The 72089-nt window shown below is 41.6% G+C and overlaps 9 non-coding genes and 14 pseudogenes across 9 annotated transcripts; 1 reads left to right on the forward strand and 22 right to left on the reverse strand.

Moving 5' to 3' along the window:
• Positions 1–18859: 18859 nt before the first annotated feature.
• On the forward strand, positions 18860–18974 carry LOC136729266 (U5 spliceosomal RNA). The gene has a single exon (XR_010808879.1). It is a non-coding gene; the product is annotated as a U5 spliceosomal RNA (small nuclear RNA).
• Positions 18975–34541: 15567 nt separating this feature from the next.
• Positions 34542–34660, reverse strand: LOC136729579 (uncharacterized; annotated as a pseudogene).
• A 221-nt stretch (positions 34661–34881) lies between these two features.
• On the reverse strand, positions 34882–35000 carry LOC136729336 (5S ribosomal RNA). The gene has a single exon (XR_010808943.1). It is a non-coding gene; the product is annotated as a 5S ribosomal RNA (ribosomal RNA).
• Positions 35001–35216: 216 nt separating this feature from the next.
• On the reverse strand, positions 35217–35335 carry LOC136729176 (uncharacterized; annotated as a pseudogene).
• A 205-nt stretch (positions 35336–35540) lies between these two features.
• Positions 35541–35659, reverse strand: LOC136729681 (uncharacterized; annotated as a pseudogene).
• Positions 35660–35875: 216 nt separating this feature from the next.
• Positions 35876–35994, reverse strand: LOC136729297 (5S ribosomal RNA). Its single transcript, XR_010808907.1, has one exon. It is a non-coding gene; the product is annotated as a 5S ribosomal RNA (ribosomal RNA).
• A 210-nt stretch (positions 35995–36204) lies between these two features.
• On the reverse strand, positions 36205–36323 carry LOC136729714 (5S ribosomal RNA). The gene has a single exon (XR_010809054.1). It is a non-coding gene; the product is annotated as a 5S ribosomal RNA (ribosomal RNA).
• Positions 36324–36544: 221 nt separating this feature from the next.
• LOC136729288 (5S ribosomal RNA) lies at positions 36545–36662 on the reverse strand. The gene has a single exon (XR_010808899.1). It is a non-coding gene; the product is annotated as a 5S ribosomal RNA (ribosomal RNA).
• Positions 36663–36881: 219 nt separating this feature from the next.
• Positions 36882–37000, reverse strand: LOC136729241 (uncharacterized; annotated as a pseudogene).
• Positions 37001–37216: 216 nt separating this feature from the next.
• On the reverse strand, positions 37217–37335 carry LOC136729095 (5S ribosomal RNA). The gene has a single exon (XR_010808844.1). It is a non-coding gene; the product is annotated as a 5S ribosomal RNA (ribosomal RNA).
• A 219-nt stretch (positions 37336–37554) lies between these two features.
• LOC136729696 (uncharacterized) lies at positions 37555–37673 on the reverse strand (annotated as a pseudogene).
• A 216-nt stretch (positions 37674–37889) lies between these two features.
• Positions 37890–38008, reverse strand: LOC136729475 (5S ribosomal RNA). Its single transcript, XR_010809031.1, has one exon. It is a non-coding gene; the product is annotated as a 5S ribosomal RNA (ribosomal RNA).
• A 220-nt stretch (positions 38009–38228) lies between these two features.
• Positions 38229–38347, reverse strand: LOC136729576 (uncharacterized; annotated as a pseudogene).
• Positions 38348–38567: 220 nt separating this feature from the next.
• Positions 38568–38686, reverse strand: LOC136729242 (uncharacterized; annotated as a pseudogene).
• A 215-nt stretch (positions 38687–38901) lies between these two features.
• Positions 38902–39020, reverse strand: LOC136729133 (uncharacterized; annotated as a pseudogene).
• Positions 39021–39234: 214 nt separating this feature from the next.
• LOC136728932 (uncharacterized) lies at positions 39235–39353 on the reverse strand (annotated as a pseudogene).
• A 210-nt stretch (positions 39354–39563) lies between these two features.
• Positions 39564–39681, reverse strand: LOC136729289 (5S ribosomal RNA). Its single transcript, XR_010808900.1, has one exon. It is a non-coding gene; the product is annotated as a 5S ribosomal RNA (ribosomal RNA).
• A 219-nt stretch (positions 39682–39900) lies between these two features.
• LOC136729462 (uncharacterized) lies at positions 39901–40019 on the reverse strand (annotated as a pseudogene).
• A 221-nt stretch (positions 40020–40240) lies between these two features.
• On the reverse strand, positions 40241–40359 carry LOC136729214 (uncharacterized; annotated as a pseudogene).
• A 215-nt stretch (positions 40360–40574) lies between these two features.
• On the reverse strand, positions 40575–40693 carry LOC136729559 (uncharacterized; annotated as a pseudogene).
• A 220-nt stretch (positions 40694–40913) lies between these two features.
• LOC136729215 (uncharacterized) lies at positions 40914–41032 on the reverse strand (annotated as a pseudogene).
• Positions 41033–41247: 215 nt separating this feature from the next.
• On the reverse strand, positions 41248–41366 carry LOC136729499 (uncharacterized; annotated as a pseudogene).
• A 210-nt stretch (positions 41367–41576) lies between these two features.
• LOC136729418 (5S ribosomal RNA) lies at positions 41577–41695 on the reverse strand. Its single transcript, XR_010809016.1, has one exon. It is a non-coding gene; the product is annotated as a 5S ribosomal RNA (ribosomal RNA).
• Positions 41696–72089: the final 30394 nt, after the last annotated feature.

Consider the following 72089-nt stretch of genomic DNA (forward strand, 5'->3'; position numbering starts at 1 on the left):
TGGAAAGAAACACAATCCCAGGTCGGTGTTAAAAAAAAGTTCTTTGTTTTCATATTAAAAGAAAACATTTGTATTTTCTCTGCACACTTCACAGCTCCAATTAGCACACTCAACTAATCCCTGCCCCCCTCAGAACCGTCACTAATGAAAGGTACTCACAGTCATTTTAAATATGACATCCTGTAGTGTTTCATTTCAAAATATGATCTTATTATCACTTGAACCAAATAAATCCTTTGACCCACTAATACCAAATTACAGTTATGGGGGCCACAGATGTGATTTGAAAATACGATCTTCCATGTCTTTCTGTTGTGTTTTGACCTGGGGATCTGTAATTGTCCAAGTGGCTACTGCACATGTACTTATTTAATATTAAATGTGTTATTTAATTAGGCTTGGTTCTGGTGAGCATGTACAAGACGTCAGCTTTTTAAATAACTGTGTGTATTGGATCATACACATTTTAGAAATACTCTCTCAAACTTCCCGCATTGGTACCTCACCAGGGAGGTAGAAAACAGCAATAGCATTGAAAAAGTGTGATTGTAGTTCTGCTCTTCTGCAATATATTTCTACAAGATCTTTAACATCTTCTTTAACATTGTTTTAAAGGCTGGGACCAATATGGTGGAATATCTCCAACACACGGACATTGAGAGACTCGACCCCTTTGTGCTGCTGCTCAGAGACCAACTCTCAGTTGTCTCTGAGTAGGCTATGGATCAACTTCCTTTCCTAATATGAAGGAGACAATGGATACAAAACCTATAGGCAACTATGAAAAACAGGTGATTATTGTTATTCTTCTCATTATAAACTACTTAATACATCTCTCCCATAAAGTACAACAGGATAGTGGTGACGTCATTCAGGATTGGATTGCCATTGGTCAAAAGCCCTCTGAGAGAAATTGTGTGGCGACACTCCACACTCTTAGAAGAAATTGTTCTGCACAGAACCATAAAGGGTTCCTCGAGTAATCGCTCTGGTGGATCCCTTTATGGTTCTATGTAGAACCCCTTCAAAGGGGTTACATGAAGAACCCCCAAACATAGCGTTCTACACAGAACCATTCGTTTTAAAATGTTATATATAGAACCCATTCAAAAGGGGGACACGTGCTATACCTGAATTTGTTTTCCAAATACAATCTTTAAAAAATGTATGAGTTCATATATACAAACACACATACACAACGTAGAAATCGCACTACTAGTGAAGTAACTTCATTTACATTATATGCCACAACTCCTCAATTTGGAACGCAAAAACAAGACATCTGATGTAAAAGTGTAAACTAATTACGAACAGCACTTTTGATTTTTATCTTCAATTCAGGGGCTACTTATTCGAACAGTAAACTGTATTCTCTCTTCAGAGTGACTGGAATGTTTTTGCCTACATTCAACTTAAATATGAAAGTTTCCAAAAACGGCATAGTTTTCTTTAAGGCTATTCAATGCCAAACACAAAATTCTCTCTGCTTTCAGTGCTTGTCCTTCAGCACAATTACACAGGTTCATGATGTTCTCATTTCAATACATTGTTTTCTTATTTAAACTATTTGACTTTGAGCTTACATTGAGAATAAAATCACTTTTGCAAGTAAAACCTGGCCAAGAAAGGAAGCAGCACTACAATAAAACAATACACAGAATACAAAGCAGTTCCTTCAAAAGTGAAAGTGATAAAGAGTGATGTCTGTCAGTAAATTACGTTGAGATACATATTGGTTATTTTGAATTAGGAGTCCAACTTCAATATCTTCTATTAACAAGCCAAAATACAGATCAGAATTACGGGTAATTGAAAAGAATATGTAGCGCCTAGGTAAGCTTGGATGTGTTCAGAGAAACACTAAAAACGGATTGGCTTTATTTGTGGAATGCAATCCTGAAGAGTATTTGATATTTTGGGTAATAAGCTGACCGAAAATATTAGGAGAGCCATATGCACAAAATAGTATAGTCTCCTAGTGCACGTCACCGCCCTCTATTGCATAATCTACAACACCTTATACATCAAACCCAATTTACTAATATTATTGTTATGCATTCATTTGTCACATCTGCCTTTGCTGGTAAGGATAACAGTACAGGATCATCAAAATGTACTGTAACGAAACCTGTCCTAGTAAGGTCGTGTCCTAACTGGATTTGACAGAGGAGCGTGTAGCTGCCACCACCTTTGGTTTACCGGACGGTCCGGTCGAATAACCCTGGAAGCTAAAATTAGTGATGTTAAAGGGAGAGTGAAAAGCCAAGAGGAAGTATATAACCAAGTCTTTTTAATAACCAATTTAATACGCTGGGTACACAATGTGCAATTTAGGCAAATAGAATAACAATCACAGTATCACTAAACAATCCATAAAAAGTCAATATCCATTAAACAGTTAAGTTAATTTCTCCCTCAAATACATACGACCAATTAATATAATAAAACCGCAATTGACCTTCATTAAAGAAATACTAAAATAAACCATACAATAAACACCAATGTAAGTGAAAAGAAACCACAATATAAACATCAGATAAACCATACAATAAACACACCAATATAAGTTACCACAATTACAACAGCAATTTCAACTATAAAAGCAAAATACAAACTCTTCAATGTAAAGCCAAAAAAAAACAAAAAACGGGTTAATTGTTGTTTTAGATCAATTGATTGGAATATAGCTAATAGGATCAGCACAATCCAATCAATCAATCACTCACTTGGCCCTGTTACACAGACTGATTAATAGCAGTATGTTTAAGTCTAACCATAAATTCATAAATTAAAGCAAAGAAACTGTTACTATGTTTAAACTTGGTTTTATACAAGTCCTTGCCCAATGAAAACATGTAATCAAATACACATAATCCCACAAACAAACACATATAGATTTAAAATAGAGTCAGAGAGCTCCCGTCAACTGAACAGCTCCCCAGCATTTGGCGCACACTGCACACTGCACACTGCACACTGCACACTGCACACTGCACACTGCACACTGCACACTGCACACTGCACATGTAAAAACAAGCAGCCCCCTATTATCTGCACACAAACCAACACAAGCAATGCTAGCCGTAGAAAGAGTCTCTCTCGTGTCTTCTGAGCACTGCTTATATCCCCATCTGCTCCCGGTATGACATCCCGTGATTGGTCGCAATGCTCAGTCCAATTAGGGTTAATAAGAGCCAATTCAATCAGTGACAGAGCCGACTGGCTCATCACAGTACTACTATATTTACAGCATGACATAACAGCGCGGCGCTGGAGCGGGAAAGTGCGCTTCTTTTTGCACATCGTCTACATGCGCGAAAAGCCTGGACACTTGGGCTAAAAAAAAGACAAACATAGAAAGTGTGAAATATGAACGTTAACATTGTAGCGCAAACATTGGGCTTCGAGCCACGTGTAACAGACAGTGCGATTCAGAACAAAGTCAAAAATAGCTTCTGCACAACAATACAACTCTTAGCTAGTAAATTCATGTGGAAAATGGACGCCCCGTCTACAGGGCTGCGGCAAGTCGTGGCCTATTTGTTGGGGAAGGATGTTGAGCTCGGTTTTCCAAACGAGCCGCTGCATATTGACCTATGTCTATTGTCTAAATGTCTATTTATTTATTGATGTATTCATTTATTTATTTCAACATGTATTGATTCATTGATGATTTTCTCTGTGTATTCATTTTTAATTCTGGCATGGATTATCCTGCATACAAAAGCAAAGGCCCGGGACAGTGCGAGCATGACTTATACAGCGCAGTGCAATCATGGTCGCTGCTTGACATCGTCCTGCAAATAAAAAAACATTGGCTGGATGTCAAGTCACACATTGCCGGGCCAGACCTCGAAGCCGGATCCTCCGGATCGTCACCCTGCTGCTCTCCAGCTGAGCTACTCCGGCAACGGAACATCGGCGCGGAAGGGCGCTATTAACTGTGCGCTGTTTCTGCCGTCACTCATCTCCTGCAATGCCGTGTTTATGTGAGAGCTGTGACGCGCTGTAGCAGCAACTACATGTTTACTACATCTCATCTCCTCTGGGGTTTCAGTGTTTGTGAGACGGTGACACTAAACGCTGAAGTATAATGTCGGCCAATAAGCGCACTGGACACCGCCCACTGGCTGTGATTGACACAGCGGGCTTGTATGACGTCATTCACTGCTACAATGATCGAGCGCAGAAATACACCGTGGTCGTGCAAAAATGCTTTTTCTACTCTTGCGGTTTTTATTTTACACTACAGGAATAAATAACTAAACCAATATTAAATACATAGATACATGTCCCTGCCGATTCCAATGTTGGCGATTCATTGAACATGTAGCACTATTTGCACATGCATGTATTTATTGTCTCACATTAGAGATGAGATGTAGAAAACATGTAGTTGCTGCTACAGCGCGTCACAGCTCTCACATAAACACGGCATTGCACATGCCTGTAGCCAAAGTCCGTTTTTTTGTCTTCATTAAAATGATCCTTTACAGGAGTATTACATGCGAAGCCAAGGCCGGCCCTATCGGAATAGGCAAATGCTAGGGGCGCCCGAAAGAGTGAACATTTGTACGGAGGTTTGTTGCACTCAGTGCTTGTTATTGTGTGGAACCAAGTCACAGCAATTCCTGGTTATTAGCCAATAGGATGTGAGTGTTAATATGGGATGTCCTGTATAGAGCTGCTGTTAGGGAGTCAGTCAGTGAGTTGACTGCGCGCAGATTCCCTGCTCTCTCTGCACTGGGCAACAGCGGCACTTTGTACTGTCAAACACAGCTATTGGGTTTTGCTGATTTCTATACATAAGCAGCTAAAATTGGACATTGTCAACCTCGCCTCTAAAATATAAAAGTGCGCACACGACCGGGGGTCACGGTGCCATAGCTTGTGTTCACCTAGAAACTCGTCCGGCAGCGGCGGACGCAGCGGATTTCAGTGCAGACGCGTTTCAGCAGCGACACGTTTCCATCACACCCACCGGCACCGCGTCCAGTTTGCATATATAATGTTGCTTGATATGGGATTTTCCGCTGCTGATGTGTGGTTGTGAAGCAAAGATATGTTTGAGTCCAAATCTGCCTGATTTCATGGAGATTTTGAGCTGTTTTTTGACTTGTCTCCAGTTGTTAAAATCTTCCCCAGAACCCGCACCCTGAATTACTCAATCGTCTTCGCCCTCATTTTTCAACACTAATTTTGTGCAGTGCACAGTGGGACAAAGGGAAATGCTACAGACTTGAATCTAATAAGACACAAAATGCTTGAAAGTTTCTATTATGTTTATCTATATGACTACAATAATCTTTAACAAATTAAAATGTAAGTGGTCTGAAACCGTTTTAATACAAATATATACATTTATTTAACCAGTTGATTTTTGTACTTTGTGAAATGAATGTACTAAATATAAGCAACGGGGTAAATGACTAATTCACAGATTTAGTCCATGTCTGGACCTTGACTATACCTTGACCAAGAAATGTGGACCCTGACACAACATAATTGACTACCCCTGCTGTAGAACATTGGTGTCTGTAATATCGTTTTTTCGTGCAATACTTTTATAATACTGTATTTATAATTCATTTTATGTCACTTGTTTCTTTAATACTGTTTTTATACTGTTTGTGTGGGGGTTTTGTTTCTAAAATAAAGAAGATCTCAAAGACATAAAGCTATGCAGTCTGTGAGTGTATGAACACAATGACCCTGCGATGCAGGGGGCACCACTTAAAATCTTGCCTAGGGCACCAAATTGGCCCTGTGCGCAGCAACTGACATTATGCAAACGACATCAAGCTGGATAGTGAGTATGGGGTGAAAAGAGCAGGAGAGACGGGAGAGAAAGCAGGCAGCAGCGTCATTGTCGCAGAATATTGAACATATGTTCAAAAACACTGCCAAACAGGGTAAGGTTGTTATATTTACTACCTAATCTAACAGTTGAGATAGATAACGCTAACTACGTGCTAGCAAACAGTCGTCAACTCCACGCAGAAGGTAGCTAATGTTTTTACTCGTGTGTGTCTGTGTCTGTCAGATTACACAAAAACTACAAGACCGATTTTCACGAAACTCAGTGGAGGGGTGTAGCATGGGTCAAGGAAGAACACAGTAAATTCTGACCATTATCCATCCAGTGGGACTAGCTAGCTACAGTGACCGATTCAGAAGATTTTTACCCTGAATATGTGTGATGTGTCGGCGCTCCATTCACGTGTGTGTGTGTGTGTGTGTGTGTGTGTGTGTGTGTGTCTGTGTGTCTGCGTGCGTGCATGCGTGTGTTTGGACTGAAAAAGGTGGTACATGATCTTGGTAAGCAATTTGACAACATTGTAGTAAATATTTTCGGTGCATCAAAAAGCGTCCTCGTTAAGATACCAGCAGACAAGCTAATCCAGCACAAATTAGTGCATAAAAAGTAACCAAAATGAAGTATTTAAACCTCATAATTGAATACAAAATGAGGGGAAAAACTGCTCTGCTTCAGATTGTTCTGCAAAGTAAAAGCTTTCATTTCATGTTGTGTAAAAAAAGTGCAAAAGTCCAAAAGTGTCTTGACAAGTGTTGAAATTAAAGCTAGACCCACGCTAACGCGATTCTTTAAATCCCAGACGATATTTAAAATGGTGGGCTGCTCACATTTAACGACAGGCAGGATTTCACGGAATTTAGGTCTTTTGCATCATGATGCCCCAAAACAACTATTGTTATTTGAGGTATTTGAATCAATACTTATGAAAGTCAAAATCAAAAACTCAAAATAATGTAACTTGTTTTCGTGGATGTGCTCGACTCTCATTGGCTGCTGCCGGTCTCGGACCCGAGTCGCATCTTTAATATGAATTGTGTTGGATCTACTCGCCTGCCTGGCGAGCTGCAGGTTTGAGCAGAGGGCAGCGGCTCATCGGTTAGGCCCCGACCTGCTGCTTTCTGTTCAACCGGACACTCAATGACTCCATTGAATGAACAACCGGCTTAGATTGTACTTTTCAAATTGTGTAAAAAATAGTTGGTTCTTTAATATGTTATTCATACAATTCTATGCTTAACTTAAACCCTCTACAGTTAAAAATAATGAAAATGCTCTGATTAAGGTTCAATTAAGCAATCGAGAGCTCTGTTGGAACAGATACCACAGGCAGTGCCCATCTTGCCCATCTTGCCAAAGACTATCAACATCAATATTATTAGCATTAGTAATGTAACTATTCTCAATTTCCCAGCTGAGCTCACAGACACTTTCACTGACCCCCCCCTCCTTCCTGGGGGGTGAATCCCTTCCTAATTGATAGGGTATTTCTGTTAGTGAAAGGACTATTTCCATACAATATCATGCCTTTAGACTTTAAACTATATCTCATTCAATGATTTATTTATTTTACATTAAGTTATACCTTCAGTAACTTCCTTATTTTCCCTCATATTCCATTCAACCACCTTCACAACTCTCATGCTGAAAGTGGCAGCACATGTCTTTCACACATACCAAACTCCCTTTTTCCAGCTTCCCAAGCCTTATCAACTCTTAAACCCCTCGTCAACTTCCTCAAACCTTCCTCAACATCGCTCAGACCCACTAAATTGCTCTGTATCCTAAAAGCTGTTCTTTCTCCTTTTCCTAATTTCTTACAAGAAAATTCAAGTTATATTTATTGACATGTATTATTACTATTTATACACACATTTCACTCCATTATTTTAACTAAAATATTTACTTAACAAAATATCTTTTAGAAAATAAGCCTTTTAATTGATTTCAATAATGATTCCCAGGTACCTCAGGAAAACAAAGTTTCAAAAAATGTGTCCAGTCAATGATTTCCCCAATGAAGAGTTTGCGTGGGCACTAAGACTGTCCACCTGCGCGGCTCATATGTCCTTATTGTGTCAACTTCCTCCTATTGAAGTCCAATCTACACCGGTACATGTTCAGAAGAACTGTTCCCGAAACTAGGTTGAACTGATCAATAGTTAATTTCTTACCTACACATTGTATTTAGGGATCTTATATCTGGGAATTTCAAAAACTCTTCATTGTGGAACTCACAGCTACCAAACGACCCTTTAATTTCCTGGAGTATCTGGTTATCTATTGAAGACTCTGTATAGGAAGTTGAAGAAAGTGTTTTGTGATAATTATATAATGTTTTATATTAATACTAGCATTAGAAGTAGTTTGTATACAGACTGAGCAGATTAGATTTAGCAGCACAAGTAAAGGGTCAACAAGGTTGATTTGTTAGAAACTCCTGTCAGAAATGAAAGATCACCCAGTGCCGAAATAGCCTACAGATGTCTGCTGAGAATTTGTTTATGACTTAATCGTTTCTCCAGATAGGCAGGAATTGTTTCTGTTAACGAGCGATTGACACTAGGTAAATGACGACCGTGGGATCGCATCTTCCTAGTGCACATCAAAGACGGACATCTGCTTTGGATCCATCACCTCTTCACGGGAGGACAGATCATAAAACGGACCCGGACCTGTATCTTCTGATTGGATGAACGGCCATAAGATGTTACGTCATTTTCCTATAAAGCTGCACTCATGTTGGTAAACATTAAGTTCTCACTGAAGGAATTATTCCTGACGTGGGGCTTCCGAGCGGCTCGATTAAAGTTCTATTTGCTTTATCTCCACGATTTCTCCACTGATTTCCGAGACGGTTCTACATCTATGTATTCATATCTTCACCATATTTTACTGTTTCCTCAGATTCCCATTTCAGAAATTAGCTCAAATTCAATTTTCAACATTTTATTTTGTATTTCTGGGTTGTAAAATAGTATTTTATTTTTATTTTCTCCTTTAAATGGTTCAATGTTAATTTAGCTCACTTCTTCAATGCTTGTCATTTTATATTTCTATAGTATCCTTCAAATTCGTACCCTTTGACTACTTCACTCATCTTAAATCCAAGGTCTAATTTATTTCAGGTATTTTATGCTGGCCCCAAACATTTTCTGAAAATAAGACTATAATATATCACTATTCTGTTTACATTCTCCTGCCTGGATTTTACATCAGGCTGTCAGGGCTGCACCAGAGTGCTGCTCCTGTGGATGTCAGCCTTTCATTTCCCTTTAATTTGACTTTATAGAATTTGTCCATAATATGATTTTTAACAAACAAACCCTTGTCCTTCTGGGTCTTAGACGACACCATTACTATTTATTTACTTTATTATTACTTTATTTTTATTATTTAGTGTATATTGTGTATTACTTTAACATTATTCTCATAATAGAATATATAATTTATTTATAATTTGTGATGCCTTATGCACTCTATATGCACTCTATATACAGTTAAATGTTTAGATCCAGCCTGGAGCTGAACCTCTGGAGCCACTGGGGAGCTGTTCAGTTGACGGGAGCTCTCTGACTCTATTTTAAATCTATATGTGTTTGTTTGTGGGATTATGTGTATTTGATTACATGTTTTCATTGTTTAAACTTGGTTTTATACAAGTCCTTGCCCATAGTAACAGTTTCTTTGCTTTAATTTATGAATTTATGGTTAGACTTAAACATACTGCTATTAATCAGTCTGTGTAACAGGGCCAAGTGAGTGATTGATTGATTGGATTTTGCTGATCCTATTAGCTATATTCCAATCAATTGATCTAAAACAGCAATTAACCCGTTTTTTTTTTTTTTTGGCTTGTGAATTTTGGCTTTACATTGAAGAGTTTGTATTGTGTGCTTTTATAGTTGAAATTGCTGTTGTAATTGTGGTAACTTATATTGGTGTGTTTATTGTATGGTTTATCTGATGTTTATACTGTGGTTTCTTTTCACTTACATTGGTGTTTATTGTATGGTTTATTTTAGTATTTCTTTAATGAAGGTCAATTGCGGTTTTATTATAATAATTGGTCGTATGTATTTGAGGGAGAAATTAACTTAACTGTTTAATGGATATTGACTTTTTATGGATTGTTTAGTGATACTGTGATTGTTATTCTATTTGCCTAAATTGCACATTGTGTACCCAGCGTATTAAATTGGTTATTAAAAAGACTTGGTTATATACTTCCTCTTGGCTTTTCACTCTCCCTTTAACATCACTAATTTTAGCTTCCAGGGTTATTCGACCGGACCGTCCGGTAAACCAAAGGTGGTGGCAGCTACATGCTCCTCTGTCAAATCCAGTTAGGACACGACCTTACTAGGACAGGTTTCGTTACAGTACATTTTGATGATCCTGTACTGTTATCCTAACCAACAAAGGCAGATGTGACAAATTAATGCATAACAATAATATTAGTAAATTGGGTTTGATGTATAAGGTGTTGTAGATTATGCAATAGATCTCAACGTAATTTACTGACAGACATCACTCTTTATCACTTTCACTTTTGAAGGAACTGCTTTGTATTCTGTGTATTGTTTTATTGTAGTGCTGCTTCCTTTCTTGGCCAGGTTTTACTTGCAAACGTGATTTTATTCTCAATGTAAGCTCAAAGTCAAATAGTTTAAATAAGAAAACAATGTATTGAAATGAGAACATCATGAACCTGTGTAATTGTGCTGAAGGACAAGCACTGAAAGCAGAGAGAATTTTGTGTTTGGCATTGAATAGCCTTAAAGAAAACTATGCCGTTTTTGGAAACTTTCATATTTAAGTTGAATGTAGGCAAAAACATTCCAGTCACTCTGAAGAGAGAATACAGTTTACTGTTCGAATAAGTAGTCCCTGAATTGAAGATAAAAATCAAAAGTGCTGTTCGTAATTAGTTTACACTTTTACATCAGATGTCTTGTTTTTGCGTTCCAAATTGAGGAGTTGTGGCATATAATGTAAATGAAGTTAGTTCACTAGTAGTGCGATTTCTACGTTGTGTATGTGTGTTTGTATATATGAACTCATACATTTTTTAAAGATTGTATTTGGAAAACAAATTCAGGTATAGCACGTGTCCCCCTTTTGAATGGGTTCTATATATAACATTTTAAAACGAATGGTTCTGTATAGAACGCTATGTTTGGGGGTTCTTCATGTAACCCCTTTGAAGGGGTTCTACATAGAACCATAAAGGGATCCACCAGAGCGATTACTCGAGGAACCCTTTATGGTTCTGTGCAGAACAATTTCTTCTAAGAGTGTGGAGTGTCGCCACACAATTTCTCTCAGAGGGCTTTTGACCAATGGCAATCCAATCCTGAATGACGTCACCACTATCCTGTTGTACTTTATGCGAGAGATGTATTAAGTAGTTTATAATGAGAAGAATAACAATAATCACCTGTTTTTCATAGTTGCCTATAGGTTTTGTATCCATTGTCTCCTTCATATTAGGAAAGGAAGTTGATCCATAGCCTACTCAGAGACAACTGAGAGTTGGTCTCTGAGCAGCAGCACAAAGGGGTCGAGTCTCTCAATGTCCGTGTGTTGGAGATATTCCACCATATTGGTCCCAGCCTTTAAAACAATGTTAATGAAAGGTACTCACAGTCATTTTAAATATTACATCCTGTAGTGTTTCCTTTCAAAATATAATCTTATTATGACTTGAACTAAATAAATCCTTTGACCCACTAATATCAAATTACAGTTAGGGGGGCCACAGGTGTGATTTGAAAATACGATCTTCCATGTCTTTCTGTTGTGTTTTGACCTGGGGATCTGTAATTGTCCAAGTGGCTACTGCACATGTACTTATTTAATATTAAATGTGTTATTTAATTAGGCTTGGTTCTGGTGAGCATGTACAAGACGTCAGCTTTTTAAATAACTGTGTGTATTGGATCATACACATTTTAGAAATACTCTCACAAACTTCCCGCATTGGTACCTCACCAGGGAGGTAGAAAACAGCAATAGCATTGAAAAAGTGTGATTGTAGTTCTGCTCTTCTGCAATATATTTCTACAAGATCAAGAACGGGCTCTGAAAACACTGAGGGTACAGGACGAGGACAGCGAAGCAATGAGCAACACTTGATACAGGATAAGAGCAACGGATACTTAGAATTTATAGGTGTAGGCCCCGTAGTAAAATATTCCCATCCGTTTTCATGGTACAATACTTTGATAATGACCCCCAATAGTCTTTCAAATGCCTGAATATCTGATAAACATTTTTTTTTCTGAATTGAAAACCCCAGCTGGCTATGCATTCGTTTGGCACCATATAACATTTCGGAATCTGTGCATTCTTTACCCTTCCACAGGCGGTACACACTGGCAGCAAAACATAAATTGTTACCTTGGTTTATGTCTATTATTTTACTAAATAATATACCTTTTAAGCGCCTCCGCGCACCACCACCACCTTGCATATTTCTAATCACAGTGACCGTTATTCGCAAACTCACATGTGATAGAATTTTGTTGTGACTTTGTAGTAAATTAGCTATGCTCTCTAAGAAATCTGCAGCGTCCAGCTCCCCCACATTTCGCCTCCTCGATTAGAAAGGATTATTTAATGACCCCGAGCTCGGTCTCAGCTGTACAAAATCATTAGGACCCACATTGTGTGATATTTCATTTAGCAATCCTTGCACAGCTCCATGCACAATACGGACAGCATTCATATAAGATTGTACCAGATCCAGGTTCACAAACCTGAATTCTTCATAAAACTCCATAGCCCGAAACCTATTAATTTCTCGGTCATAGCGACGAACAATCTCCAAAAACCCCCGAGGAGGGTCCCCGCCAACGCCACCCTCAGCCATTTGTTCATCATTTTCATTATTCATCTCTAACATTGCAGCATCACCACCCCCGAACTGATTATCATTGTTATTAGCTACCGATGCTAGTTCCTTAGATACATCCTGATCTATATATTCCTGAATTTCCAAGTTTACCGGATGGCCTCCCGTCTGGAGAGTGTGCAACAGTGTCTGTGACCGTGCTAATTGTGACACATTTGTTCTAAATTTAAGCCTACGCAGCATTCTTTTCGCAGCATTAATTTTATTTCGCATTACCCCCCTAATTACACAAGCAGACTGACAGTTTTTGTGCTTCTCCTTTTTCATTGTTTGTCAATTGTTGTATGTACGGAATGTACGTGCTCTGTGCTGTCATAGCAGTAAGCTGAGAGAGGCTCGTCATGTCATCACTGAGCTGGCTGGCTGGCTGGCTGGCTCTCTCTGTGTGTGTGTGTGTGTGTGTATGTGTGTCTCTCTGTCTGTCTGTCTGTCTGTCTCTCTCTCTCTCTCTCTCCCTCTCAATTCAATTCATTTGTATTGTCAAAGCAATTGGACATGCATACATACATACATACATATATATGGAAAATAAACAATATGTGTACATGTGTTCGGCATTAGTGGTGCCCTCACAGATGTGCAAGTTACATGACAGACAGACAGACAGACACACACACACTTTCACACACAGACAGACAGACAGACACAGACACACACAGACACACACACACATACTTTGACAGACAGACAGACAGACAGACAGACACACGCATATTATGGGTCTTTGTTGGGTAGTGAAATGGGTAGCATCAGTCGCAGTGTGGGTAATGTCAGGGAGCCAATCATAGTCCCCGTTATTTGCATATCACAAAGCATTCTGGGAAAAGCAACTAAACACGTTTAGTCATGTATTTGTCCATAGTTTACACATGAGATGAAAGAGACAGTATGACATATTGAGCACCTGGGATTCCTCATGTGTATGTGAGGGGCAGAGGAACCGGATCCCAAGTGTGCGTCCCAGGTGCTATAGGTTTCAAAGCATGCAGGGGAATAGGCACCCCACCCTGACACCTATAGAAGACTGGATAGGGAGATATAAATAGCAATGGGGAGACTCTTGTACTTGGTGTGGCTCTATCCATATAGTGGGGCCAGCAGCCACTTAGCAGGTGTAGCAATAGAAGCTCAGCCTGGGGAGACTGGATTTAGCATTTCCTCTCCATTTTGATAACTATCCATAATCATTTCTGCAAAATACTTCTATGATACCTATGTATGTTTTTTACTTGTACTATATTATACTATCAAGTATCAGTGTACACATACAATGTGACCTGTTACATTAATACAGAGGCCACGGAAGGCCAGATCACTAATAGCCACTGTCCCCTGATATTACACTTTTTTACAATCACTTTGGCACTCATTTCAGAACCTTGATGTCATTTTTCAAAACTCTAGACACTAAACTCACACCCGATGATCAAAATGCACATTTTTCAAAACTCTAACACTTTTTTACAATTGCTTGGATACAATACACATCAACCTCAGATCATTTGTTCATTGAACTAAAATGACACAACTTACATCAAAGTATTACCATTTCAAAATGCAATTCACACATTACATCTGAGATCACTGTCTATTCATTTCATTACAAAGATCTAACTATCAATTGATACAGCTGCTCAAAATGATAAGTGACTGTTGCATTACTCTTAATGCATAATTTTATGGAAACTGACAAACAATATTCCATGTTTCGATCATGAAAGTTTCAGGATAATGAGATCCATTGACACCAATAACCGAGGAGCATGAACCAGTTGGACTACATTATCTATGGATGTAATATTTCATCATCATTCATCATCATGTAGCACTTTTCCACACCATGTTTTCAGTGTGGAAGGAAAGTTAGAAATTCTTTCTCTAATACCTGTTTTTCTCTCTTGTATACTTAAGAAAGATAAGGTCAAGCTAGAAGGTCAGGCCAGAAGGTAGTTTGATTTCTGTTTGTTATTTACGATGAGAATCTTGGAGACAATGTCAAACAGTATGATTGAAGTGCCTGCTCCCTAATCCATGTGTTGATCTATGAACTCTGTCCTATAATGATATAAATTCTGCTTAGCTAACTTTTAAGATAACATAGTAATGACTTTCTGATTATAACCAGCTCTTTGATTTTTGTGTATAAAAGCTCTGACTGTTAAAATGAAGGCAGAGCGACTTTGGGATCTACTTGAGTCACTGTTCCTCTCCACGCTGCGTGTATTAAAGGCATTGCAACTAACGCTCCAACCTGGTTGAAGATGATTGTTCTTCCACATCAGATTTGACATTACTGTATGTATGCAGGCCCTTGTAATTGCTTTTCCAATACTGCCAACTGGTTATTGATGATTGATTTCACATTGTGGTACGAGTATCGAGTGAAATGAGTGCTATCCACCCCAGCAACACAGTGATAACATGGAGCCGGCAAGTCATCCAGGTCACAATAGAGGTCAAGCAGTGGGAGGAGGAAGACGTGGTGGTCAAAGGAATGGAAGGGGACATGCACCCCTTCTGAGAGGTGGTCGTGGGCCTCGTCATAGAGGAGGGCTTAGGCCTCACCAGAGAGGCAGCCATGGGCCTCATTTGAGAGGTGTTGGGGGAACGTGGTAGAGGACAAGGCCACGGACCAGACAGCGGCAGCAACAGCAAATAGTGTCCAGTGAAATCCGAGAAATAGTTGTAGAGCATGTTGTAAATCATGGCATGACCATGACTGAGGCAGCTACAATGATTCAATCAAACCTCAGAATCAACTCAGGATCAACTGTGGCCTCAATCATCAGAAATTTCCGTACTGAGAAGCGGCAAGTCTTCAGCATGCACTAAACATTAGGCTACTCTCAATTGTCAAATGACTGTATACTGCATACCAATGTGTAGCACAGAGTATAGTGTGCCTTTTGAAAGAAATGCAGACAGAGTGAAGCAGCTGATGACTGAGTATGTTCAGGTATGTTCAGTTTCAAGATGCCTCTTGTGAAAAATGGTTGTGAGAACCTGAACCTGAACACAGGGCTGATGGAAATTTAGAAGTACAGTAATCAATCCTTTGTTTTGCTTTTTACACTAAGCCAGGTGAGGAACACTGCAGTTGACATTTTACTGTAGTTTTGTTCTTTTTTGTAGCTAATTATTGTTGCATGGATTCAAAGAAACCTATGGTGTGATTTGATTGTATTGCATCAATACATTTCAGATTTTGTTCAATGATTCCACTGTGTCTGTAGTATTCTCTCTACTAGTCCTTTTACAGTGATGTATTTATGTGTAGTACCATAATGAAACATGTATCACATATTTTGTACTACAATATTTAATGATTGTACGAACAACTACACAGTGAAACTATCGGTATCTTCTGTGTTACTATGTTACTATGGTATTTCATGATAAATGAGTTATTTGAACCAACAAGTCTGCAAGTGCAAGGTTTCTTTAAAGATATGAAAGGCTGTCCAATGTTCAAAACATTGTATTGTGCAGTGTTACAAGTGATGACCGTTTTGAGTTTTGTGTCTAGTTTTGAAAAATGACATCAAGGTTCTGAAATTAGTGACAAAGTGATTGTAAAAAACTGTATATTCATCCTATTTAATGTGCTCTTTTAAAATGTACTTTTCTTTTTTATGTTGCCATTTCTGTTCTACCAATGTTTCAGTTGTTAGCCAAAGATTGACAGAGTACATCTCATACACACAGGCCAGACAGCAAGGATTTCTTTTTGAAATTCAATTACAAATGCTGCATGAATTCATCAATACGATTAGAGCTCCTGAAAACTCACTCTACAGCATCTCATTAGCAGTGAAAAGAAACCAAGAAAGTTGGGACAGTCGACTGTTTACCACTATGTAACATCACCTTTTCTTTTAATAACACTTATTAAGCACTTGGGCACTGAAGACACCACTTGGTTAAGTTTAGCAAGTGGGATTTCCCCCCATTCATCCATTATGCATTTCCTCAGCTGCGCAACTGCACAGGGCCTTCGTTGTCTTAATTTGCACTTCATAGTGCGCCACACATTCTCAATTCGGAGACAGGTCAGGACTGCAGGCAGGCCATGCTAGCACCCGCACTCTCTGCCTACGCAACCATGCGCTTGTAATCTGGGCAGAATGTGGTTTGGCGTTATCCTGCTGAAAAATGCAGGGACGTCCCTGGAAAAGATGATGTCTCGATGGCAGCATATGTTGCTCCAAAATGTGTACATCTCTTTCTGCAAAAATGGTGCCCTCACAGATGTGCGAGTTACATGACAGACAGACACTCATACACACTGTCACACCCACACACACACACACACTTTCACAGACAGACACACGCACACACACACACACACACACACACACTTTCACAGACACACACACACACACACACACTTTCACACAGAGACAGACACACACACACTTACATACATACATACATACATACATACATACAGTGAGGGAAAAAAGTATTTGATCCCCTGCTGATTTTGTGCGTTTGCCCACTCACAAAGAAATGATCAGTCTATAATTTTAATGGTAGGTGTATTTTAACAGTGAGAGACAGAATAACAGCCAAAAAATCCAGAAAAACGCATTTCAAAAAAGTTATAAATTGATTTGCATGTTAATGAGGGAAATAAGTATTTGATCCCCTATCAATCAGCAAGATTTCTGGCTCCCAGGTGTCTTTCATACAGGTAACGAGCTGAGATTAGGTGCACTCTCTTAAAGGGAGTGCTCCTAATCTCAGCTCGTTACCTGTATAAAAGACACCTGTCCACAGAAGCAATCAATCAATCAGATTCCAAACTCTCCACCATGGCCAAGACCAAAGAGCTGTCCAAGGATGTCAGGGACAAGATTGTAGACCTACACAAGGCTGGAATGGGCTACAAGACCATCACCAAGCAGCTTGGTGAGAAGGTGACAACAGTTGGTGCGATTATTCGCAAATGGAAGAAACACAAAATAACTGTCAGTCTCCCTCAGTCTGGGGCTCCATGCAAGATCTCACCTCGTGGAGTTTCAATGATCATGAGAACGGTGAGGAATCAGCCCAGAACTACATGGGAGGATCTTGTTAATGATCTCAAGGTAGCTGGGACCATAGTCACCAAGAAAACAATTGGTAACACACTACGCCATGAAGGACTGAAATCCTGCAGCGCCCGCAAGGTCCCCCTGCTCAAGAAAGCACATGTACAGGCCCGTCTGAAGTTTGCCAATGAACATCTGAATGATTCAGAGGAGAACTGGGTGAAAGTGGTCTCAGATGAGACCAAAATCAAGCTCTTTGCCATCAACTCAACTCGCCGTGTTTGGAGGAGGAGGAATGACCCCAAGAACACCATTCCCACCATCAAACAAGGAGGTGGAAACATTATGCTTTGGGGCTGTTTTTCTGCTAAGGGGACAGGACAACTGCACCGCATCAAAGGGACGATGGACGGGGCCATGTACCGTCAAATCATGGGTGAGAACCTCCTTCCCTAAGCCAGGGCATTGAAAATGGGTCAAATACTTATTTCCCTCATTAACATGCAAATCAATTTATAACTTTTTTGAAATGCATTTTTCTGGATTTTGTGGCTGTTATTCTGTCTCTCACTGTTAAAATACACCTACCATTAAAATTATAGACTGATCATTTCTTTGTCAGTGGGCAAACGTACAAAATCAGCAGGGGATCAAATACTTTTTTCCCCCACTGTACATACATATATATGGAAAAGAAACATTACAAGTATAAATCACAATAAGATGTAATAAAGTACAGATAAACAAAATGTAATAAAATGTGATCTTTTTGAAAATGCAGGGACGTCACTGGAAAAGATGATGTCTGGATGGCAGCATATGTTGCTCCAAAATGTGTACATCTCTTCTGCAAAAATGGTGCCCTCACAGATGTGCGAGTTACATGACAGACAGACAGACAGACACTCACACCCACACACACACACTTTCACAGACAGACATACACACACACACACATACATACATACATACATATGGAAAAGAAACAATACATTTATAAATCACAATAAGATGTAATAAAGTACAGAAAAACTAAATGTAAGAAAATGTGGTCTTTAATACACACAAATATGTATGGCTGGTCGGATGCGTCTTGGACTCGGGTTCCTCTTCATTACGTATAACGCTTTTGCCTTTTGCTAAAGCTTTCCGTGGAGGGGATCGTGGGTGAGTTTGTACCATTTTTGGGAGGATCTGCCTTGTTGGGGCGGAGCTGTGATCCAGGTGAACAGCAGATCGGGCATAGGTGGGCATGTGGGCAGAGGAGTAGGAAGGCCGGTCAAGCAAATAAGCTTGCTAAGGTACGCAGCAGCAGCAAGCAGCCCCCCCATCCAGCCAGCCAGCCAGTCTGGCTGGCAGTGACTGAGTGGTTGACAGACGGCAAGCAACGGAATGTACGTGCTCTGTGATGTCATAGCAGTCAGCTGAGAGAGGCTCGTGATGTCATCGCTGAGCTGGCTGGCTGGCTGGCTCTGTGTGTGTGTGTGTGTGTGTGTCTATGTCTGTCTGTTTTTCTGTTTGTCAGTCTGTCTGTCTGTCTCTCTCTCTCTCTCTCCCTCTCAATTCTATTCATTTGTATTGTCAAAGCAATTGGACATACATACATACATATATATATATATATATATATATGTATGTAGCGTAAGGTACACTTTTAAATTTCAATTAAAGAAGTGAATTCATAGTATCACCTTATCACGAATCCTGGAGTCTTGTAGAACTCAATTTCTGTAATCATTGGACGCAGACACCAATTCCAAAGATATAAATTGTCAAATTTATTTAAAAACAAAGACTAAATGTAGCACTACACTAATTATACAAAAGGGAAAAACTAATTAAAATTCAACTCTAGATCAACAAATCAAAGACAAATCACTTCCGTGACCAAATCAAAGACCATGGGATCACATAGGATAACACACAAATCGTTAAACAAAAAAGGTTATAAACACATTGACTACAATACCGGTTAGTAATTCTAGGAATCACTAAGAAACAGTTGAAAGTGCTAAATTGCAGTTTCAGAAGATGAAAAAAAACTGTAACTGATGGGATATGTAGTACTTTATACTCGAATGGTCTATGCGATTACACCCTGTTGGTGTTATTAAGAACGCCAAGTACCAGAATGCAGAGCGGGACTGTTTTTTGTGCCGTGACTTGTTGGGGGAAAAAGGCGCAGAAAAAACGGACGAGAAGGTGAAGGTAGTATGGCGGTGATGCACGCGTTGGTGAAGTGGGAAAGCGGGGTCGACAAAGACTCTTACAGCGTGATTCCCACTGCTTGCTTTCGCAATTTTGATTTATTCAGCATTGCTGATGATGACGAAGAGACGACTCGAAACTTCAGAGCAGAGTGGAGAGACACGAACAAACCTCCAAAAGGTGGATGGCCTGTCTATGAAGCGCAGATCATTATGACTGGTAACAATGTTTATTTAAAAAAAAAAAAAACATTAAAGTCTTTACATGCTATTTGATATATACAATCACAGTATATTTGAAATGAATGTTTAAGTTATTAATGTGTTGTACTTCTAACATACTCTTATAACATGGTAGATGGTGGTGAGGGCGCTAAAAACTCGTCATACTTGACTGGCATTTGTAAGAACGATTTATTGTGTGTTGTGCTTTACAATAAAATCCCCCAAATCACAAAATAAATTAAACCAGATATAATTTAACTTCAGTTTTGATTCAGTGTTGGCTGTTCATCTTAATTTGTATGGTCAAAGCACAGTATTTTTATGACAAATAAATATAATCCCCAAATATCTGTGGACATAATGCAGGGTTTTATTTATTTTATTTTTATTTTAGGAAAAGAAGGCGAACTAAGAAGAAAACTTAATGACCTAACAAAAATGCCCTGTCCTAAAATGAAGAGAGTACCTAAACCAAACAAAAAACTTCAAATTTCAGATGATAGTGACCTTGATGAACCACAGTTACCGGTGAGATAATTACTGCAAATATTAAATAAATGTATTGCAGGATTGTTTTTTTTTAAATCATTTTCATATATATATATATATATATATATATTCATTTTAAACTCTTTTTCTCTCTGAATACAGCACAAAATAAGAAAGAAAACCGATGGAGCTTCAAGAATTAGATCCCGTCATATTCTACAGACATTTAAAGAGTCCAGTGAAGTTGAGCTACAGCAAAACGTTAAGCAGCTCGAAAAGGAAAACACAAGACTTAAAAATGAAAACCAATGTCTTCGAAACCGTATGGTTGATGGTAAGTTTTTTTATTTATAGCAAATAATTCCTTACCTTGATAAATGTTATTCTTCAGTAATTTAGATTCCAGAGTAATGTATTATAGTTGATCATACTGAAGTAATCTAGAACCACAATACAGACTCTTAATGTGCACTGTCTAATAGTTTAATAATACTGATTATTAAATAAAGTTTTTCAACATAACTTCATAATCCTACATTAATGACTATATGCATTACATTAGACCTGGTAATTCTTGTATTTTATCTCTTTTATTTTTTTCGTAGCTAATGTTAATGACCCACAAAAAGGTCAGTTTGCCAATAACATAGAGCAAGTCTCTCAAGTATAATTGCAGGCATTGATGGTTTTGTTTTCACTTTGTATTAAATATATTACTAGAAATGATTATCATTTAATACTAAGGTTTTTTTCTCCAGAGATTCCAGACCTTTTGGACAATCTGAAAAAAATTGTAACAAAAGCCACATTTATCAGCAATGAAGACAAAAGTGTGTCACCATCAAGTGGTTCTGACAGCCCCACAGCAAATTGTTCTGAATCTGACAAAGAATCACCAAAACAGGTATAACACTCTTGGTCTACAATATTACAAAGACAAGGTAAAAATATATATATTGAAAACAAATATTGGTTGTAAACAATCTAATGATGCTACATTATCAGTTATATTCATAGTTATAGTTGATAATAAGAATGTAATTGAATTATGGGTGTCACAGATTCACTGACTTTATTATGTCTGTAAATTAATAAACTTAGAATTGAGACATACTGTGGTCTTTAATAACACATTTCTGTAACAAAATCACAGCCTTACTGATAATGTATTCCACTTAACATAATATAAGAATAGTTTGGGGATAAACTTGTTTTTTATTTACCATTGTCTTTTAGGTGGAAATATTCCCAGGCACTGGAGTTTACATTGACAAACTGTCCTGGATCCTTGCAGAGAGGTGCAGCACGAATACGTCATATGCAAGAACCCTGACGGTTGCTGTCTTTGACTTTCCAACATTACTAAAGAGCAATCTTCGTGGTGGTGGCAGCAAGAGAGATCCAACTTCGGAGACATTAAGATCCTCATTGATGTTATTGAGGATCATATACAGCTGCCTTCGGAAGGACACGACGTGTTTCAGTTGCGGGGCTTTGCAGCCCAGCGGGACCCTCTTAATGCCGGACATCAGCTGCCCGAGCCGGTGCGGATGAACGGAGGGACGTTAGACAGCGTTACCTTCCGGGCAGGAGCAGCGAGCGGCAACACCGGGGTGAAAGTGTCGTCTAACACTGTGCCATTAGCCACTAGCTGATTGAGCAGATCAGTGGTTTTTAAGAAGATAACAATGGCAGCAGACTTGATATTTTCACACCCTGCTACCTCCCCAACCGCTAACACACACTGCTCTAGGGGGCAGAACTGCACCGGAGCGATCTTGACTCCATGGCGTCGGGTCAGTTTTTCAAAAGACGCATTCAGGGGGTCCGACCCCCCGACCCGGGAAGAACTACCGGTACTCCCCCCTCCCCTCCCCTGTTCCCCCACAATAAGAAAAGCACTGAAAACAGAAGACAAAATAAACAAACTGAAAAAAGTAAAGCAACAAAAAAACACAGCCAAAGGACAGAGCTCTCAGCAGCACTCCCGCTCACTGCAGACCCCTCCCACACACTCCCAGCTGAGAGAGAGAGAGAGAGAGAGAGAGAGAGAGTTAGTGTCTGTCTGTCTCTCTCTCTCTCTCTCTGTAGATGCATCATAGGGAACATATGTAACAATCTCTCTTTTTGTTTACCAAAAATGAGAATGAACGTATTTCAAGTGGGTGTTGCCTTGGTTGGAAACGTTTTAAGATTATTTATGAAGTGTAAAGTGGATTTGTCTCAGTTCTCCGTAGTTTTCAATGTATGTGCCATTCAGTAGCGTTCATGTTACAGATGTGCCCTATGCAGTGGTAGGGTCAATAAAATGTCAGTAAAACTTTATTTTAGCAATTATGGAGGGGAAGAACTGCAAATAGAGGGTCCCCACTAATTATCTAACTTACCAACAACGTTTCAAATTAGGTCTTGCGAAGCTGCCAAATAATGCTGTATAATCGTATGTGTCTTCATACACCGGCTGCTATAGTCTGATAGCTTTGATTATATATATATATATATATATATATATATATATATATATATATATATATATTTTCTCGTGAACCACAAATGCTATTTGCTTGATTTTTACAGAGTATGTTATAAATACCATTCTTATGAAGCCTGACAAATTGTATGCTGTAATTATGAATATTTTCAAATCATTTGTTTGTTTTTCCTAACATGTTACAAATGTTCCCTATGTGAAAGATGCATTATATCTTAATAACGTCTAAACAATTAAAGATATACAGATTATTATTTTTGGTGAAGTTATAATACATTGCTATTAACTATGTGTGTCAGTAAAAGTTTAAATTTCCTAAAGGATTTTTATTGATCTTGCAAAATAAGTGTTTAGGGAACATTTGTAACATAGAGGTGGGTTAGCCACCGGCTAAGGGCAGCGGCTCCGGCTCCAGCACCGTCACCATGTCGCTGGAAAAGCGCTAAGTGAGCTCACAGTGAGCTCAGTGTAATGTCTGCTCTGGTGAGCTCACAGTGTGACCTAGTCGTGAGTTCACGTCTTCACTGGGTAGTCCTTGACAACTTAATTGACTCAAATCTTGGGCTTAATTGGTCAAAATGACCATTGGTTGAAGGTACTCAGGGACTGATGTGTAGAGAGACTTATTAAACCTGCAGGATTGTGGTTTTCCCAGATCAGAATTAACCAGATCACCACAAAGGAACATGGTAGGTGCTGTTGCAACACAGATTACACAAATACATTGAAATCCAAGTTTGCAGTGGTCCTTGGGCCATTGTGTGGTGATCCAGATCACTTCAGCAGGAATTTTGCAGTGGTCTGGACTACAACTCTCTCTCTCTCTCTCTCTCAATTCAGTGCATTTGAATTGTCAAAGCAATTGGACATGCATACATACATACATACATACATATACACTCACCTAAAGGATTATTAGGAACACCTGTTCAATTTCTCATTAATGCAATTATCTAACCAACCAATCACATGGCAGTTGCTTCAATGCATTTAGGGGTGTGGTCCTGGTCAAGACAATCTCCTGAACTCCAAACTGAATGTCTGAATGGGAATGAAAGGTGATTTAAGCAATTTTGAGCGTGGCATGGTTGTTGGTGCCAGACGGGCCGGTCTGAGTATTTCACAATCTGCTCAATTACTGGGATTTTCACGCACAACCATTTCTAGGGTTTACAAAGAATGGTGTGAAAAGGGAAAAACATCCAGTATGCGGCAGTCCTGTGGGCGAAAATGCCTTGTTGATGCTAGAGCTCAGAGGAGAATGGGCCGACTCGATTCAAGCTGATAGAAGAGCAACTTTGACTGAAATAACCACTCGCTACAACCGAGGTATGCAGCAAAGCATTTGTGAAGCCACAACACGTACAACCTTGAGGCGGATGGGCTACAACAGCAGAAGACCCCACTGGGTACCACTCATCTCCACTACAAATAGGAAAAAGAGGCTACAATTTGCACAAGCTCACCAAAATTGGACAGTTGAAGACTGGAAAAATGTTGCCTGGTCTGATGAGTCTCGATTTCAGAGTCAGAATTTGGCGTAAACAGAATGAGAACATGGATCCATCATGCCTTGTTACCACTGTGCAGGCTGGTGGTGGTGGTGTAATGGTGTGGGGGATGTTTTCTTGGCACACTTTAGGCCCCTTAGTGCCAATTGGGCATCGTTTAAATGCCACGGCCCGTTGTTTCTGACCATGTCCATCCCTTTATGACCACCATGTACCCATCCTCTGATGGCTACTTCCAGCAGGATAATGCACCATGTCACAAAGGTCGAATCATTTCAAATTGGTTTCTTGAACATGACAATGAGTTCACTGTACTAAACTGGCCCCCACAGTCACCAGATCTCAACCCAATAGAGCATCTTTGGGATGTGGTGTGTAACGTTATGTTGGGTGTATTTGGATAAGAGTATTTGGGCTCTGAGCTGAAGCACGGATCTAAAGACCTCTCCCCCCCAAAGTTATCAGATTTCCTTAGCTCATCAGCTTGGAACTGGTTTGCATCAAAGTGACAGTTTTGGGGAGGATGGCACCGAGAAGAGGCCAAATAGTTTGTTATTCTGCTATGAGATGTCTGGAGAAAGGGGCCTGTGGGTGATAAAAACTCTTTGAAGTGGATGAGAGCCGAAATCCCGACATAGAGCTACGAACCCAGGCCAACCGGCATTTCCAAAAGATGGCATGGATTGACATCAGTCATAAATCCAAAGTCACAAAAGATTAAGTCTTTTAAGTGTTTTAGTTACTTGTGATAAATTGTTGATATCCTAAGCGTTGGCATTAGAGTCATTAGGTGATTAATCGAGTACTGTTCTGTTGGGTTGTTACTGAATAGCCAAAACAATGATTACCCAAATGTCCCCATGTGAAGCATTGATTGTTAAGGTACCAGGAACAGAGATTCCTGAATTCCTTGGACGCCTAGGCAGTTTGGACTTTGAAGTAGAGTCGCGTCGAACTCAGTTGGTAAACGACACTACGACGCAACTCGAAAAAGAGTCGATAGAGGTGATGAAAGTTATGGCTAGCTTAGTACTTGCGAGCTCAAGGGTAGTGAACTGGATCATAAGCAAGTTTGAAAAACTGAAAAAGCTAGGAGAAAAGTATGCTAAAGCGAAAGAAGAAAGAGCCAAACGGCATGGAATGGTTTTAGAATTTGAAGGAAAGCTAGATACTTGTGGAAAACAAGTCATTGTGTTGAATGCTGAAAAAGAGGACTTAATTGAACAGAGAGAGCAATTAGGAAATGATTTAAGACAATGTCAAGTTGAATTGGATACAACTCTGATCCAAGTAAAAGGTCTGCAAAATGACAGATGTAAAGCGGTTGAAAATGAAAGGATAGTTTTGAAGGACCGGGATGTTTTGGAAATGCGTCTTTGCAAAACAGTCAGGGAGAAAGATTTGGGCACTGTACAAATGGAGATACTCGAAGGCGAGGTCATACATTTAAAAAGGGACAGTGAAGAAATGAGGAGAGTAAATCAGGTGCTTAGGGGAGAACTCAAATCAACTGAAGTTGAAAATGAGCGTCTCAAGCAACAAATAGGGGCCCTGAAAGCTGCCTCTTGGTGGGCTGCAAAGCTGACACCTGACAGCATAAAGGAACAGCCGGAACCGGCCAATGCACGGAGTCGCACACCGTCTCCACATTTAGGCCCCGGGTTGCCTCGTCCTGATCGTACCCCTCCCTGTAGTCTTTCTCCACCCAGGGTAAGAAGCTCGTCGCACAGACGAACTTCCTCTCCCGAGAGTCCAGACCGAAAGGTTAACATGCGCCAGTTGAGAGAACTGGCTAAAGATTGTGAAACCTTTAACCCAGCAGACAAGGAAGGAAATGTGGAAGCGTATATTAAGGACATTAAGTATGCTTTGAGTTTCTATCCTGAGGCTACGGAGAAGGAAAAGGTTCTCCTAATCCGCAAAACTACCTCTCGCCAAGTCCATTCTTGGATGGAGAGGCAAGGGTCCATGGTCTGCGATAGGTTTCAACGCTTGTGCAGAGCATTAGTTAGGGACTATTCCAGGTTCATTGATCCAGTGGCAGCAGTGACTGCCGCACACCAGATCAAACAGGGTAAGCATGAGTCCCCCCGTGATTACTATGAAAAGCTTAGGAAAACCTATTTTGCGGGTCAAGATCGACCCGGGGCCGAGGAAGAGGTGAGCTTTAAAGGGTTGTTTGTTGCTAATTTGTTCCCAACGATTAAGGAAATGATCATATTACATGCAGACGCAATGTATATGAACATAGCTGAAATTCGAAAAAATGGCACAGAAAGCTTGGGAAAGCAAGTACAATAGCACTTCTGATCGTAAAGATTCAAGCACCCAAGTACTGGCAAGGCGCTCTGAGAGCCCTATTTCTCCACTGGAGTTAGAGGGGACAGAGATTCAAAGAAGGAAAGAACCTCCCAAGGATGGAATCCAAGACACCCAGGCTTACAATAAAAAAAAGAAATCTGCTCCTAGCCTAGGTGGGTTAACTCAGTCTCTGAGCAATGTTGCAGTTTCTGAGCTACTGCTACGCTTAGCTCTGCTCCCTTTGCCCCCTCTTCCCAAACTGGAAGTTAGTAGCCAGGGTAAAGGGCCGGACTCGCCACCTAAGGAATGACTAGCTCTGGAACCACCCCCTGTCCCCGCCTCTGTGTTTTTGATTGGATGTGAGGAACAGCAGGGGGGTTTCTCTGACACATCAGCCCACTGGGACCTCCCAGTGGGGGAAGTTGCCTGCAGGCAAGCTGAACCTTTGGTGATGTTACTGGGTGATCTGACACAGAGAGGCAGAGCCAAGCAAGTTTACATAGAAGTGACCATTGAGAATGTGTGGGAGTGAGGAGCCTTGTTGGACACTGGGGCTGAAATTTGTTTAATGTCTGCCACCACAATGGGCAACCTGAAACAAATTATGGAAACCTCAGACCAATGACTGAAAGTGGAAGCTTGTAGTGTGAACATTACAAGTTACACAGAGACTAAGGCACAGCTCACTCAAAAGGCATTGTTAGAGTTCACCTTTGGGAAGATTAAGTTGGTTCATCCAGTTTATATTTCCAAATTTGAAACAGAGAAGTTGATCATTGGTCAGGATCTATTGAACAGGTTGTGGGCTCAAGTTGAATCACCAAAGCCGGTGGAATTGAATGACAGATATGATACAGCCACCAAGGTACAACTTCCCAATGAGACCATTTTTTGTGCATGTCCCTAAAGGGGGCACCGGCTTACCATGTAAGCCAACCATTCGAACCCAGGTCCCTACCAACTATTATAGACATAGTGAAGGTCAGGTGCCTGAATAACACCTGAATTCCCAGTCACCTCCCTCTGTTAATCAACTTCCACCTATTGGTTACTGTCAGTAACCATACTCAATACTGAGTAATACCAATTGTTTTTTTGTTTTAATGTACTTGTGTTATAATATGTAACCTGTATATGTGCTAGTATAGGATTGTCAATTTGATTGGAATACATTCTGCTTAAATAATGAACTATTAGTTTGTTTTCTTTGATTTCTCGGGGTCATGAATGGTGAAGTCCACTGTTGAATTCTGTTACATAACTTTGAGATAAATGCTTAACGTCTTATTTTGTCTTGAAGGGGATAACGTCCTAGTCGACCTCAGTCCCATTCAAGAAAGGGGGTATGTAGCGTTATGTTGGGTGTATTTGGATAAGAGTATTTGGGCTCTGAGCTGAAGCACGGATCTAAAGAAGACCTCTCCCCCCCAAAGTTATCAGATTTCCTTAGCTCATCAGCTTGGAACTGGTTTGCATCAAAGTGACAGTTTTGGGGAGGATGGCACCGAGAAGAGGCCAAATAGTTTGTTATTCTGCTATGAGATGTCTGGAGAAAGGGGCCTGTAGGTGATAAAAACTCTTTGAAGTGGATGAGAGCCGAAATCCCGACATAGAGCTACGAACCCAGGCCAACCGGCATTTCCAAAAGATGGCATGGATTGACATCAGTCATAAATCAAGCCCCCCTCCAATAGGACATTGGGGGCTGAAACCGAAATCCAATCTCAAGAACTCAGGAACCAATCACCTATTGATCTGACAGACTATAAAGGACAAACACGGCCTTTCTTTCTCTCTCTCTCTCACCTGAACCAGTAACTCGCTGCCACAGCTCAACCTGTAGCTCTGTTGCCCGAACCGGAACCAGAAACCAACCAAGTCTTTGCCGGCAACAGAAGAGTTAAACTGGGAGAAGGAGATTGAGCCGTACAAAGAATTCTTTTAAAGGACTTTATTAAATAAAGAACTTTACAGACTGCGCTGCCCGCCTGTGCCCACCTGATCAGTGGAGTTTTACAGCTGGACAAATGACTAAGTCGACTGAATACGAAAGTGTCAGTCATTTAAATAGCTATTTGAGTTTTAAGAAACTTGACCCTTGGAACAAACAGGGCCCTGCTTTCCTCAAAGACTTTGTCTTCAAGTAACTACGGTGGAGACCTGCTTACAAAGAAGATTTTGTGCACAACCTTGGAGCCTTCAAACCAGTGGAAAATCTGTTTGGAAACGACTCTACTTTCGCGAAACCCCAACTTCCAGGTGCATCGACTGAGTGGAAGTTCTTGGACAAAGCCGAACCGGACTGCCTTTGTTCCAAACCACACGGACCTCGTGCCGTGTGCTGTTATCTGAGCCCGAAGGCAGAGAGGCCTCTCTGTGACGAAGTTCAGATAAGTTTAACAGTTTGGAGTTCATGATTCATGACATTTGAGAAATCAATTAGAAATGTTAATCTGTGATTCATAACTCTAGAATGTGTAATATCATTTAGTTTTCTTAAATATAAATGTGTGTTGCATTAAACTGTTTTGTTGATAATTTTAGAAATAAAATCTGTCAACGCCGAGAAATATCTTCTCATTCCTGTTTAACTGTTTAGTCTGAAATTGACACAAGTTAATAGACACCAGATTATAGGTGGCCCTGCCTATCCTTAATCATTGAATAATAATCAGTTAATGGAAATTGTGGTAACAAGTAATGATAGGATCTTTCTCGGCACCTAAACGTAAATGAGACTGATATATATATAACGAGAAGTTACCTGACATAAATACTAACCTGCGTAGTTATTTAATGTCTGACTAATAATACTAACGAGAGACTCACCTTCGTCTTACTAACCGGTATTGTAGTCAATGTGTTTATAACCTTTTTTGTTTAATGATTTGTGTGTTATCATATGCGATCCCATGGTCTTTGATTTGGTCACGGAAGTGATTTGTCTTTGATTTGTTGATCTAGAGTTGAATTTTAATTAGTTTTTCCCTTTTGTATAATTAATGTAGTGCTACATTTAGTCTTTGTTTTTGAATAAATTTGACAATTTATATCTTTGGAATTGGTGTCTGCGTCCAATTATTACAGAAATTGAGTTCTACAAGATTCCAGGATTCGTGATAAGGTGATACTATAAATTCACTTCTTTAATTGAATTTTATAAGTGTACCTTACGCTACACCTTTGACCACCACGTCTTCCTCCTCCCACTGCTTGACCTCTATTGTGACCTGGATCACCTGCCGGCTCCATGTTATCGCTGTGTTGTTGAGGTGGATAGCACTCATTTCTCTCGATACTCGTACCACAATGTGAAATCAATCATCAATAACCAGTTGGCAGTATTGGAAAAGCAATTACAAGGGCCTGCATACATACAGTAATGTCAAATCTGATGTGGAAGAACAATCATCTTCAACCAGGTTGGAGCGTTAGTTGCAATGCCTTTAATACACGCAGCGTGGAGAGGAACAGTGACTCAAGAAGATCCCAAAGTCGCTCTGCCTTCATTTTAACAGTCAGAGCTTTTATACACAAAAATCAAAGAGCTGGTTATAATCAGAAAGTCATTACTATGTTATCTTAAAAGTTAGCTAAGCAGAATTTATATCATTATAGGACAGAGTTCATAGATCAACACATGGATTAGGGAGCAGGCACTTCAATCATACTGTTTGACATTGTCTCCAAGATTCTCATCGTAAATAACAAACAGAAATCAAACTACCTTCTGGCCTGACCTTCTAGCTTGACCTTATCTTTCTTAAGTATACAAGAGAGAAAAACAGGTATTAGAGAAAAAATTTCTAACTTTCCTTCCACACTGCAAACATGGTGTGGAAAAGTGCTACATGATGATGAATGATGATGAAATATTACATCCATAGATAATGTAGTCCAACTGGTTCATGCTCCTCGTTTATTGATGTCAATGGATCTCATAATCCTGAAACTTTCATGATCGAAACATGGAATATTGTTTGTCAGTTTCCATAAAATTATGCATTAAGAGTAATGCAACAGTCACTTATCATTTTGAGCAGCTGTATCAATTGATAGTTAGATCTTTGTAATGAAATGAATAGACAGTGATCTCAGATGTAATGTGTGAATTGCATTTTGAAATGGTAATACTTTGATGTTAAGTTGTGTCATTTTAGTTCAATGAACAAATGATCTGAGGTTGATGTGTATTGTATCCAAGCAATTGTAAAAAAGTGTTAGAGTTTTGAAAAATGTGCATTTTGATCATCGGGTGTGAGTTTAGTGTCTAGAGTTTTGAAAAATGACATCAAGGTTCTGAAATGAGTGCCAAAGTGATTGTAAAAAAGTGTAATATCAGGGGACAGTGGCTATTAGAGATCTGGCCTCTGTATTAATGTAACAGGTCACATTGTATGTGTACACTGATACTTGATAGTATAATATAGTACAAGTAAAAAACATACATAGGTATCATAGAAGTATTTTGCAGAAATGATTATGGATAGTTATCAAAATGGAGAGGAAATGCTAAATCCAGTCTCGCCAGGCTGAGCTTCTATTGCTGCACCTGCTGGCCCCACTATATGGATAGAGCCACACCAAGTACAAGAGTCTCCCCATTGCTATTTATATCTCCCTATCCAGTCTTCTTTGTGTCAGGGTGGGGTGCCTATTCCCCTGCATGCTTTGAAACCTATAGCACCTGGGACGCACACTTGGGATCCGGTTCCTCTGCCCCTCACATACACATGAGGAATCCCAGGTGCTCAATACGTCATACTGTCTCTTTCATCTCATGTGTAAACTATGGACAAATACATGACTAAACGTGTTTAGTTGCTTTTCCCAGAATGCTTTGCGATATGCAAATAACGGGGACTATGATTGGCTCCCTGACATTACCCACACTGCGACTGATGCTACCCATTTCACTACCCAACAAAGACCCATAATATGCGTGTGTCTGTCTGTCTGTCTGTCAAAGTATGTGTGTGTGTGTCTGTGTGTGTCTGTGTCTGTCTGTCTGTGTGTGAAAGTGTGTGTGTGTCTGTCTGTCTGTCTGTCATGTAACTTGCACATCTGTGAGGGCACCACTAATGCAGAAAGAGATGTACACATATTGTTTATTTTCCATATATATGTATGTATGTATGTATGTATGCATGTCCAATTGCTTTGACAATACAAATGAATTGAATTGAGAGGGAGAGAGAGAGAGTAAGAGAGAGAGAGAGAGACAGACAGACAGACAGACAGAGACACACACACACACACACACACACACACACACACACAGAGAGCCAGCCAGCCAGCTCAGCGATGACATGACGAGCCTCTCTCAGCTTACTGCTATGACATCACAGAGCACGTACATTCCGTTTAACAAATCGTTAAACAAAAAAGGTTATAAACACATTGACTACAATACCGGTTAGTAAGACGAAGGTGAGTCTCTCGTTAGTATTATTAGTCAGACATTAAATAACTACGCAGGTTAGTATTTATGTCAGGTAACTTCTTGTTATATATATATCAGTCTCATTTACGTTTAGGTGCCGAGAAAGATCCTATTTGTTACCACAATTTCCCTTAACTGATTATTATTCAATGATTAAGGATAGGCAGGGCCACCAATAATCTAATGTCTATTAACTTGTGTCAATTTCAGACTAAACAGTTAAACAGGAATGAGAAGATATTTCTCGGCGTTGACAGATTTTATTTCTAAAATTATCAACAAAACAGTTTAATGCAACTCACATTTATATTTAAGAAAACTAAATGATATTACACATTCTAGAGTTATGAATCACAGATTAACATTTCTAATTGATTTCTCAAATGTCATGAATCACAAACTCCAAACTGTTAAACTTATGTGAACTTCGTCGCAGAGAGGCCTCTCTGGCTTCGGGCTCAGATAACAGCACACGGCACGAGGTCCGTGTGGTTTGGAACAAAGGCAGTCCGGTTCGGCTTTGTCCAAGAACTTCCACTCAGTCGATGCACCTGGAAGTTGGGGTTTCGCGAATGTAGAGTCTTTTCCAAACAGATTTTCCATTGGTTTGAAGGCTCCAAGGTTGTGCACAAAATCTTCTTTGTAAGCAGGGTTCCACCGTAGTTACTTGAAGACGAAGTCTTTGAGGAAAGCAGGGCCCTGTTTGTTCCAAGGGTCAAGTTTCTTAAGACTCAAATAGCTATTTAAGTGACTGACACTTTCGTATTCAGTCGACTTAGTCAATTGTCCAGCTGTAAAACTCCACTGATCAGGTGGGTCTGTGAAGTTATTTATTTAATAAAGTCCTTTAAAAGAATTCTTCGTACGGCTCAATCTCCTTCTCCCAGTTTAACTCTTCTGTTGCCGGCAAAGACTTGGTTGGTTTCTGATTCCGGTTCTGGCAACAGAGCTACAGGTTGAGCTGTGGCAGCGAGTTTCTGGTTCAGGTGAGAGAAAGAGAGAGAGAAAGACTGTCCGCTGTTCCTTATAGTCTGTCAGATCAGTAGGTGATTGGTCCCTGAGTTCTTGAGATTGGATTTCAGTTTCAGCCCCCAGTGTCCTATTGGAGGGAGGCTTTATTTATGACTGATGTCAATCCATGCCATCTTTTGGAAATGACGGTTGGCCTGGGTTCGTAGCTCTATGTCGGGATTTCGGCTCTCATCCACTTCAAAGAGTTTTTATCACCTACAGGCCCCTTTCTCCAGACATCTCATAGCAGAATTCCAAACTATTTGGCCTCTTCTCGGTGCCATCCTCCCCAAAACTGTCACTTTGATGCAAACCAGTTCCAAGCTGATGAGCTAAGGAAATCTGATAACTTTGTGGGGGGAGAGGTCTTCTTTAGATCAGTGCTTCAGCTCAGAGCCCAAATGCTCTTATCCAAATACACCCAACATAACGCTACATATGTATGTATGTATGTATATATGTGTAGAAGGAAAATTAGAAATTATTTTCTTACACCTGTTTTTCTCTCTTGTATACTTAAGAAAGATACGGTCAAGCTAGAAGGTCAGCCCAGAAGATAGTTTGATTTCTGTTTGTTATTTACGATGAGAACCTTGGAGACATTGTCAAACGGTATGACCTACGTGCCTGTTCCCTAAAACCATGTGTTGACCTATGAACTCTGTTCTATAATGATATATGTTCTGCTAAGTTAGCCTTTAAGATAACATAGTAATGACTTTCTAGCATGTATGGATGTATGTATGTATGTATATATATATATATATATATATGTATGTATGTATGTCCAATTGCTTTGACAATACAAATGAATTGAATTGAGAGGAAGAGAGAGAGAGAGAGAGAGAGAGAGAGAGAGAAGAGAGAGAGAGAGACAGACAGACAGACAGACAGCTCAGCGATGACATCACGAGCCTCTCTCAGCTGACTGCTATGACATCACAGAGCACGTACATTCCGTTGCTTGTCGTCTGTCAACCACTCAGTCACTGCTAGCCAGACTGTCCCTAAGACAAAGTGTACAATACTTCAATTATATCTCCTCCAGACAGATAAAGAGTATTAAGAGCTACGATGAAGTTACCCAGGAGACGTAAAAAGCTTGCATCACCTGGTATTTCCTGGAGGTCACCCATCCAAGTACTAACCAGGCCCTGGCCCGTTTAGTTTCCAAGGTCTGACGAGATCGGGCACGTTCAGGACGGTGTGGCCGCAAGCCGAGATGCCTGGCTGCATGATGTCTCTTAAAGGCTGGCGGGTATTGACGGGATTTCCAGCAAAAAATAAAAAATAAAAAAATAAAAAAATGGAGGGAAAAATAACAGTGCAGGAAAGGGTGTTGAAAGTAGCCGGGAACGTGTACAATTCTTCAATTATATCTCCTCCAGACAGAAAGAGAGTATTAACATCTACGATGATGTTACCCAGGAGACGTATAAAGCTTGCAGCACCTGGTATTTCCAGGAGGTCACCCATGCAAGTACTGACCAGGCCCTGCCCTGTTTAGCTTCCGAGATCTGATGAGATCGGTCGCGTTCAGGACGGCGTGGCCGCAAGCCGAGAGGCCTGGCAGCATGATGTCTCTTAAAGGCGGGCGGGTTTTGACGGACCTTCCAGCAAAAAAAAAAAGAAAAAAGAAAACTGAAGGGAAAAATATCAGTGCAGCAAAGGGTGTTGAAAGTTGCCGGGTACGTGTACATTTCTTCAATTGTATCTTCTCCTGACAGAAAGAGAGTATTAAGAGCTACGATGAAGTTACCCAGGAGACGTAAAAAGCTTGCAGTACCTAGTTTTTCCAGGAGGTCACCAATCCAAATACTGACCAGGTCCTGCCGCGTTTTGCTTCCTAGATCTGACAAGATCGGGCGCGTTCAGGACGGTGTGGCCGCAAGCCAAAAAGCCTGGCTGCATGATGTCTCTTAAAGGCTGGCGGGTATTGACGGAACTTCCAGCAAAAAAAAGAAAAATGGAGGGAAAAATACCAGTGCAGCAAATGGTGTTGAAAGTAGCCGGGTACGTGTACAAATCCTCAATTATAACACCTCCAGACAGAAAGAGAGTATTAAGAGCTACAATGAAGTTACTCAGGAGACTAAAAAGCTTGCAGCACCAGGTATTTCCAGGAGGTCTCCCATCCAAGTACTGACCAGGCCCTGCCCCGTTTAGCTTCCGAGATCTGACAAGATCAGGCACGTTCAGGTCAGTGTGGCTGCAAGCCTAGAGAGCTGGCTGCATGATGTCTCTTAAAGGCTGGAGGGTATTGACGGAACTTCCGGCAAAAAAAAAAAGAAAAAAGAAAAATGGAGGGAAAAATATCAGTGCAGCAAAGGGTGTTGAAAGTAGCCGGGTACGTGTACAATTCTTCAATTATATCTCCTCCAGACTGAAAGAGAGTATTACGAGCTACGATGAAGTTACCCAGGAGACGTATAAAGCTTGCAGCACCTGGTATTTCCAGGAGGTCACCCATCCAAGTACTGACCAGGTCCTGCCCCGTTTAGCTTCCGAGATCTGACGAGATCGGGCGCGTTCAGGATGGTGTGGCCGCAAGCCGAGATGCCTGGCTGCATGATGTCTCTTAAAGGCTGGCGGGTATTGACGGAACTGCCAGCCAAAAAAAAAAAGAAAAATAGAGGGAAATATACCAGTGCAGCAAAGGGTGTTGAAAGTAGCCGGGTACGTGTACAATTCTTCAATTATATCTCCTGGAGACAGAAAGAGAGTATTAAGAGCTACGATGAAGTTACCCAGGAGACGTAAAAAGCTTGCAGCACCTGGTATTTCTAGGAGGTCTCCCATCCAAGTACTGACCAGGCCCTGCCCTGTTTAGCTTCCGAGATCTGACGAGATCGGGCGCATTCAGGACGGTGTGGCCACAAGCCAAGAGGCCTGGCTGCATGATGTCTCTTAAAGGTTGGCGGGTATTGACGGAACTTCCAGCAAAAAAAAAAAAAAAAAAAAATAGAAAAATGGAGGGAAAAACATCAGTGCAGGAAAGGGTGTTGAAAGTAGCCGGGTACGTGTACAATTCTTCAATAATATCTCCTACAGACTGAAAGAGAGTATTAAGAGCTATGATGAAGTTACCCAGGAGACGTAAAAAGCTTGCAGCACCTGGTATTTCCAGGAGGTCACCCATCCAAGTACTGACCAGGCCCTGCCCCGTTAGCTTCCGAGATCTGATGAGATCGGGCGCGTTCAGGACGGTGTGGCCGCAAGCCAAGAGGCCTGGCAGCATGATGTCTCTTAAAGGCTGGCGGGTATTGACGGAACTTCCAGCAAAAAAAAAAAAAAAAAAAAAGAAAAATGGACGGAAAAATATCAGTGCAGCAAAGGCTGTTGAAAGTAGCCGGGTACGTGTACAATACTTCAATTATATCTCCTCCAGACTGAATGAGAGTATTAAGAGCTACGCTGAAGTTACCCAGGAGATGTAAAAAGCTTTCAGCACCTGGTATTTCCAGGAGGTCACCCATCCAATTACTGACCAGGACCTGCCCAGTTTTTCTTCCGAGATCTGACGAGATCTTGCGTCTTCAGGACGGTGTGGCCTCAAGCCAAGAGGCCTGGCTGCATGATGTCTCTTAAAGGCTGGAGGGTATTGATGGAACTTCCTGCAAAAAACAAAAGAAAAAAGAAAAATGGAGGGATAAATATCAGTGCAGCAAAGCGTGTTGAAGGTAGCCGGGTACGTGTACAATTCTTCAATTATATCTCCTCCAGACAGATAGAGAGTATTAAGAGCTACGATAAAGTTACCCAGGAGACGTAAAAAGCTTGCAGCACCTGGTATTTCCAGGAGGTCACCCATCCAAGTACTGACCAGGCCCTGCCCCGTTTAGCTTCCGAGATCTGACGAGATCGAGCGCATTCAGGGCGGTGTGGCCACAAGCCGAAAGGGCTGGCTGCATGATGTCTCTTAAAGGTTGGCGGGTATTGACGGAACTTCCAGCAAAAAAAAAAAAAAAAAAAATAGAAAAATGGAGGGAAAAATATCAGTGCAGGAAAGGGTGTTGAAAGTAGCCGGGTACGTGTACAATTCTTCAATTATATCTCCTGCAGACTGAAAGAGAGTATTAAGAGCTACGATAAAGTTACCCAGGAGACGTAAAAGCTTGCAGCACCTGGTATTTCCAGGTGGTCTCACATTCAAGTACTGACCAGGTCCTGCCCCGTTTAGCTTCCGAGATCTGATGAGATCGGGCGCGTTCAGGACGGTGTGGCCTCAAGCCAAGAGGCCTGGCTGCATGATGTCTCTTAAAGGCTGGAGGGTATTGATGGAACTTCCTGCAAAAAACAAAAGAAAAAAGAAAAATGGAGGGATAAATATCAGTGCAGCAAAGCGTGTTGAAGGTAGCCGGGTACGTGTACAATTCTTCAATTATATCTCCTCCAGACAGATAGAGAGTATTAAGAGCTACGATAAAGTTACCCAGGAGACGTAAAAAGCTTGCAGCACCTGGTATTTCCAGGAGGTCACCCATCCAAGTACTGACCAGGCCCTGCCCCGTTTAGCTTCCGAGATCTGACGAGATCGGGCGCATTCAGGGCGGTGTGGCCACAAGCCGAAAGGGCTGGCTGCATGATGTCTCTTAAAGGTTGGCGGGTATTGACGGAACTTCCAGCAAAAAAAAAAAAAAAAAAAAATAGAAAAATGGAGGGAAAAATATCAGTGCAGGAAAGGGTGTTGAAAGTAGCCGGGTACGTGTACAATTCTTCAATTATATCTCCTGCAGACTGAAAGAGAGTATTAAGAGCTACGATAAAGTTACCCAGGAGACGTAAAAGCTTGCAGCACCTGGTATTTCCAGGTGGTCTCACATTCAAGTACTGACCAGGTCCTGCCCCGTTTAGCTTCCGAGATCTGATGAGATCGGGCGCGTTCAGGACGGTGTGGCAGCAAGCCAAGAGGCCTGGCTGCATGATGTCTCTTAAAGGCTGGCGGGTATTGACGGAACTTCCAGCAAAAAAAAAAAAAAAAAAAAATGGAAAATGGAGGGAAAAATATCAGTGCAGCAAAGGCTGTTGAAAGTAGCCGGGTACGTGTACAATACTTCAATTATATCTCCTCCAGACTGAATGAGAGTATTAAGAGCTACGCTGAAGTTACCCAGGAGATGTAAAAAGCTTTCAGCACCTGGTATTTCCAGGAGGTCACCCATCCAATTACTGACCAGGACCTGCCCAGTTTTTCTTCCGAGATCTGACGAGATCTTGCGTCTTCAGGACGGTGTGGCCTCAAGCCAAGAGGCCTGGCTGCATGATGTCTCTTAAAGGCTGGAGGGTATTGATGGAACTTCCTGCAAAAAACAAAAGAAAAAAGAAAAATGGAGGGATAAATATCAGTGCAGCAAAGCGTGTTGAAGGTAGCCGGGTACGTGTACAATTCTTCAATTATATCTCCTCCAGACAGATAGAGAGTATTAAGAGCTACGATAAAGTTACCCAGGAGACGTAAAAGCTTGCAGCACTAGGTATTTCCAGGAGGTCTCACATTCAAGAAATGACCAGGTCCTGCCCCGTTTAGCTTCCGAGATCTGACGAGATCGGGCGCGTTCAGGACGGTGTGGCCACAAGCCGAAAGGCCTGGCTGCATGATGTCTCTTAAAGGTTGGCGGGTATTGACGGAACTTCCAGCAAAAAAAAAAAAAAAAAGAAAAATGGATGGAAAAATATCAGTGCAGCAAAGGGTGTTGACAGTAGCTGGATACGTGTACAATACTTAAATTATATCTCCTCCAGACAGAGAGAGAGTATTAAGAGCTACGATAAAGTTACCCAGGAGACGTAAAAGCTTGCAGCACTAGGTATTTCCAGGAGGTCTCACATTCATGTACTGATCAGGTCCTGCCCCGTTTAGCTTCCGAGATCTGACGAGATCGGGCGCGTTCAGGATGGTGTGGCCGCAAGCCAAGATGCCCGGCTGCATGATGTCTCTTAAAGGCTGGCGGGTATTGACGGAACTGCCAGCAAAAAAAAAAAAGAAAAATAGAGGGAAATATACCAGTGCAGTAAAGGGTGTTGAAAGTAGCCGGGTACGTGTACAATTCTTCAATTATATCTCCTGGAGACAGAAAGAGAGTATTAAGAGCTATGATGAAGTTACCCAGGAGACGTAAAAAGCTTGCAGCACCTGGTATTTCCAGGAGGTCACCCATCCAAGTACTGACCAGGCCCTGCCCCGTTAGCTTCCGAGATCTGATGAGATCGGGCGCGTTCAGGACGGTGTGGCCGCAAGCCAAGAGGCCTGGCAGCATGATGTCTCTTAAAGGCTGGCGGGTATTGACGGAACTTCCAGCAAAAAAAAAAAAAAAAAAAAAGAAAAATGGACGGAAAAATATCAGTGCAGCAAAGGCTGTTGAAAGTAGCCGGGTACGTGTACAATTCTTCAATTATATCTCCTCCAGACAGATAGAGAGTATTAAGAGCTACGATGAAGTTTCCCAGGAGACGTAAAAAGCTTGCAGCACCAGGTATTTCCAGGAGGTCTCCCATCCAAGTACTGATGAGGCCCTGCCCCGTTTAGCTTCCGAGATCTAACGAGATCGGGCGTGTTCAGGACGGTGTGGCCGCAAGCCAAGAGGCCGGGCTGCATGATGTCTCTTAAAGGCTGGCGGGTATTGACGGAACTTCCAGCAAAAAATAAAAAATAAATAAATAGAAAAATGGAGGGAAAAATATCAGTGTAGGACAGGGTGTTGAAAGTAGCCGTGTACATGTACAATTCTTCAATTATATCTCCTCCAGACTGAATGAGAGTATTAAGAGCTACGCTGAAGTTACCCAGGAGATGTAAAAAGCCTTCAGCACCTGGTATTTCCAGGAGGTCACCCATCCAATTACTGACCAGGCCCTGCCCAGTTTTTCTTCCGAGATCTGACGAGATCTTGCGTCTTCAGGACGGTGTGGCCTCAAGCCAAGAGGCCTGGCTGCATGATGTCTCTTAAAGGCTGGAGGGTATTGATGGAACTTCCAGCAAAAAACAAAAGAAAAAAGAAAAATGGAGGGAAAAATATCAGTGCAGCATAGCGTGTTGAAGGTAGCCGGGTACGTGTACAATTCTTCAATTATATCTCCTCCAGACAGATAGAGAGTATTAAGAGCTACGATAAAGTTACCCAGGAGACGTAAAAGCTTGCAGCACCAGGTATTTCCAGGAGGTCTCACATTCAAGTACTGACCAGGTCCTGCCCCGTTTAGCTTCCGAGATCTAACGAGATCGGGCGTGTTCAGGACGGTGTGGCCGCAAGCCAAGAGGCCGGGCTGCATGATGTCTCTTAAAGGCTGGCGGGTATTGACGGAACTTCCAGCAAAAATAAAAAATAAATAAATAGAAAAATGGAGGGAAAAATATCAGTGTAGGACAGGGTGTTGAAAGTAGCCGTGTACATGTACAATTCTTCAATTATATCTCCTCCAGACTGAATGAGAGTATTAAGAGCTACGCTGAAGTTACCCAGGAGATGTAAAAAGCCTTCAGCACCTGGTATTTCCAGGAGGTCACCCATCCAATTACTGACCAGGCCCTGCCCAGTTTTTCTTCCGAGATCTGACGAGATCTTGCGTCTTCAGGACGGTGTGGCCTCAAGCCAAGAGGCCTGGCTGCATGATGTCTCTTAAAGGCTGGAGGGTATTGATGGAACTTCCAGCAAAAAACAAAAGAAAAAAGAAAAATGGAGGGAAAAATATCAGTGCAGCATAGCGTGTTGAAGGTAGCCGGGTACGTGTACAATTCTTCAATTATATCTCCTCCAGACAGATAGAGAGTATTAAGAGCTACGATAAAGTTACCCAGGAGACGTAAAAGCTTGCAGCACCAGGTATTTCCAGGAGGTCTCACATTCAAGTACTGACCAGGTCCTGCCCCGTTTAGCTTCCGAGATCTGACGAGATCGGGCGCGTTCAGGACGGTGTGGCCGCAAGCCGAGATGTCTGGCTGCATGATGTCTCTTAAAGGCTGGCGGGTATTGACGGAACTGCCAGCAAAAAAAAAAAAGAAAAATAGAGGGAAATATACCAGTGCAGCAAAGGCTGATGAAAGTAGCCGGGTACGTGTACAATTTCTCAATTATAACACCTCCAGACAGATAGAGAGTATTAAGAGCTACGATGAAGTTTCCCAGGAGACGTAAAAAGCTTGCAGCACCAGGTATTTCCTGGAGGTCTCCCATCCAAGTACTGACCAGGCCCTGCCCCGTTTAGTTTCCGAGATCTGACGAGATCGGGCGCGTTCAGGACGGTGTGGCCACAAGCCAAGAGGCCTGGCTGCATGATGTCTCTTAAAGACTGACGGGTATTGACGGAACTTCCAGCAAAAAAAAAATGGATAAAGAAAAATGGAGGGAAAAATATCAGTGCAGCAATGGGTGTTGAAAGTAGCCGGGTATGTGTACAATACTTCAATTATATCTCCTCCAGACAGAAAGAGAGTATTAAGAGCTACGATGAACTCACCTAAAGGATTATTAGGAACACCATTCTAATACTGTGTTTGACCCCCTTTCGCCTTCAGAACTGCTTTAATTCTACGTGGCATTGCTTCAACAAGGTGCTGAAAGCATTCTTTAGAAATGTTGGCCCATATTGATAGGATAGCATCTTGCAGTTGATGGAGATTTGTGGGATGCACATCCAGGGCACGAAGCTCCCGTTCCACCACATCCCAAAGATGCTCTATTGGGTTGAGATCTGGTGACTGTGGGGGCCAGTTTAGTACAGTGAACTCATTGTCATGTTCAAGAAACCAATTTGAAATGATTCGACCTTTGTGACATGGTGCATTATCCTGCTGGAAGTAGCCATCAGAGGATGGGTACATGGTGGTCAAAAAGGGATGGACATGGTCAGAAACAATGCTCAGGTAGGCCGTAGCATTTAAACGATGCCCAATTGGCACTAAGGGGCCTAAAGTGTGCCAAGAAGACATCCCCCACACCATTACACCACCACCACCAGCCTGCACAGTGGTAACAAGACATGATGGATCCATGTTCTCATTCTGTTTACGCCAAATTCTGACTCTACCATCTGAATGTCTCACCTCCTTTTCCTATTTGTAGTGGAGATGAGTGGTACCCGGTGGGGTCTTCTGCTGTTGTAGCCCATCCGCCTCAAGGTTGTACGTGTTGTGGCTTCACAAATGCTTTGCTGCATACCTTGTTTGTAACGAGTGGTTATTTCAGTCAAAGTTGCTCTTCTATCAGCTTGAATCAGTCGGCCCATTCTCCTCTGACCTCTAGCATCAACAAGGCATTTTCGCCCACAGGACTGCCGCATACTGGATGTTTTTCCCTTTTCACACCATTCTTTGTAAACCCTAGAAATGGTTGTGCGTGAAAATCCCAGTAACTGAGCAGATTGTGAAATACTCAGACCGGCCCGTCTGGCACCAACAACCATGCCACGCTCAAAATTGCTTAAATCACCTTTTATTCCCATTCAGACATTCAGTTTGGAGTTCAGGAGATTGTCTTGACCAGGACCACACCCCTAAATGCATTGAAGCAACTGCCATGTGATTGGTTGATTAGATAATTGCATTAATGAGAAATTGAACAGGTGTTCCTAATAATCCTTTAGGTGAGTGTATATGTATGTATGTGTATGTATGTCCAATTGCTTTGACAATACAAATGAAATGAATTGAGAGAGAGAGAGAGAGAGAGAGAGAGAGAGGAATATGAGCTCCTTAAAAACATTTGTTTTTATACATAAGCGGATTTAATTTGTGATTTACAAATGAATATATAGCACTATAAACATACACAGAAGACATGGAATAGAAATTCAGAAGAAAAAGTATTCAAAAAATAATAATTTTAAGAGAAACACAAAAAGAAGAAAGCAGAGAGACAGTTCAGGAAGAAAAGTCAGAAAAGAAAAGCTGAAGACAAGAATTGGAGGTAAGAGACAAATAATTAAACAAAAAAATATGTATTAATAAAATAAATAAGCATTCTCAGTAGTTGACTCAGCCAATGAAAATGCAGAGCTCCAATTTGAATAGAGTGACAGTAGGAGAGAGCCCAACTGCCACTGAGACTGATACAAATCTATCGAACAGCAGTCTGACTGCAGAGCTGCCTTTTGAAATCCGATACCCTGAAGACATTCGCTCTGCACAGGCTAAGAAGGACTACAAACAAGCTGTGATGAGAGCATCTCCTGAGACCCTCATCCTAGACTACACCGGTAAAGGAGAAAACAGGGTCAAGAACAATCTACTGTTCTACACCGCCTTTCACAAAACCCTGTGCCAGACATACCCCAATAACAACAAGAGGGGCATTAGCAGAGGCAGGCAGATCTCAGTGCTGGTAGAGAAAGACACAGACAGTGTGATGCTCACTTTTAATGTATACCACAACGGGACCATCATGGTGCAGTTCAGCGAGAGCAGCCTGGACCAATTAGCTCTCGGCTTCCACACCTCAAAGCAGCAGACTGAGGTAGAGAAACAAGTGCCAGAGCCGGCCACCCTGCAGTCTGCCCCCAGCCACACGGAGCCAGACAGTGCCCCATCTCCCACAGACTGCCCCCCTGTCTCCCCAAAACTCTCCAGCAACATTAAAACACTAAAGGAATGCCTATCAGTGCTGGAGCTGGAGTTTGCGGAGTTCAGGGACTAAAGATGCAGCACAAGGCTGAGATCCATGAGCTGAGAGCAGCAGTGAGAGACCTGGAGGAGCAGAGACAAACCCTGAGGACGGAGCTGCGCAGAGCGAGGGAGGAGCTGACCAGGACACCCCAGCACAGCCAGCTAAGGAGCCTGCAGAGCCAGCTGGAGGAGCTAAGAGAGGAGCTACACATCACTGGAGCACAGAGACTGCACTGCACTGAACCCACAACACCTCCAACCCCTGACACCTCCAACACTGATGCACCCACTGATCCACCCACACTCCCCACCACTCCTGACACCCCCACTATCACCAGACCTGCCACTAATACACAAACCCCTGAAACGCCACTCCCCCAAAACACACCCGCTGCCCCCACCACTCCCGACGCAAACCCGGAGTGGCAGGTCAACACAGAGGTGGTCATTCTGAGCGACTCCAATGGGAAGTTCCTGGATGAGAGGCGCCTCTTCCCTGGGTGAAAAGTGAAAAAGCTTTGGTGCCCGACAGCACAGAGAGCCCTGGAGCTGCTCTCCAAGAGGAGGCTGTGCCAGGTCAAACACATCCTCATCCACACCGGCACTAACGACCTGAGTGCCCGCAGGGGCGATGTGGCCTCAGCCCTGAGACAGGTGGCAACGAAAGCCACAGAGGAATTCCCAACTGCCAAAATCACCATCTCCACACTGCTGCCCCGCACAGACGTGCCCCTGCACATCATCCAGGCCATCAACGCAGAAGTGTCCCGAAGATGTGCCCTCCTCCCCAACGTACACCTGGCACACCACTGAGACATCCAGCCACATCACCTGTATGACCACGTCCACCTCAACAAGACGGGTGTGAGGATCTTCGCAAAGGTCCTCAAGGACACAACCCTGGGCCGAAACCCCACACACCCCCACCCCATATCTTGTTCATTTTCCAAAATACTTCAATTTTTGCCCTCTATCTGTTTCACTTCATCCTTTATTGACCTCTTGCTGTTGTAGTATTGAAAAAAGCTCTTTGCATTCGTTATAGAGCTATGTTTCTTTCTATTTCCCTCTTTGCTTTCCTGATCCCTTTCTTAAGATCTATTTGCAGTTCACCATATTCTTTGTATTTTGTTTAGTCTCTATCCCTTTTGTATGCGCTATACCACATTTTCTCTCTCTTCAAATTTTTTTGCATACTTCCATTAAACCATTTTGGCCAATGTTTTTTGGTCCTCAATTTGCTAAGTTTTGGTATAAATTTCTCCTGAGCCTCAAGTAGTATATTCTTAAATATACCCATCCATTTTCAACTGAATCTGATCCAGTGTGCTCCAGTCTACCTCTTCCAAGTGTCGCCTCATACCTTCAAGGTTTGCTTTTCTAAAATTGTAGACCATTGCTTTAGACTTGGGCCTTGTTTCTAGAAAGAATGCCTCAAAGATGACCATATTGTGATCACAGTTTGCTATTGATTCTATAACTAATGTCCCTCTGACTCTATCTAACATCTCGGTTATTTGAAGGGAAATCTGTCAAGGTCACTGTTAAGGTACAACGCTTCAGTTGAAGCAGCCCTTCGGATCCCAGTGAATCGGGCAGTCAGGCCAGTCAGCGTTTCAGCTACAGGGGAGACTTTTCAGCAGGAGACGAGCGCTCGGGAAGAAAAATGCACAGACACAGAAGTAGTCCGTTCGTTTATCTTCAGTTTATTTAAAGTTTCACACAGCCTTTATACAGTCTAACAAACATCTTCAGTGATAGTTACGGGGCAGTCCCGATATGTAGTTACACACCATAATAGTACTGATTTTGCAGTGTTCCCACAAGCAGGTACACATGTCATGCCTCGTGGGAATGTTATTGTCCGAGGATGTGTGTAACCCATAATATATTTGTGTTTCGGGAAGGGGAAAATGTAGCACATACTGTACGAACAACATGTTTTGTGTCTGCCACAGCTGCTTGGATTACAAGCAGTTCTGCAAGCTATTTCAGCAGTGTGCATAAGACATAGATAATAAGTAAAGTTATGAATAACTCACAGTTCCTAACTAGTAACTTACTGGAAAGTTTCCTATATTTTCTAACAGTTATACAGTGGGTATATACAATACATAGGAGGCAATTTTACCCCAACAGTCACCGTTGACAATTGGAAACAGCTCCTCAGTGGAATATGCCAGTAATGAGGACATAAGTGTACAAACATAAAGAAAGTCCTGCTATTACAAACTGCCAGCAAATGCATGCAATGCATTACTCATCTATTCAAAATACCTAGTTTACTGCATTACTATGATTATTATTATCCAATATAGAAATATATTAACACATTAGTCTCAGTAATGTGCATTTTTCACCTTTAATTGTGTGTAATTTCCAGGAAAATAGTGTTGATACATTTTGAATAGTCAGTGAAACATATCAATTTTCAAAGACTTCATGTCCCTCTTAACAGCCCTAGCAAACAATGCATTTACAGCATATTAATAAATAAAGAATACTTTAAGGGGGATGGTGTAAAACATCCATAGGAACAGCAGAGAAACTGTAAGTTAAACATGAACCTGAGATATTTCCACAATGTTTCTGGGTTAAAAAATAGGATCACCAAATAAATAAGCAAGTAAATCTTAAAGTACAGCTATAGATAATTCATTTTTGTAAGGATATTATACATTATTGACAATGTTTTCTGTACCAGTTGTTAAAACCCCTAAAAAGAGCACATTATAAATGGTCAATGTGATATATTTCCAGCACACAATCCCCAAAGAAATGACAGGAATTTAGGACTGTGTTGTGGAAATACCATTTTAACTTGTATAAAAGGAAAGCTTTAAAGTTAATCTCTACTTTCTTTGGGTCTCAAATATTTAATTCTTAATTCCCCTAACTGGTCTTGGTTTGTATCGTTGAAATGCAATTTGATCACAGAATTTATCTATTTAACATGTCAAACAGTAGGTGGCAGAGTTTACATTACATTATTTGTCATTTAGCAGACGCTCTTATCCAGGGCGACTTACATTTGTACCCATTTATTATTATTATTATTATTATTATTATTATTATTATTAATATTTTTATTTCTTGGCAGACGCCCTTATCCAGGGCGACTTACAACATAACTGCAAAAATACAGTGAAGTACAATCAATCAATCAATCCATTTTTATTTGTATAGCGCCCTTCGCAGGGTAGCCACAGAGTGCTTTACAGACTGGTAAACATACAACAAACATACAGCAAAATAAAAAACATAAATACAATAAAATCAAATATAGACCTGTAAACATTTTACATGATCTAGAATAAAGTGAGTGAACATTTAAGTAAATAAAGCATTTAGGAACGGAGGAGAGAAAAACAAGAAAACTCCTAAGGATGGCATGTAGGAGAAAATGAATCTCTGGGGGTCCACGGCCTAGGGCCTAGGCCTAATGGTTGCCTCCCCTCCAGGCAGTATACTTATTACAGCAGCAAGGAGATCAGAAAGTTCTTTATCGGTGCTGCTGGCTGTGGTCTTCCCTGTGGAGGAGGCCTCTCGCTGGCCATCGGGGGTGGAGGGTTTGGACCATCAATAGGCTTTGGGTTGCGATGGCTCATCAAACCTTGGGTGTGGATGCCCCGTTGACCCTCCATTGTGAGGTGCTTCTGGGATGGGTTGTGCCTCATCAGACGGGTAGGGAGGTGCCAGTCCCTTTAGTGCTTTAAATGTTAATAAGAGCACTTTAAAGTCTATCCTGTAGTGCACGGGCAGCCAGTGAAGAGAAGCCAATACTGGAGTGATGTGTTCATGTTTTTATGTTTTTGTTAGGATTCTTGCAGCAGCATTTTGGACTGAAGTGCACAAATAGCTCTGTTTGTGCTGCCTGACAGAATGGCATTACAGTAGTCCAATCTAGATGTAACAAATGCGTGTATCAATTTCTCAGTGTCCTGTAACGAGAGGAATTGTCTTAGTCTAGCAATGTTTCTAAGCTGGAGGAAGGAAGATCTCAACACATTCTGAATGTGTGATTCAAAAGATAGATTATGATCACAGATGACACCCAGGTTTCATGCCATCCCCTTAGGGGAGAAATTAAAGTTATCATTACTCAGTTTTGTTAGTGAATGATGAACAGTTCGATTTTTGTCTCCTAAAATTATGACTTCTGTTTTGTCAGAATTAAGCATAAGAATTTTTTTTCTCATCCATGTTTTAATCTCAGACAGACAGCAGATTCGTTTTTCTAGGTCTATGGTGTTGTTAGGATTTACTGACAGATATAATTGTGTGTCGTCTGCGTAACTGTGAAAGTTAATATTATGTCGTCGAATGATATCACCTAAAGGGAGCATGTACAATGAAAAAAGTATAGGTCCGAGGACTGAGCCCTGTGGGACTCCGTACTTAATTTGAGTGGTTCTCGTTAATCTGTGCATATTGGAGTCTGTTTGACAGATATGATTTAAACCATGAAAGCACATTGCGAGATAGGCCAATACGGTTTTCTAAGCGGTGTATCAAGATTTTGTGGTCGATTGTGTCAAAAGCCGCACTTAAGTCTAATAAAATAATAACACTGGTGTGCCCTACATTGGAGGACTGAAACACGTCATTCAATACTTTTAACAGGGCCGTTTCTGTACTAAGGCCGGAACGGAAGCCTGATTGAAATTCTTCATAAAGATGATTATCGGTTAAAAAAGCTTGCAGTTGGTTTTCAACTACTTTCTCTAGAACCTTAGAAAGGAAGGGAAGGTTTGAGATAGGTCGATAGTGTTTAAGTTGGTTAGGGTCGACACTGGGTTTCTTAAGAAGTGGTTTAATTACAGCTATTTTAAATGATTCAGGAACAGATCCTGAGAATAAAGAGACATTGATAATATTGTGTATTCTGTGAATAATTCATGGCAGAGATTGTTTTAGCAGTTTAGTGCGTATAGGGTCTAGTGCGCAGGTTGTTGTTTTCATTTTAGTAATTAAGGAGACCAATTCCTGGTGATTTACTACGTTAAACGAGTCCAAGGTAGGCAGGGGCTGTGAAGGACTGCATGTGTCAGCTATAGTATCTGTGTATGTTTCCTGTTCTATCTGTTTTCTAATGCTGTTAACTTTGCTATTGAAATGATCCATGAAGTCACTACAGGTGAAATTGGGGGGGATGACCTCTGAAGGCTTTACCTTCTGGTTAGTAAGTGTCGCTATTGTATTAGAAAGAAAACGCGGGTTATTCTTATGCGTCTCTATTAAATTGGAGTAGTAGGCAGACCTAGCAGAGGACAGGGCCTGCTTGTATCTTATTATACTGTCATTCCATGCCATGTGAAGACCTCTAGTTTTGATTCTCTCCATTTACGCTCACATCTACGGCATTCTGTTTTAAGTGAGCGAGTGTGTTCGTCAAACCACGGTGAGTGTTTTGTTGGTTTTTATTTGTCGTGTCCTTAATGGGGCTACTAAAGCAGTGCTTAGTGTATTGTTGAAATTATTTAATAATTCATCTGCAGATCCTTCTTTTGATAAAGCTAGCATTTGGCAACAGGGTAGTGAATTTATGAATAGCAGTGGGATTTAGGCAGCGAGTTTCTATGTTCCTTTCCGTGTGTCTAATTCTACTCCTCCTACAAGGCAATCAATCATTACAAATTAAATTTAGCTAAAACAGCAATTCAAAATAATACATTTTACAATTTTCAATTTACAATTTACACAAGTACAGTAAGTGACATCCTACATCCTTGACAGTGAAAGCTAAGTGCTGTCAAGATGTAGGGTCACAGTCAAGGGCTACGGGAAAGGGAGCAAGGAGGAAAATAATCAAGAACGCGAGAAGCATAATACAACTGTGAAGTGCTATCTAGCAGGGATAGAGGACTAATATTACAAGTGCTGTCGGAAGAGATGCGTCTTGAGTAAGTGCCGGAATGAGGTCAAGGACTCTGCTGTTTTGACTTCGGTGGGCAGGTCGTTCCACCATTTAGGTGCCAGGGATGAGAAGGAGCGGTTCTGGAGGAGGCAGAGTTGGTCTATACAACTGGGTATTTTACTGGAGCAATCTAAGAGAAGTACCTTGCTCAAGGGTACAACAGCACTGCCCCACCTGGGATTTGAACCCAAAACCCACAATATGAGTCCAGAGCCCTAAGCACTACTCCACAGTGTTGCATTAATCACAGACTGTACCAAGGCTCCATGTGATTCTTTATTGCACTTATACTGTTATTATTGTTTATTTGATTTAATTTTAATTATTCACTGATTGAGTCGTGTTCTCAAATTGTTTGTTTTCATTGATTGTATTCACTGATTGATTGACTTTAATTGATATTCACTATTATTGAACAGGCAGAAGCTTTGATCCCCGATGCGGCGCACCTGCATCACTGAGCAGCGGCCGCCTTCCCTCATGGCCACTACACCTGTGGACACTCAGCTGGAGATAAAGGCTGCCCTGCCAGAACAAAGGGGCACGGCGGAGCACCAGCAGGGACAGTGACTGCGGGACGGGTTACAGAGGAGAGGATATCGGCTGTGAGGGTGCCAGCCGGTAGGCACTAACTCCTCGCAGGGTCGGAGCGGGTCCCTGCAAATCGGGAGCTGCCTGGAGAAACATTAGCCGCTGGACGCAGTGACTCGACAGCGACAAGAGGATCTAAGGGACTATTACTGGCCAGAGACATTGACTTGGCTTCTACAAGACTGTATTCCTGGACTTGCCTTCTTGGCTCTGCGGTTTCCAGCTTCTCGGCGATAGACGGCACTTTGGGGCTCCGGACCAGCAGCCGGAGGGAGAAGCACATAGCGGACGGGTGAGAGGGACGCGCTCAATATCCCTGTGAGCTTGTGATCGCAGCACTTGCCAGTGAGCGAGCGTGTCCTCCTCCTGAGACTGCTCTTTGTCCTGGATTGGGGCTGCTTGTGCGGACGAGCTGCTCGTTTGTGAGGATCTCTAGCCTGGGACGGAACCGGAGGCCGAGCCGGGTTGGGACTGTGTAATTGAGACCATTCTCTCGCCATTCTCCATCGTTTCATACATACGTTTTTTGATTGTGAATATAGGGGGTATTGTCTGGGCTTAGTTTTATTTGGGAATTTAGTATAGTTTATTATATTTTCAGCTTTTGTATAGGTTTCTGTATTTTTATTTTTGCCCAGGTGATTAAAGGCAATTTTAATTGTAAAAAAAACATTGAGAGAACGGTCAGATTTCGTGCCCTGCTAGTTGCCCATGTTGTATTGTACATGGTGAATTTTATTTAATGGACTAGAATAAGACCTTTCTTATTTACTGGTGACGTCTGTCCTGGGACCTTACCTGCAGGGGGAAATAAGTGAGTGGGAGCGAGTCCCCACCTCGCGTAACTCAGTTGGGATGGCGTAGCGAGACTTCATGCGACCCAGTCAGAGGTGATTCTAGGGTATGTGGGGGCCCCAGGCAAAATAAATCCTGATGGTGAAGCCAGGGAGAGCATGGTGGGGTTTCCCATTTGCGACACCCCTGGACCCACTGTTCACTGCCACGCGTGACAATTTTCAGGTTTTTCTGAATGCTTAAACACTAACAGTGATTCTTGAAGTACTATCTCTGAAATAATTAACACTTTTAGGCAATGTATTTAACAAGTGAGCAATGGGTTCAATCAAATATGAGCTGTTATACTGTTGCAGGTATAATTGGGATATTTTGAGATGGAAACCGGTAAGTGCTGTAGTCTTACTGGTACAGTAATATGTACTGTACTTTCATAATGAGAAGGATCTCTCACTACAGTTTCTCAGTCGTTTATACACTGTGACCGAAAGCATGCACAGAGTGATCCGAGGTTCAAGCTAACATCCCAGAACCACTTCTGCAGGACTATGCACACCTTCACCTTGCTTCAACTCAATTGGTGAGTCCAGTTCACTCATGTTGCAAAACATTACTCGCAACTCTCAATGTGTTGGCACAATTGTCATTGAGAAAACACCTGTACCTTTTGTGCAATACATGAGTCATCAGACAAAACTCAAAGTGCTAATGTACTACAACACACTTCACGTCTGCAAACCCATCCATCCATTTTCAAAACACACAATTCCTGTGAGGGTCGCAGGGCAGCCAGAGCCGATCCCGGCAGTGATAGGGCACAAGGCAGGAATACAACCAGGACAGGATGCCAGGCCATCGCTGGGCAACATATACACAGCAATTTAACATAACCTAAACTGCATGTCTTTGGACAGTGGGAGGAAACTGCAGAGCCTGGAGAAAACCCACACGGCACATGGCAAATAATGCGATTAGACTCAGAGAAATCCAAACGTGTATAATAGAGGATAATGGGATGTTTCAGAACATAGACCATGTTTCAATATCCACTATTGATCGTTTGCTGAGAAGGCACAGGATGAGCATGAAGCAAATATATCGTGTACCATTTGAGAGGAACTCTGATCGTGTGAAAGAGATGTGCTACTTTTACATGCAAGTGAGTATGAAACTGTTTCCAGTACTATTGTGCACTTGGAAGAGACAGAGGTCCAGGAAGTGCAGTAATGCACCATGTTCTAATCACTGTTCCTACATGGTCAGAGAATACTCAAGCTTGATGCCAGCGATGACCACATTGAGTTCATCTATGTGGACGAGGTAGGATTCAAGAGGCGGTGCTGGGGAAGGAACATCATTGGCCAGCAAGCAGGTCCCTGGCCAAAGGGGTGGAAACATAACCATGTGGGTTGCTATCAGTCATTGCATTTTGTTGCTTGTTATATATAAATACATTGATAATTTTTGGGTAGGCAGGATCATCCATGCATCCATCCATTTTCAAAACCACTTAGGGTCGCAGGGAAGCTGGAGCTGATCCTAGCACGCATAGGGTGCAAGGCAGGAACACACCCAGGGCAGGATGCCAGGCCAGCACTGGGCAACACACACACACACATACAGGGCAATTTAGTATGGCCAATTAAGCTAACCCACATGTCGTTGGACGGTGGGAGGAAACCCACATGTACCCGGGGAAAACATGCAAACTCCATACAGACAGGCAACCCAAGCTGGGTCTTGAACCTGGGACCCCTAGAGCTGTAAGGCAACACACCACTGTGCCACGACTGGCCAGGATCAAACATTGTATAATATAAAGTTCTTTACTGTCTGTGTTGATGGATTCTTTTTGTTTTCCTACATGAATCTTCCATTTTGAGGAGAGAGTTTTATTTTTCTAAACACAGTGTATTCTTAATGCTCAGTGTGAGAAACAGATATGATGTATGTGTGTGTGATTCTGACCCAATTCTTTGATTTTGAGGGCTGTGTATATAGTTTTTAGGCCAGAATTTTCCCCTGTGTGTGTTTAGCAGATGTGACTTTTTATTATTGGCATTGTGTTAACAGTTTAGGAGTATTGTGGTATAATAGTGTGTATGCAATTGGGAAAAACTATAAAACCATTCAAATGTTTTTAGAGAACTGCAAGAAAACCAGTATCTGGTCGAATGTTCACCCCAGAGCAGGAAACGCACATTGTAAATATAAAATAACTGCATCACACTCAGAGAACTGCAGGACCACATAATGGCAGATAACACACATTCCACAACATCAACAGAGTGAGTCTCTCGGCACTCTCTCGTCTACTGAAACTTAATAGAATTGGGATGAAGCAGCTATACAGAGTTCCTTTCGAACAAAACTCAGACCGTGTAAAACAACTGAGATATGAATATCTGCACGTAAGCTATACTATCCTATCATTGGTACTGGATCTGGAAGTGCACGGTGCTACATCATATTGACTGATCCCTGTCTTTTCATACTGTGCTACATTGTTTTGTCATGGAGCTAGAAGCAGATTCAGTGCATCGTGAGCTAATATATGTGGACGAGGCAGGTTTCAATCTTGCAAAAACAAGCGGCCACGGCAGAAATATCATCGGACACCGTGCAATCATCAACATCCCAGGACAACGTGGTGGCAACGTAACAATGTGTGCGGTCCTTCACCATCATGCAATCCTTGGCCCATACAACACTGCACACATCATCACATTTCTGGACACCCTCCACAAACAGACTAATCCCTAATGACTGGGTGCCAGAAAAGCCCAGGTACGTTATCATCTGGGACAATGTTAGTTTCCACCGGGCTGCTGTGGTCCGCAATTGGTTCACAGGTCACCCACTTTTCATCAAACTCAATCGCCCCCATAATCTGCGTTCTTGAATCCTATTGAAGAATTCTTCTCTGTATGACGTTGGAAGGTGTATGATCGCCAGCCCCACCAACGCATACCCCTTCTACAGGCAATGGAGGAGGCTTGTGGAGACATCGATCAGGGGTCATGCCAGGCCTGGATATGGCACTCCAAGCGATACTTTCCATGCTGCCTGGCTCAAGACAACATCGCATGTGATGTGGATGAAGTCTTATGGCCAGACCCACAAAGAAGGTGAGATGTAGCCTAATTTTTTCTGTTCTTTTTCCTAGCACAAATGTCTTTTCTTCTACTGCATTTTTGTTGTTTGAGGAGTGTTAGAACATTGAGAGAAAGAAAAAAAAACATTCCCCTTATTTGTATTGATAATGGGTTACAGTGAGGGAAAAAAGTATTTGATTCCCTGCTGATTTTGTACGTTTAAGAGAGTGCTCCCTTTAAGAGAGTGCTCCTAACCTCAGCTCATTACCTGTATTAAAGACACCTGGGAGCCAGAAATCTTGCTGATTGATAGGGGATCAAATACTTATTTCCCTCATTAACATGCAAATCAATTTATAACTTTTTTGAAATGCGTTTTTCTGGATTTTTTTGTTGTTATTCTGTCTCTCACTGTTAAAATACACCTACCATTAAAATTATAGACTGATCATTTTTTTGTCAGTGGGCAAACATACAAAATCAGCAGGGGATCAAATACTTTTTTCCCCTCACTGTATGTTCGGGAATACACATTATTAGTATTATTTTTATTTCTTGGCAGACGCTCTTATCCAGGGCGACTTACAAAATAGAAGCGCAATACAAAGTGCAAGAATACAATTCAGTACAAGGCATCAAACATTACAAATTCAAATTTACATTATACAAGGCAATTCAAAACATAATACATTTTACAACTTCCAATTTACACAAGTAAATACAATAAGTAAAGTCATACATCCTGGAAAGTGAAAGCTAAGTGCTGTCAAGATGTTAGGTCCCAGTCAAGGGCTACGGGAAAGGGAGCAAGGGGGAAATCAATAATACAAGTATTAGTAATACAAGGCAAGAAGCATGGTAAAATGTTGTGAAGTGCTACCTTACAGGAGAGTAAAGGGACTAATATTACAACTAATATATCCTTCCGGCGCTAACTCAAGACATCTTTTCAGACAGTACTTGTAATATTAGTCCCTTTAATCCCCGTTAGATAGCACTTCATAGCATTTTGTCATGCTTCTTGGATTATTGATTGATTTTCCTCCTTGCTCCCTTTCCTGTAACCCTTGACTGTACCTTACATCTTGACAGCACTTAGCTTTACTTTCCAGGATGTATGTCCGCACTTACTGCACTTAACTGTATAAATTGGAAGTTGTAAAATGTATTATATCTTGAATTGCTTTGTTTAATGTAAATTTGAATCTGTAATGTTTGATGCCTTGTATTTAACTGTATTCTTGCACTTTGTATTGCACTTATTTTATAAGTCGCCCTGGATAAGGGCGTCTGCCAAGAAATAAAAAAAAAAAAAAAAATATTGTGTCGGTATCGGGAGCCAGTGGCGGGAGCGGAGCAGTGGAGTAGTGTGTGCGAGGGAAAGAGATTACCAGGCGAGCCGCAGAGTTCTGGATGAGCTGGAGCGGCGGGTAGTAGTTGCAGGCAGGCCGGCCAGGAGGGAGTTGCAGTAGTCCAGGCGGGAGAGGACCAGTGACTGGACGAGCAGCTGAGTCAAGAAGTTGGTGCGGAAGGGACGGATTCGGCGTATGTTGCTCAGGAAGAATCTGCAGGTGCCTTTCAGTGTGGTGATGTGCTGGGTGTAGGAGAGCGCAGGATCAAGAATGACTCCTAGATTTTTAGCGGAAGAAGCAGGAGAAAGTGTGGTGGATTCCAAGGGGATTGAGATGGGGAGATCAGCAGAAGGTGAGGAAGAGTGGGGGAAAAAGAGGAGATCCGATTTAGAGAGGTTGAGCTTGAGGTGGTGTGACTGCATCCAGGCGGAGATAGCAGACAAACAGGAAGAGATGCGAGAAGGGATGAGAGGGTCAGAAGAGGGAAAAGACAGGAAGATCTGGGCATCATCTGCATAGAAGTGGTAGGAGAAACCATGGGATGCGATGAGGGGGCCCAGGGAGCGAGTGTAGAGAGAGAACAGGAGCGGGCCCAGGATGGAGCCTTGGGGTACGTCTATGAGGAGAGGTTGGGGGGTGGATGAGGAACCTTGCCATGTCACTTGGTAGGTCCAGTCGTTGAGGTAGGAGGAGATCCAGGTGAGAGCAGTTCCAGAGATACCGAGGTCAGCGAGGTAGGAGAGGAGGATGGAGTGATCGACAGTGTCAAATGCTGCAGAGAGATCAAGGAGGATGAGGACTGAGGAGAGGGAGGCCGCCCGAGCACACCGGGGGGAGTCAGTGACTGCCAGGAGAGCCGTCTCGGTGGTGATTCTGAGTCTGAGATGTCCAGGGGTGTCACGAAGAGTTGCGAAGGGGAACAGCCTCTAGACAAGATGAGGTCTAACTGGCAGCCTGCACTGTGAGTGGGTGGAGACGGAGAGAGAGAAGTTAAAGGAGTAAAAGAGAGGAAGAAATCCGGCAGAGTGGGAGGGTTTGGAGAGGATGGTAGGTGAGGACAGCGAGGGGAGGGAGGAGAGAAGAAAGTCGAGTTCATCCAGGAAGGTGGTGAGTGGACCAGGAGGACAGTAGAGAACTAGAAGAAAGAGGTGAGAGGGAATTCAAAGCTGTTGGAGGCGATAGAGGAGAGAGAGGGGGGTGGCACAGAGAATAGCAGAGAAGGGGAGAGCAGGAGCCCTATTCCCCCCCCACCCAGTAAGACAGGGGGAGTGGGACAGGACAAACACAGAGGATAAGGCAGCAGGGGTGGATGAGTTCTCCGGGGAGATCCATGTCTCAGTGAGAGCGAGGAAATCCAGAGAGTGGTGGGAGGCGAAGGCGGAGATGAAGTCGGCCTTGTTGGAAGCATACTTTACACATTTGGATGCCTGTGTGTATGTGTGTTTACTACATGTATGAATAAACTTTATTGCAAACTGCTATGCCCTGTACATGAAAAAGCAAAAGCCACAAGTGTTTTTCATTTATACTATCATTCATGCTTAGTTGGCGCTTTGTGTGCCTATTCAAATAATGGTTTGTGTGTACTGTATTGCATACGCAACCTATCGTTATCTTTCAAGTCGGAAGCACTGCCCAAGGGGGAGGGGTTGCTGTATAACAAAGCCGTCGCAGGGGCGGAGGCAGCGAGCTGATAAGGGAGCCTGCCACGAGGTGCACCGCAAGGGTGCCTAGGCAACACAACTCCAGACAGTTACCTCAGGGATCCCGTAGGGCCGCACCTGAGCCGTCCAGGAGCGAGGACCATAGTCACGCTCTACCGGGAGCTGTCTGCTATCTGCATATACAAAGCAGGGCTACAGAGGTTAACTCTTATGCCCTCCACTTACAAGAACAAGGCCGGCTGCTCTACTAGTGCAGCTAGGAGCGAGGCCGTAATCTACTTGCACAATGTCTGGTGTAGGCAATCAAGCACTTGTGCGGCCTCCGCGCAATATCATGGCAGTGGACCCCTGATCCAATAGGAGCGGGTCACAGACCCAATGAGAAAAATACAATATAATACATAGCTGGCTAATCAGAAAGAGTAGCCGAGCTGAACAATATACAATATAAACATATCGCATGACAGGAAGACAGGACAGGAAAACTTCGGAGGTTTCAGGAGAAGCATGCAATCTGCCTTAATGTTTCAAAATAGCCCTATTGTAAATATAAACCAAAGATATTAAATGTTGTAATTTCCAAAACAGGGCAGTTGCCATAATATCAGGTACTGTCAAATGTTCTCTAGCCGAAAACTGTTTTTTTCAGTTTGTTACGCCATGGCGTCCAACTCGTAACACCTTTTTTCACTATGTCACCATAGAGACATTTCAAGCCAGGCAGTTTATTAGGTTTACAAATAATAATAAATAATCTAACTGCTGTTTGACGTCTCCCATGTCAGCTTCTCCTTGTACTGCTTCGAGACAGGACAGAAGATTGCTTTAGTTTCTATGTCGCCACAGTTTCAATGAAGGCACTGTTCCTCGGAAGATGTCACAGAAAATATACAGTATCCTCTTGGACTGGGGCTGGTATTGCGAGACCATGACCGTGCAGGCCCCACACCCCCATCTCCACAGCCATACTTCGTCCCAGTCAGCCTCACTGCGGAGACAAAGGAGTCAAGGAAAAACATCCTTGGCAAGAATTCATGAGCTCGGCAGGATGACGCAAAGAAGGAAATACTACAGAGTAACGAAACAATCACCAATCTAGATGTACACGTAATGTCACTTAAGGAAATATTGAAAGTTTAAAGTTTTTAAATACTGATTATCCCCCAGTCCATTATACTGTGGGTGCAAATATTATATTTCCTCATAGTTTACATTTGCTTACTATAGTATGTTTTTCCAAGGTTTTGCATGTAAACAATACATTAGCTGGTCTTCTCTTATAATATTATTATTGTTATACTGTTTAAAGTTATTGGATCCTATAGGGTATAAAGTTAAAAGTCACACATAAAAGAAAACAACAACATGCCAAAAAATGCAACGAAGTATCCCATAACCACAATATGTAATCTTTACATGCAAAAGTTAATAGAAACAAGAATATCGAAGTTGCCATGGTAAGAATACATAATGTCTCCGTATAGAATAGTATTCAAAGTTATACAGTATATCTAACCTTTAATTAGTTATTTTAAATCAAACTTATGTGTAATGATTGTAGGCTATTCATATTGCAGATATTAAACAACTAAAAACATGATCCTAAGTCAAACTCACTAACAAGCCATTCAGCGGTGGTTCTAGCCCCTTTCATCTCGGGGGGCATGGCTGGGGCCAGTTGTAATCGTAGCGGGGCCATCATCGGGGGGGTGTATTGTCCATGATGTTAGTGGTGGGGAGGGGTGCTGACAGTGTTTTGTCCACGGTGCCAGTTAGGGGGGCCACAGGGGGTATGTGCCAAATTTGAGGTATGTGCCTATCCTGCGTTTTCTTTTCTTTCTTATTTCTTTTTTTTTTTACATACCAAAGTAAAGCTGTGACCTTATTTGGCAAAGTAGGGTTCAGGATTTAAATTCACAGTGGCTACCTGAACTAACAGTAATGGGGCACACAACAAGTAAACAGAGAAAATAACTACACTATTCCTACCCTCCCAAATCTTACAGGACAGGTGAGATGCCCCTACTCCAAGATACTTATACAATAGAAAAACTATGGTAATAATAATATAGCCCAAGACAAAAAATATTAATCTTTCTAGACTGTATTAAAGTTCAGCACTTCGGAAAAATAGAATTATTTTGTATTTCAATAAAACAAAAATAATTACTGGTATCCACACACCCAACCAATGTAAATGTCACGGACGGTGTTAATTAGCTCCTTAATCACCATTACTTATTATATTTATATTTCACTTCACTTTATGCAATATGGCTTGTGTATTTTGTTTGGTTCTATATTGCCATTATTTTGTGTGTTGATTATCTTTCACTTTATTGTTTAATTTGTTATTCACTTAGTATTATTTTGATTGTTTGCACGCGTGCCTTATTATTTGTGTTTCTTTGAGCCAATCACCACCGCACAACTCACCTGGGTCCACCTGCACTCTTCACACGCGTCCCCACTTAATCACCCTGCCCTGGGAGAGGAGAGGAGGGAGCGTCTGATACGAGCCGCAGAGACCTCCCACATTGGAAAGTGGACTTCAGCAGACAGGAGGGGAGGTGGCAGACCTGGGAGCAGGACCCAGATCAACACGGCGCACAGGGACAGAATAGTGATGTCGTTCGCGAATGTGCCGGGTCCCGTCTGAGAAAGGATGTCTGTTCTTATGTTTTTATTTCTTATAAATGAATACAAGACAGAATAAAAGTATGAATGTTGTGTTGATGTGCTGCGTATGATGACATTGTCCCGGTGCTCCCGTTTGGTGCAGCACACACACCTCAACACAACATTCAGTCAGTGCGAGTGGTGCGGCCGAGCAGTGTGGTGAAAAGTTCATCTTTAATTACGGGTCAGAAAACAAGATGAGTGACAGGCACAAACGAAGTAGCATTTGGATGCATTTTGATAATATAAACAACAAAGGCAGAATGTAAAAATTGTAAAGTATCATATCAAGCAGGGTCTACTAACAACCTTCACAGACACATTAGAATTATAAATCCATCAATGCAGTTGGAAGAAAACAGGCAAGCTAGCATGCCTGCTACTGAAAATGAAAATACCTGTGCGATTACTGGAACCATTGCTGCTGCAGTGCTCACAGCCACCCCTCAGGCATCAGGTACTGCGACCTATTGCAACCCATAGTTCTATAAGCCAATTTATGCCAAAGGCCATGACCCCAGCAAGACCAAACACAATTGATGAGGTATTGGCTAAAATTATTGCAAGGGAATTCCAACCATTCTCAGTCGTGGAGGACAAGGGATTTAGAAGCTACACCCATGCTCTCAATCCAATGTATGTTCTTCCAAGCAGGAAAACACTCTCCCAAACAACTATTCCAAGACTGTATGACAGACAATGTGCTTCACTGCAAGAAAGGGTTAAAAAGGCTACAGCAGTTTGCCTGACAACTGACTGCTGGACATCCAGAGCCACCACTTCCTTCATGTCTGCTACATGTCACTTCATTGAAAATTATAAAAAATGGTGTCCAATCTTCTGGACTGTTTTGAGTTTAGTGGCAGACACACTTCAGATAACTTGGCAGAGGGACTGCTAAGAGTGCAAAAAAAGGGTGGCAAGTAGAAAACAAAGTGGATTGCTGTGTTACTGACAACGCAGCTAACATCACCAAAGCTTTTTAACATCTTGAAATGGACCCACCACCCATGTCTCGTGCACACAATCAACCTGGTTGTAAGAGATGCCCTGAAGGTGATGAAGCCCACTGTGAACAAAGTGAAGGCGATGCGGGAATTCTTCCATAAGAGCACACGAGCCACAGAGAAGCTGAAGTCTTCTCAACGCCAGATGGGTATGCCTGAGCTGAGGTCCAAACAAGAAGGTGGAATTCAACATTTCATATGCTGAAACAGGTTCTGGAGTCCAAGGATGCAATCATCTCTACCTTGGCCATTATCAATGCACCTGTTGATGCTCTGAGCCAAGAAGAGTGGGAGGAAGTGCGAGAGACATGCACTGTTCAGGAACCCTTTGAGCAGTCACTGTGGAGATCAGTGCAGACAGGTACAATGGACAACTGTTTTTACATTAGTATTACATAATTGCATATTTGAGGTGCATATTAGAGGGGAATGGCAGTAATAATAGACAAGAATAAACTGAACAAAGTCCATATACCACATAATAAAACAAAGCATAATTCTGAGTTTTCTCTTTTTTTTCAGCTACGTGACAGCCTCCAAAATGCTACTCCTGTGCAAGGGTCTGCAGAGAATAACAGCCCACCACCAGACAGGAGGAACAGTAACCAAAGGGAAAGAGAGAGAGTTGGTGACTGCTCTCTGTGCATCTATGGAAAGAAAGTTCCACAGAATGGAATACAATACTGTTCTCTCAGAAACCACCATACTGGACCCAAGGTTCAAACAGCTGTCCTTCAATGACAACAGAGCTGTTGATGAGGCACCTCAAAGAGTAACAGCAGCAGCAAGATGCAGCCCCAGCAGCCAGCAGGCTACACCACTAGGAGGCCAAGAGGGAGAAGAGGGAGCAGGGGCACTAGAAGTGGAGCCACAAACGTCTGCTGTTTGGAGGTTCTTTGATGAAAGAGCAACAGGAGACACTGCAAGAAGGAATCCCACAGCAGATGCTATACTGGAAGTAAGATCCTATCTTGAAGAGCCCCTTATCCAAAGAGCCACAGACCCGCTGAGCTGGTGGGAGACCGAGGCTTCAGTCTACCCACGACTGGTCAAGGTGATGGCAGGGAGACTCTGCATCGTAGCAACATCAGTCCCTTCAGAAAGAATCTTCTCCAAAACAGGGCAGATAATAACAGAAACCGGATCAGCCCCTGTAAGCTGAGGCACTTAGACTTTCTTAATGCCAGTCTGCACTAAAGACAAGGTCACTGGTAATATATACATCTAGAACTGTTGGATGCTGCCGTTATGCGCATTGTAATTCATTTTTTATTTGTTATATGGTTCCATTTTGAGTGTGGTTTGCTTGGAATGGTTTGTGTTTTGGATAGTTCAATATAAATAAAACGTTCAATACACATGTGTAATAGTGTTTGATGTTTTCACATGATTTACGTTTTTTTTTAAATACAAAACATGTAAATTATGGTATTCTGGAAATTATAAGATTAAGTATAATTACATTGAATAAGTGATGTATGTGCACACATACCAATCATAGGTCCAAACATTGCTAAATTTGCCTGAATTATAAAAGCCAGAAGTGGTACTAAATGAAGAGCCATTTGGGAGCCGAAAGAGCCGGCTCTTATTGCTGAATTGAGCCAAATGGTCTGGCTCACTGAAACCAGCCGGAATTCCCATCACTAGGACAGAAGCAGAGAGAGATGGATTCCTCTGGAGGCTACAGTGAGTGCACCTTTGGTTTCGCTGATTTCCATGGAGTGTGGAAACGTAGAGAAGTTTAAGACGCCAAGCTGCGAGTGATTTCCTGCTGTGCCCACCCCTCTCCCCTCCTTGGATTATAAGCGATCGAGGAAAGACATTGAACATTACAGTGTCTGTTTACATACTGGACCTACTAACCTGGGCGCTGTGTTGCTTGGGTATTCCTCCATGCAGTGGGCAGGGCAGCTGGAAACCGGCAAACAGGGAAACCGGCAAACAGAGAAAGCGAGAAGAGGGTTAACATTAACGTTAACGAGGCTGACCCGGCAGTCCACTGTCCAGATTCCGCCCTGCAGTGAGATGGTGCTGTGGGCACAGGTGCCAGAGTTCCCCCACATAGCGGAATACTGTGTCCTGATCGAGGCTTGGGATGAGGAGCGAGAGCGGCATGTGGCACGGACCATCACGTGGATATGCCAGGGTAGGGTCCCGTTGCCAGTGTTAAATCTTTTCCCCTACCCTGTAGATGTGCCCCAGCGCTGCCCACTGGCTAGACTCTCCCGTATAGACCAGCAGGACATTATCACTGAGGATGAGGCGACATTCCAGTTCCGATATCCAGACATGGTAGAAGTGGGGGTCCGTCCGGTCCAGACACAGGGGGTGACAGGGACCGTGGACTGGACAGGGGGAGCCACCGACTTGTCCAGGGAGCAGTGAGGATGGTTAGGCCCTGTTGCAAAAGTGGTGTTGCGTCTAGTAATGTAACCATTCCTTATATCCCAGGACATTAGTTTATAGACACTGTTGCACCATTTGTAGTAGAACACTTGCATTTACTCATAAGGCAGTTCCCTAATCTCAATCCCTTACACTGGTTTATTTATGGACTTCCTTCCTAATTGATAGGGTATTACTGTTTGTGAAAGAACTATTTCCATACAGTCAAAGTTTCATGACATTAGACTTTAAACTAACTCATATCTCATTCAATTATTTATTCATTTATTCTACATCAAGTTATATCTTCAGTAACGTCCGTATTTTCCCACGTTTCATTCAATCACCATCAGAAGCTCTCTGTGCTAAAAGTGGCAGCACATTTGTCTCACACACATCAAACTCGCCTTTTCCTGCTTCCCAAGCCTTATCAACTTACTCAGACCCTCGTCAACTTACTCAAACCCTCTTCAACTTTGGTCAACATTGCTCTGCATTCTAACAGCTATTCTTTCTCCTATTCTTAATTTCTTACAAGAAATGTATTCAGGTTTTTTTATCAATATGTTTTATTTATATTTATACAGATGTCACTCCATTATTCGTTTATTGAAGTCATATATGTACCTAACAAAATATTAGCCAATAGGCCATTGATCTCAATAATGATTCCCATAATCCTAGGACACCTTCTCTTTTACTCTTCCTTTCCATTCTTACTTTTCTCCTGTAAAGCATTTTATATTACTTGAGCTTACTTATTCTATAGTTGTAATCTTATACTTCTGCGGTATCTTACCCTTTTCCTACATCACTCATCTTAAAACCATGGTCTACTTTGACTTTCATTTCAGGTATTATATGCTAGGCACCAATAACCAAACATTTTCTGAAAGACTGTAACATGTCACCAGACTGTTTACATTCTCCTGCTTTCACAGGCTGTCAGGGCTGCACCAGGCTCTCTTCTAGCCTTTCGTTTCCTTGAATTTGACTTTTGACAGAGCTTGTCCATAACATGATGTTTAACAAACAAATTCTGGTTCTTCTTGTGGAGACACCATGACTATTTATGTATTACTATTATTATCCATCTGTTTATTCAATGTATATTTTGGATTACTTTTCTTATAATAGTCTTTCTTTCTGATTTCTGATGCTTGAGGCACTCTGTATAGAGCCAAAGATCCTCATGAATATGATAAATCTGTTGTTACATTTTTAAATATAATTCTAAAATGATTGCCAAAACATAGACATTTACCTTATATCACCTTCAAACTATACATATACATAAACACACAAAGCACATACACATTGATATCTAAAGATAATTCAGATATCCGATCTGTGGCATGTTTTATTGACCCTGCAGTGTCTCAAACAGCCCTTATAACTTATTATTTAAGCTTATGATTATTTAGAATAAAATGTCAAATAATCCCACTCGATTATTTCATTATTTCACTATCTCAGTTTTCTTGATCCATTGTGAAAAAGTTCTGTTATTTCCTCCTCATCTGTAGAGGCTACATTAGCCCACTCCCCGGTCTGATATTCTCGTAGTAACTGTATCCAAATGTTGGGCGGACATTTAGCCTTCACGATGATGTGTACATCGTGCGGGTGAAGGAGGTGAATAACCATCTTTTCATCTAGAATATCCCAAAAAGTTGTGTTACCCTGGTTTGGTTTTAATTTTGGGAGGGACGCCCATATCATTTCTTTTTCTCCTGGGGAGAAGGGGACATGGGTTTTAGTCGTATAGACTATTGATTGACCTTCCTCTTTACTCTGTCTAGTTTTGACTTGCATGGGTGCAGCTGGGACCGTTTTCAGAGCGGTCAGATCTGGATACAATGTATTATTATAACCAAAATCAGTGATTGATTTATATTCCGGATTATATGGGGGAGGAGCGCTAGCAAAACCTCCTTTTTCATATTCCCATGCTTTGCGATCTAAATCATCCCAATCGGGCCTGTCGTCCTCGGAGTGATCTGTGTCGCGACGCGCTCCTAACACGGCAGCACATCGCGCACCTACACCTTCACCTTTTCTGACCACTTTTCTTGCCCTTCTAATTTGCCTTGTAGTTCTATTAATTCTATCGTATTTTTCACAACTTCTGCTCTCAATTCACATTACTGTTTATGATGATCTTCCATTTCTGTTATTTTCTTTTCTTGATTCTCACCAACCTGACACAATATCACAATTCCTTTCTCTGTCTTATCTGGTTGTTGTTGCTTCCACCAGTCCCGGTGCTCCTTCGGAGACCAGTCTTTCTCCCAACTTCCTTCCAACATTTTCTTCTCTACATTCTGTTTTTTTATTTCTCAAAAAACCAATAATGCTGGTGTCACTCATTGTGACGATTTATCTGAAATATTACATTAATATATATTATAATAAAAACAAACACTCTAGTAAGGTACGGACACCCGTACATGACACTGGCTAAGGTAAGGGAACCCATAAACAACCATAAGCACCCCCGGACCTAGGACAGCCTGTAACTTGCTAACTTGCTGTTTTGTTTGCTTCTCATCGCTTGCTGCTAGTTGCATGCCAAACGAGTTCGTTCTGTCCAAAATATAAGCTTTTTTTCTTCTAATAAACTCAATACAAATACAGTGCACTAGCAACTATTTCCCTTTCAAAAGTTGTAGTCCCGTTTCAGTTAAAACAAAATGTGTGCTTCAAAGAAAGAAAATACTATTGCTGCTGACTTGTGTTTCTTTTCCCTCTTTACCTGCTCTTATCACAAAGCTTCTCAACACAATCTCAGGTGCAGGTGCACTCTGCGCTATCCTTTGCCCGAGCTTTGTCCAGGAAAACTCACTGTAGCCATCTTAGTTCAACACGGGCTCTCCTTACCTGCGAGTCACACGGGTCCAGTTCACTTTGCAAGTGAACAGTCTCTTCTCAGAAACAATAAGGAAACTTGGAAAGAAACACAATCCCAGGTCGGTGTTAACAAAAAGTTCTTTGTTTTCATATTAAAAGAAAACATTTGTATTTTCTCTGCACACTTCACAGCTCCAATTAGCACACTCAACTAATACCTGCCCCCCTCAGAACCGTCACTAAAGAAAGGTACTCACAGTCATTTTAAATATGACATCCTGTAGTGTTTCATTTCAAAATATGATCTTATTATCACTTGAACCAAATAAATCCTTTGACCCACTAATACCAAATTACAGTTAGGGGGGCCACAGGTGTGATTTGAAAATACGATCTTCCATGTCTTTCTGTTGTGTTTTGACCTGGGGATCTGTAATTGTCCAAGTGGCTACTGCACATGTACTTATTTAATATTAAATGTGTTATTTAATTAGGCTTGGTTCTGGTGAGCATGTACAAGACGTCAGCTTTTTAAATAACTGTGTGTATTGGATCATACACATTTTAGAAATACTCTCACAAACTTCCCGCATTGGTACCTCACCAGGGAGGTAGAAAACAGCAATAGCATTGAAAAAGTGTGATTGTAGTTCTGCTCTTCTGCAATATATTTCTACAAGATCTTTAACATCTTCTTTAACATTGTTTTAAAGGCTGGGACCAATATGGTGGAATATCTCCAACACACGGACATTGAGAGACTCGACCCCTTTGTGCTGCTGCTCAGAGACCAACTCTCAGTTGTCTCTGAGTAGGCTATGGATCAACTTCCTTTCCTAATATGAAGGAGACAATGGATACAAAACCTATAGGCAACTATGAAAAACAGGCGATTATTGTTATTCTTCTCATTATAAACTACTTAATACATCTCTCGCATAAAGTACAACAGGATAGTGGTGATGTCATTCAGGATTGGATTGCCATTGGTCAAAAGCCCTCTGAGAGAAATTGTGTGGCGACACTCCACACTCTTAGAAGAAATTGTTCTGCACAGAACCATAAAGGGTTCCTCGAGTAATCGCTCTGGTGGATCCCTTTATGGTTCTATGTAGAACCCCTTCAAAGGGGTTACATGAAGAACCCCCAAACATAGCGTTCTATACAGAACCATTCGTTTTAAAATGTTATATATAGAACCCATTCAAAAGGGGGACACGTGCTATACCTGAATTTGTTTTCCAAATACAATCTTTAAAAAATGTATGAGTTCATATATACAAACACACATACACAACGTAGAAATCGCACTACTAGTGAAGTAACTTCATTTACATTATATGCCACAACTCCTCAATTTGGAACGCAAAAACAAGACATCTGATGTAAAAGTGTAAACTAATTACGAACAGCACTTTTGATTTTTATCTTCAATTCAGGGGCTACTTATTCGAACAGTAAACTGTATTCTCTCTTCAGAGTGACTGGAATGTTTTTGCCTACATTCAACTTAAATATGAAAGTTTCCAAAAACGGCATAGTTTTCTTTAAGGCTATTCAATGCCAAACACAAAATTCTCTCTGCTTTCAGTGCTTGTCCTTCAGCACAATTACACAGGTTCATGATGTTCTCATTTCAATACATTGTTTTCTTATTTAAACTATTTGACTTTGAGCTTACATTGAGAATAAAATCACTTTTGCAAGTAAAACCTGGCCAAGAAAGGAAGCAGCACTACAATAAAACAATACACAGAATACAAAGCAGTTCCTTCAAAAGTGAAAGTGATAAAGAGTGATGTCTGTCAGTAAATTACGTTGAGATACATATTGGTTATTTTGAATTAGGAGTCCAACTTCAATATCTTCTATTAACAAGCCAAAATACAGATCAGAATTACGGGTAATTGAAAAGAATATGTAGCGCCTAGGTAAGCTTGGATGTGTTCAGAGAAACACTAAAAACGGATTGGCTTTATTTGTGGAATGCAATCCTGAAGAGTATTTGATATTTTGGGTAATAAGCTGACCGAAAATATTAGGAGAGCCATATGCACAAAATAGTATAGTCTCCTAGTGCACGTCACCGCCCTCTATTGCATAATCTACAACACCTTATACATCAAACCCAATTTACTAATATTATTGTTATGCATTCATTTGTCACATCTGCCTTTGCTGGTAAGGATAACAGTACAGGATCATCAAAATGTACTGTAACGAAACCTGTCCTAGTAAGGTCGTGTCCTAACTGGATTTGACAGAGGAGCGTGTAGCTGCCACCACCTTTGGTTTACCGGACGGTCCGGTCGAATAACCCTGGAAGCTAAAATTAGTGATGTTAAAGGGAGAGTGAAAAGCCAAGAGGAAGTATATAACCAAGTCTTTTTAATAACCAATTTAATACGCTGGGTACACAATGTGCAATTTAGGCAAATAGAATAACAATCACAGTATCACTAAACAATCCATAAAAAGTAAATATCCATTAAACAGTTAAGTTAATTTCTCCCTCAAATACATACGACCAATTAATATAATAAAACCGCAATTGACCTTCATTAAAGAAATACTAAAATAAACCATACAATAAACACCAATGTAAGTGAAAAGAAACCACAATATAAACATCAGATAAACCATACAATAAACACACCAATATAAGTTACCACAATTACAACAGCAATTTCAACTATAAAAGCAAAATACAAACTCTTCAATGTAAAGCCAAAAAAAACCAAAAAACGGGTTAATTGTTGTTTTAGATCAATTGATTGGAATATAGCTAATAGGATCAGCACAATCCAATCAATCAATCACTCACTTGGCCCCGTTACACAGACTGATTAATAGCAGTATGTTTAAGTCTAACCATAAATTCATAAATTAAAGCAAAGAAACTGTTACTATGTTTAAACTTGGTTTTATACAAGTCCTTGCCCAATGAAAACATGTAATCAAATACACATAATCCCACAAACAAACACATATAGATTTAAAATAGAGTCAGAGAGCTCCCGTCAACTGAACAGCTCCCCAGCATTTGGCGCACACTGCACACTGCACACTGCACACTGCACACTGCACATGTAAAAACAAGCAGCCCCCTATTATCTGCACACAAACCAACACAAGCAATGCTAGCCGTAGAAAGAGTCTCTCTTGTGTCTTCTGAGCACTGCTTATATCCCCATCTGCTCCCGGTATGACATCCCGTGATTGGTCGCAATGCTCAGTCCAATTAGGGTTAATAAGAGCCAATTCAATCAGTGACAGAGCCGACTGGCTCATCACAGTACTACTATATTTACAGCATGACATAACAGCGCGGCGCTGGAGCGGGAAAGTGCGCTTCTTTTTGCACATCGTCTACATGCGCGAAAAGCCTGGACACTTGGGCTAAAAAAAAGACAAAAATAGAAAGTGTGAAATATGAACGTTAACATTGTAGCGCAAACATTGGGCTTCGAGCCACGTGTAACAGACAGTGCGATTCAGAACAAAGTCAAAAATAGCTTCTGCACAACAATACAACTCTTAGCTAGTAAATTCATGTGGAAAATGGACGCCCCGTCTACAGGGCTGCGGCAAGTCGTGGCCTATTTGTTGGGGAAGGATGTTGAGCTCGGTTTTCCAAACGAGCCGCTGCATATTGACCTATGTCTATTGTCTAAATGTCTATTTATTTATTGATGTATTCATTTATTTATTTCAACATGTATTGATTCATTGATGATTTTCTCTGTGTATTCATTTTTAATTCTGGCATGGATTATCCTGCATACAAAAGCAAAGGCCCGGGACAGTGCGAGCATGACTTATACAGCGCAGTGCAATCATGGTCGCTGCTTGACATCGTCCTGCAAATAAAAAAACATTGGCTGGATGTCAAGTCACACATTGCCGGGCCAGACCTCGAACCCGGATCCTCCGGATCGTCACCCTGCTGCTCTCCAGCTGAGCTACTCCGGCAACGGAGCATCGGCGCGGAAGGGCGCTATTAAGTGTGCGCTGTTTCTGCCGTCACTCATCTCCTGCAATGCCGTGTTTATGTGAGAGCTGTGACGCGCTGTAGCAGCAACTACATGTTTACTACATCTCATCTCCTCTGGGGTTTCAGTGTTTGTGAGACGGTGACACTAAACGCTGAAGTATAATGTCGGCCAATAAGCGCACTGGACACCGCCCACTGGCTGTGATTGACACAGCGGGCTTGTATGACGTCATTCACTGCTACAATGATCGAGCGCAGAAATACACCGTGGTCGTGCAAAAATGCTTTTTCTACTCTTGCGGTTTTTATTTTACACTACAGGAATAAATAACTAAACCAATATTAAATACATAGATACATGTCCCTGCCGATTCCAATGTTGGCGATTCATTGAACATGTAGCACTATTTGCACATGCATGTATTTATTGTCTCACATTAGAGATGAGATGTAGAAAACATGTAGTTGCTGCTACAGCGCGTCACAGCTCTCACATAAACACGGCATTGCACATGCCTGTAGCCAAAGTCCGTTTTTTTGTCTTCATTAAAATGATCCTTTACAGGAGTATTACATGCGAAGCCAAGGCCGGCCCTATCGGAATAGGCAAATGCTAGGGGCGCCCGAAAGAGTGAACATTTGTACGGAGGTTTGTTGCACTCAGTGCTTGTTATTGTGTGGAACCAAGTCACAGCAATTCCTGGTTATTAGCCAATAGGATGTGAGTGTTAATATGGGATGTCCTGTATAGAGCTGCTGTTAGGGAGTCAGTCAGTGAGTTGCACTGGGCAACAGCGGCACTTTGTACTGTCAAAAACAACACAAACACAGCTATTGGGTTTTGCTGATTTCTATACATAAGCAGCTAAAATTGGACATTGTCAACCTCGCCTCTAAAATATAAAAGTGCGCACACGACCGGGGGTCACGGTGCCATAGCTTGTGTTCACCTAGAAACTCGTCCGGCAGCGGCGGACGCAGCGGATTTCAGTGCAGACGCGTTTCAGCAGCGACACGTTTCCATCACACCCACCGGCACCGCGTCCAGTTTGCATATATAATGTTGCTTGATATGGGATTTTCCGCTGCTGATGTGTGGTTGTGAAGCAAAGATATGTTTGAGTCCAAATCTGCCTGATTTCATGGAGATTTTGAGCTGTTTTTTGACTTGTCTCCAGTTGTTAAAATCTTCCCCAGAACCCGCACCCTGAATTACTCAATCGTCTTCGCCCTCATTTTTCAACACTAATTTTGTGCAGTGCACAGTGGGACAAAGGGAAATGCTACAGACTTTAATCTAATAAGACACAAAATGCTTGAAAGTTTCTATTATGTTTATCTATATGACTACAATAATCTTTAACAAATTAAAATGTAAGTGGTCTGAAACCGTTTTAATACAAATATATACATTTATTTAACCAGTTGATTTTTGTACTTTGTGAAATGAATGTACTAAATACACTCACCTAAAGGATTATTAGGAACACCTGTTCAATTTCTCATTAATGCAATTATCTAACCAACCAATCACATGGCAGTTGCTTCAATGCATTTAGGGGTGTGGTCCTGGTCAAGACAATCTCCTGAACTCCAAACTGAATGTCTGAATGGGAAAGAAAGGTGATTTAAGCAATTTTGAGCGTGGCATGGTTGTTGGTGCCAGACGGGCCGGTCTGAGTATTTCACAATCTGCTCAGTTACTGGGATTTTCACGC

The sequence above is a fragment of the Amia ocellicauda genome, unplaced genomic scaffold (assembly GCF_036373705.1).
Source record: "Amia ocellicauda isolate fAmiCal2 unplaced genomic scaffold, fAmiCal2.hap1 HAP1_SCAFFOLD_30, whole genome shotgun sequence".
Taxonomy (NCBI): Eukaryota; Metazoa; Chordata; class Actinopteri; order Amiiformes; family Amiidae; genus Amia; species Amia ocellicauda.